Below are 65,369 nucleotides of genomic sequence, written 5' to 3' on the forward strand. Positions count from 1 at the left end.
TACGGATTGGTTGGGTGGGGTAACTTTAGATTTTTTGATTTAAAAAATAAGCTGCGTGTTTTTTGCTTTAGCTTTATTTTTTTTTGTTGTAGATTATCAAAGCACTTTTAAAAAGCGGTAGAAAACTTGCTTTGGAAAGCTAACATATTTTCTTTTATAATTTTTTTTGCTGTGGTTTTATTTTTTAAAATAAAGCATGATTGCTTTTAAAAATTGCTTTAGAAATAAAAATAGCTGTCCAGAACACCTACGACCACTACCAATCAACCCCTACATCTCGAGTCATCAGCGTGAGACATATATATCCGTAATATTGCATTGATAAAGATTTAAACTGAAGATGATAGAGCATCTCCGTATACATACACCACATCCATGGATGCTCTTCCCCTCCATGATGTTCACAAGCCATAAGGCCACACATGGCTAGGTGAAAAAGTCTAATCCGAAGAACTGAACCGAATTTGATTTAAAAAAGTAGTACCAAATTTGAATCGATATTGATAAAATATTCGAACGGTTCAAAATTTTGATATATAAAAAACGGAACCCGAATTCGATCCGAACTGAAATATTATGGATACCCGAAAGTATCTGAAATAGACTTATATACCTAGATATATTAATTATTTTTAGGTTTAATATATATTTAAAACATCCAAAAATATAAGATATTTTTAGGTTATACAAAATGCTTGAAAATATATAAAAATAATGAAAAATAAATGCTTAAATATGCTAAAGTATACTCAAAACACAAAAATACTTAAAATATATATCGACTCTATCTAAATATTCAAACCAAACCAATTCATATATTAAGTTTATGTATTTTTGATGAAATACGTTTATGTATTTTTACATTCGTTATTCAAATTTATATGTAATATGTTATTTTGTTTATAGATTTTGAAAATTGAAGTATATAATAAATTTTAAATTTAAAAAAAATAATTTAAATGGGTTATCTGAATCCAAACCGAACTCGAATCAAAATTTGGAAATATCCGAAGGCTAAATCTTTGACTCCAAAAACCAAAATCCAAATAAATCCAAACCGAACCCGAATGGATAACTGAACGCCCATCCATGGGATAGACGTAAGCCCGCTTTAAAACTTTTTCGTGGATACCTCATCGTTCCGAATACCTACTTCCGATTTCAATTATATTAACACAAAAAAGAAGCAAAAGCTTATTATTACCAAAAAGGAGCTAGTGTTATTCTTTAACGTCTAATTTTACAAACTCAGTAGTATTGTATAGTCAAGCAAATTAACTTGGGTTATTCATTAGTCAATTAAAAATCTAAGATATTAAAATTCAAATTTAATAATTTATCTATAATATACATATATGAGTGAAATGAAATATGATAAAATCCTGGAATAATATCTGAATCCGAACCGAACTCGAATCAAAATTTGGAAATATCCGAAGGCTAAATCTTTGACTCCAAAAACCAAAATCCGAATAAATCCGAACCGAACCCGAATGGATAACTGAACGCCCATTCATGGGATAGACGTAAGCCCACTTTAAAACTTTTTCGTGGATACCTCATCGTTCCGAATACCTAGTTCCGATTTCAATTATATTAACACAAAAAAGAAGCAAAAGCTTATTATTACCAAAAAGGAGCTAGTGTTATTCTTTAACGTCTAATTTTACAAACTCAGTAGTATTGTATAGTCAAGCAAATTAACTTGGGTTATTCATTAGTCAATTAAAAATCTAAGATATTGAAATTCAAATTTAATAATTTATCTATAATATACATATATGAGTGAAATGAAATATGATAAAATCCTGGAATAATATCTGTAATTTATCTTTAATATCTGCTCCACTAAAATGAAAGGATAAAATCCTGGCATCCTGGAAAATGAGTGATGCTAATATAATAGAATAAACTTTGCCTAAAACTACAAAACTTCAAGACCCATAAGTGAAATCTAAGTCTACGATGGCTTTAACTCTAACACAAACCACACAAACCATAAATAGTTTCCACCTCTTCATTCTATATAAATGCATACGAATGAGTCATACTGATCATCACACATCAGTAAATTAAGAGACAATACTAAGATGACATCTTCTAAAGTATCTTCCATGCTTCTCTTTCTCCTCCTTCTCGTTCTTGTGTTTCCCCATATGGATAAAGCCCTTGGTGAAAAAAGGCAGCTCTCCACAACCTTAGTTAGTCCTTTTGTCTTTAAATAAGTCATAGCTATTTACTCTATTATTTTGATCTATTTAGAAATGTTTTGAACTTTATTTCTTTAATTTAGCTTGGTTTTAGCTCACAACTAACTAAATCTCATTAAATTTTATAAAAAGAAGATAAACCGTTGTAGTTTTGTTTCCCCTCTTGTTTCGTTCAGACCAAAGTTTATTGCGATAGATGACAAAATAAAACAAGGAAAAATTGCCAAAACAGAATAAAAAACAACATAGTTGTCCCTATGGTATAAATCCAACCTAAAGTTGTCCCGTATAATTTTTTTCATAATACCAAAAGAAACCTTTGATTAATCTCATTAAACATGATTAATTGTATTTTAAAAAAAATAATATGAATCAGTTTGTTTAAATGGGAAAGGAATAAAAAATAATAATAAAACAATCTAAAGGGAAAATTGTTTCCCTAATTCCCCGTAACCCTAAGCTCGATATCGATCTCTCCGCCTCTCTATTTCACGGCGATGAGGAAGGCGATTGCGTCTTCTCCGGTGAAATCAACGGCGAGTGTAGCTGCCACCGGTGGAACCCCTTTCTCTTCTCGTACCGGTGGAACCCCTTTGTCTTCTCCTACATACCGAAGGTAAACACCAACGTTCTGCATCCAATTTCAGTAATAACGTTTGTTCCTTTCTCCTTCTTGTTCTGATACTTTTCTCTGGATCTCTTTCTATCTCGAGAAACACAAAGGCGATTTCGGAGCTTCTTTTGGTGATTGGCGAAATCGAGTTTGTCTTTAACCTCCCCGCCTCTCTCTTTCTCCGACATTGCTAGCACATAAGGTATGCTGTCGATACTTCATTTGTCAAGCGGTTTGAGTTCTTCATTCGGGTTCTGAAGTTAGCATTTGTCTCTTTCTTTAGCCCAAATACATTGGTGATTCGGGTTTCTTTCTTTATCCGGTTCTTTATTTCATTTGTCTCTGTGTTTGAGTTCTTCATTTGGGTTACTCTTTCTATGTTCGTTTCTTAGGATTTTTAGTGTTGTTAACTGACTATATGAACCGATTTCGATTGTGAATTGTCTTACTTTGATTAACTGATTTCTTTTGTGAATTGATTTCGTTTATCATGGGCTGGTTTATTGATTTCGTTTCTGTACATAATGATAGTCTTTGTGTTTCTGATTTTAGAATTTGTTTGATTTTTCTCTTGTGTTTGTCTCTGCTTCACAGTGAAGTTAGTTTTTTTTGACTTAAATCAATATCTGGATCAAGTGATAGTTGCTTTGTTTGATTTTTGTGAATTGATTTTGTTTGCTTGTAGAATCAAATTTTTTTTGTCTTTTGTAGATATGGAGTTAGAGCTACCTAAGCGAGTGTATGCAGAGGGTTTAGAACCTCAGGTGAAGAAGATCAACAACTGCTGCCGCATGGAACTTATCAGGGATCTGAAGAAAACTATGTCTGCGGAGTACGATGATGTCAAGATAGATCCTGTTAAACATATCATGGCGATTGCGGAAAATAAGCTCAAGTTTTCGGGGAAATTGGTGGATAGCTTCTTGTGTAAGCAGCTGATTACCTCGAAGATGCATGAGAAGTGGTTTGTCTTTGCGAGGAATACTCTCCGGTTTTCGCTTCAGGAGTATCACGCTGTGACAGGCCTCAAGATCTCGCTGGAAAGTAGCTGTGACGTAGTTAAATGGAAAAATGATGGCGGATTTTGGAGTGAACTACTAAGGACAGGTGGTAAGATCACCTTGCAGTCGATCAAAAAGGTGCATCTAAAAGAAGTTCACAGCTGGTCTCGGCGTGATAGGATGAGGTTGATCTACTTGTGTGTGATAATGGGTGTGGTGATGGGGAGAGATGAGAAGGTGAACATCCCTCACATGTACATCAAGCTGGTGATGGATCTTGACAAGCTTCGGAACTTCCATTGGGGTCTTCACTCCTATGACTTCTTGCTGAGTTCCATTGAGAAGGCTAGGAAGAAGTTGGGTAAGAAGAACCGCTACATTTCGAGGGTTTCTCCTATGCTTTCCAGATTTGGATTATGCCGGATTTTGGAGAAATATGTGGCAGCAAAGTCCCGGACAGTTTCAGCGGTCCAAGGTGTGGTAATTGGAAAGGAGTTGCAAAAGTTTCTTATGAAGACATCATTCAACTTGAGGAATCGTTTACTAAGAAGGTATGTATATGTATTGTATTCTTTTATATGGTTGTTGCATATTTTTTTATAGCTTATAATGTTATAATTGTTTTGTAGGGAGACTTGTTCTCGGTAATTTCAGTGAGTGGCAATGGTGATGTGTTGAGGCATGCTGATTATACAAGGAAGGATGAGATGGAAGATGAACGTGTGGACCTTCTTCTTGATAGGATTAAAAACAAGTTTGATTGGAGCAACACAGAATGACCAGTTATAGAGGCTGAAGAGACTGAGATGGAGGAAGCCGATACATAGTCAGAAGCTGATAAGAGTGTGGATGATACTGATATTGCAGCAGATGTGGAGACATCTTCGGTTAATGTTGCTGGAAGAAGCAAGAGAAAGATTCAGGATGAAGGAGCCGAGACAAGAAAGAAAAAGTTGCTGTGTAAGCGAACAACAGAAAAAAAACAGAGTATTGATCGTGAAACTAAGAGTTTCATTGAGGGTTTAGTTCACTCTTCTGTCAATTCCTTGGGAGATATACTCAGAGCGCAAATGGCGAGTATGGAGAGCATGTTCAAAGAGAGGATGGGCAACATGGAGAGCGAGGTTTCACAGCTCAGGGAAGCAATCAGTTTGAGTGCCGAAGGAAGCGTTCCTAAGAGCAAAACCGATGAAGATCCGCCTAAGACCAAAACCGTTCAAGCTCCAGCAAAGAAAAAGGTCAATCAAGCTCAAGCTCCAGCAAAGAAAAAGGTACTTCTTAAAAGAAAGTGCAGAACTTGATGTACTTGTATCTAGGATGTTGAGTTAGGGTGCTGGAGCTAGGCTTTTGGAGTTAGGTTGTTCTTGGAACTTAACATTTTCACTGTGTAATATTATGTACATATTGTAATAGGTTTGTAATGTGTAATATGCTTGAATGTTTGTGTAATGATAACTCCATGAATGTAATGCTTTGTTTGTGTTATGATTGAATGACTTCTTTAATTTTTTTTTTTTGGTTTTGATGAATAGGATGGGATAAAGAATGTTATAGAAACTAACGATTTTGATTTTGGATTGACTATACAAGAATTAAGGAATTGTCCCAAGATACATTTGTTGAGGGCTTTGATCCTTCTCAAGTTAAATTCGAAAACTCAAGACCCTTCGACATGTCCCCACCGCAGTTACATGATGAGGAAATAGATCGAGCCGGAGAAGACTCACCAGATGCGGCATTGGTGTATCTTCGTGAAGAGGATTGGGAAAAAGTTAGCACTTGGTTAGCTAAATCCAAGTAAGTAAATTCCGCAGTTTCATATCATGTGTTGTTAAATTTTAAACAAAACATATCATTGTTTTGAACTTGTATCATTGTTTTGGTTACAAACCTCTGCGGATTGGACCTACAATGTTAGATGCTGAGATTGGTACTCGTCTTATTGATAGAACCAAGTGGCTTCATAACTTGGTAAAACTTAGAGACTTTTAGCTTCTATGTGTGTTTTCCATACATTCTGTGTGCTAACATCATCGTAATATGCAGGAGATTGACGCCATGATGTACGTATTCCGGGAGAGAACTTCTCTGAAACGATGGGAACTTCATCGTGTCGCCTTCATGTCTGTTGTCTTCAGCAACATGATTAAAAAGGAGTATGAGAGTTTCAAGGCGGGTATAAGAAAATACAAGCTTCATCATTTGCTACTGCAATACGGCAAAGGGGTCCTTCCACCACATGGACGGACACAAGAGATATGGAATGTAGATGTGGATTGGCTGTATGTCCCTGTTCATGTTAGCGGGAATCATTGGATTTCATTGTGTATCAGTGTCGTGACGAGGAGCATTGATGTGTTTGACTGCTCGGGCAGAAAAAGGTACAAGGAGGTGGATGCGTTCGCAAACCTTGTTCCTCGTATTGTCAAGGCAGTTCAGCCACCGAGATGCCACAAGGATTTCAATGTTGCTGCATATACGGTTCACTATGTCCCCATGGGTAAGCTGAATAAAAGTGCATGTGATTGTGGTGTCTATACAATAAAGTTCATCGAGTGCCATTTGCTTGGATTGAAGTTGTCCGTGGTGAATGATGGTAACATCAAAGAAGCTCGCCACAGAGTTTTGTGGGATCTATAGGAAGCAGCTAACGTCCCGGAACTGGTTGACAGGATGTCAAATTATGAACCTCCAGAGTGTCTCTCTTCAACCGTAGAAGAGATTCTGTGAGAATCGATTTTTAAATGTAAATAGTTCGGCTTTAATTCTAACTTTTAGGAGAAAAATGCTTAATCTAATGTGTTTCTTCTAGTGTTTTATTAGGAACATGAATGCTTAATCTAATGAATTGTTTTTGGGTTTATTATTCTCAGTTTTTCACAATGTGTTTAAGTAGACCCTAAATAAGTCTTGTCGGAGACAACAATCAACCGTAACATAGACCCTAAACATAACCTAAACAATACCCTAAACGAGACAAATGGAAAACATAATATGAAACAATAGAAACCACAGTCATTCAATCGAGAGTCTTAAAAAACACCTAACGAGACCCTAAACATACCCTAAACAGAAACCAAAACAACATTAATCATGTATTCTAATAGCCGCTAGAGAAGGAATCAGCCCATAAGAGTATATAAAACGAATCAAATCCAATACACTTAACTTGGTTAATTGTAAACCCGACTTTTGATCCAAATTAGAAATAAAACCCGACCAGAATTAGATCCACAAATAACCTAATACCCGACATATTTAAACCAAAAACCCGAGTCTCCCCATTTTTTCAGAATTCTCTTCTCTGTCAATATCCTTTTTCTCTCTGAATCAATTTTCCTAAAACATGAATACTCCAAGGCGATATTCGTACGGGGTGCCATATAGGTGCTGGTGTGGGAAGGGGGTTGTGATTTTCTATTCGAGAACAAATGAGAATCCTTACCGACGGTTCTATAGATGCGAAATTGGGTCATAGGTTCATGGTGTCGATTTACCTTAAGGATTCAAATATAGATTTGTTTTGTGTTCATATCGAAACTCTGTTTTGTTTAAGGCGTTGGTCATGGCTTTGATGGCTTTTTGTCTGAATCGATTTTCAATTAAGAAAGACGAACATGCTGTCCTGACTTGATTTTTGTTTCTATGTAGTGAAAAAAGGAAACCCATGTATTTAAGTGGGTTGATGAAGCTTTGGTTGATGAGATTCAAAAGGTAGAGGCAGAGCAAGGGAGAATTACAGAAGCGATTGAAGATCTGAAAATGAGTATGAAAAAGACAGTTGAAGAAGAAGTAAGGAAGCAGAAAAATCCCCTTGAATTATGTTGTTTAGGAATCATTCTATGGATTTTTGGAAAAGCGTAGAATGAATGAAATCAGTCTACTGGTTCTTAGTATTTTGCTTCTTACTCTTTTGTTCTTACAATGACTATGTTACTTTTGTGGTTCTTAGTCTTTTGTTCTTGCAATGACTATGTCACTTTTATGGTTCTTACTATGGCTATGTTTTGGTTCTTTGAGTTTTGTTCATGCGATGTTGTCTATGATAATGAAAACACAGAATCAATATACATTTAACACGTACAAATCGAGAACCATGAAACTGAGAAAAAATGATGATGCCAATGAAACTTAGAAGAATGATGCCAATGTATAACAATGAAACTGAAAATAAAACCAAACGAAATTTATCCAAATGAAAAGAGAGTCTATAGTTTTTAGAAGAAAAAAACATACAAAACAATGATAAGAATGCACTTAGAAATAAGCTCGCCTAGCTCGCCATTTACCACCACTTGCATACTTGAACAGAGCAACCTGTGACACAAAGAACCATACATGAAACACATAAACCAAGCTATAAAAACACATAAATGGACTGCCTATATAAGCTGACCCCTTACCATTTGTGACTGACTATATTGGTACTTTACAAGTTGCTCTGTTGTGCCCACTAATACCACATCTACTACACTTCCAAGGCTGCTTCTTTCGTGATATTTGCGATGACAGAATTTTGTCTTCCACAGTTTCATATCTGCGTTTTCTTTTCTTTCCAACTGATCTTCTTGTCTCTGGTGGTAGAACAATGACTTTCTTAACATCTTCTGGTATAGACCAAACATCCTCGGGAACATCAATAGGATTTATGCTTTCTTGATAAGCTTCTCTCCAAGCTCCTGTCGTATACATCAAATCAGTCAATGTGTGTGGCTCTCTTCCAACATGAAAACCAGCTTTAATTGCGTGCCTACAAGGGATCTTCATAAGGTTGTACTTTCCACATGAACAAGTCCTTCTATCCAAATCAACTAAGCAGTCGAATTTATCACCTCTAACAAGCAATCAACCAACACTGACAGGGTAAACTACAAATGTGGAGCATTTCCCGATTCTCCTGCCTATCTTTTTCTCTACATCTTTGGTCAAAGGATGTTTATGCTTTGAAATCAGTTTCTTACGCTCATAAAACCACCATGTCAACATTTCCCTGATACTGTTCAACAAAGGAATGACTGGATACTCTCTCGGTGAACGCAAAGCAGAGTTGATAGATTCATCAGGATTGGTTGTCCTTATGTCGTATCTGTATCCAGGGAATTGGCATCTAGCCCATTTTTGCACATTAGCTTCCCTTAGGTAATTTCCAATTGCCGGATTGATATTACACACATTAGCAAATGTCTTCTCAAACTCAGAAACTCGATAAGCCTTGGACGCCTTTGAAACCAACCCAGCAAGTCCTTTCCCATGGAAATATGTGACCACATTATTCAACAAATGATGAATACAAATACCGTGTCTAGCTGATGGATACACATTTTCAAGTGCCTTAGCGATATACCCATGTCTGTCTGAAATAAAAGCCAAATTATGATCATCTGCAATGACAACCTTAAGTTGTCTCATAAACCATTCCCAAGAACGCTCATTCTCTGAGTCGACTATTCCAAACGCAATAGGATACATATTAGAATTTCCGTCTACAGCAGTTGTAACCAGTAAAATTCCTTTGTATTTATTCTTCAAAAATGTCCCATCGATCACAATAACCTGCCTCATGACTCTGTTAAATCCTCTTATCGATTGCCCAAATGCAATAAACAGGTACCGAAAATTCCCATTTCCGTCAATCTCGTAAGATGAGTGTGTACTTGGATTAGCCTCTCTCAGCATGTGCAAGTATTTTGGTATTTTCCCATAACTTCTCTCTGGAATACCTCTAATTGCATTGATCGCATATTCACGCGCATCCCATGCTAAAGATTTTGAGATCTCACATCCATGATCACTACGCATAATCTGTATGATATCATTACATTTCTGCCCTTCCTTGACGTCTTCATACTTATGCATAATCAGACTACCTATAGTTTTTGCCGAAGCAGTCTTACCCGCTTTGGTTTTGCTTGAAGGTGCGCATGTATGTTTACCGACATACTTCTTGATCATGAAATATGTAGAATCCTTCAGACACTCTGCTCGAGCACCCCAATTGCATGCATTATCCGCACATCTAACATACCAAAGTTGTCTATCCATTTTGATAACCTGGTAGTCAAAGTTATGCTTCATTGCACATATCTCGAAAGTCGCCTTCAACAAAGTTTTGTTCTAAAAAAATTGTCCTATCTTAACAACATGGAGCAGAGAAAACTTTGACATATTATGTATGTTCTCTTTTTTAGAGATCATGGTATCAGCATCATAGTCCCCATCCTCATCAACTGCGACTCCTTTCCGCTTTTCATTCTTCTTCTCGCTCTGCCTCTCAGCATACACATGAGCTGATTCGTCCCCACTGTCAAACGAGTTTTCTTCCTCTTCATCAGTACATGGATCGGCTGGCGATTTGTTAAGATCAAAGGCTGCTTCATTCGGATTCTCAGCCTTGGCTTTACATTTTACACACAATCGAGTATAATTACTCTTTTGAACAAAGCGAACAAAATTCTGAAACTGTCGATCGTTTGCAATGATCACAGGTGGACATCCTGATGTATTGATCAACTCAGCAGGTAGATAACTCAACTCCAAATCGGCTATGATTTCTTCTTCCATACCAAAATCCTCCAAAACCATCTTTTTTAATTCATCTAAAGTACAATTTGATTCCACTAATAGTAGCCTACCCCCTTTGCCATCAGCTGAAAAAATCCATCCCGTAGTTGCACCTAATTTCCAAATACCACATGTTGTATAGATATGCATCTAATCTAGAACAAGAGTTTCTGAAAATCACAAGAGAAACTATGAAAAAATCATAGATTCATGAAGAAGAAAGGCAAAATCGTTTTTTTTTTGAAATTTTGAGAAAAGAAAATCGATCAGAACCATTTTAGGAAGTTAGAATATTTTGAGAATATTTTGTTAACCGAATTTCCTTAATTTTCGCCAAAAACAGGTGATCTTATCTGTAGAAGACACCTTCTACAATGCGTAGAACCATGACAAAAATATGGAATGAATTTTCTACCTTTTGTAGACGTTCGTGTAGTTTCCAGATTTCACGTTCGAGAAATGTTAGAATACTTGTTAAAAGTAGAAACTGCATTTTTTCAGAAAAGTAGATATCTTTACAATTAGTAGAATGCACATTTCCCATATTTAGATATTGAATCAAAAGTAGATTTTACGTTCCAAAACAAGTAGATGGACATGTATATTCTGGATTTTGCTTTCTACTAACCCAATTTCGGTAGAAGACGAATTATCCTTTTAGTAGAACGTAAATTGAAAATTCTATTTATCAAGTTTTTCCAAAAAAATAAAAATATGTGCTTGTGTATATGGGTGTTCCATTAATTGTTTATATTTTTAATTATTTTTTTGATTTATAAAACTATTTATTTTATTAAGATTCAGAAATGAAAGGATAAAAGGGAGATAAAATGAAGAAAGTTGGATTTATACCATAGGAACAACTATGTTGTTTTTTTATTCTGTTTTTTTGGCAATTTATGGCTTTAAGATGGGATTATGCAAATTGATAGAAAAATGTCTACTTTACCAAACCTTTGCGTTGTAGTAATTAATGCGTTAAGTGGTTTTGGTGTAGAAGGCACAGAGCATCCCGATCAACTGATGACGGTTGGAAGGAGCCTTCTCTTTCGCATCCCTCCATGCCCACCGTCCTTATGTAAGCCTCGTCCGATAAGAATCCCTCCCCGACGTCGTACACCTCCACCCCCCTCCACGGCATTGAAGGTTTCCAAAAGGCAAAAACACATGGATCCCAAAACATTTGGATGAAAATATATTTTCGTAATTCCTCACTATAAATGTAATTCTGAAATTTTCTTTCAAAATAAAGAGATCATGCCACTCGGGATGATGGTATGATGATATGTTGTTGTAAGTTTTAAGCTATTGTATGATGATATATTTGTCGATATTATTCAACGTAAATAAATATAGTTTATGGATTTGTGTCGATAGAGAAACTGGAAAGAAAGAAAATTTTTAAAAGAAAGAAATGAGAAGATGTTTGATACGACCTTCGATATTTTACAAATGATATTTTCAAGTAATTATAAATATTATTCAATAGTAATATACTAATATATAAACAAAATATAATTGCAAAAAATATTTGATGGTAATTTTTCTTTTACTAATATTTATAATTTTTTTTTAAAAAAGCTTTACTATTAAATATATTTATAATTACTTAAAAAAAAAGTTTTTGTTATTATCTTAGTATATATCTATACTATTATTTGAGAAGTAAATTTGCTGATGTGTCATCTTCTCTATAATATTTGGTATTTTTTATTTGTCATATTTTTAATAATTTTAGTTAGTAAAAAAAACTTTTAAATAGAAACAAGTAAAACCATAAATCTCTGAACCTATACAACATCTCAAGTGATAATCCGTATATCATATTATATAAATTTTAGTTTTAAAAGTTATTAATTAACACGATTGTCACATAATAATTATATATTTAAGATTTTGACTTGTATTCATAATCAAAAAAATACTTTAAGAGCTTTATCGGCCGTATACATACACCACATCCATGGATGCTCTTCCCCTCCATGGTGTCCACAAGCCATAAGGCCACACACGATAGACGTAAGACCACTTTTAAACTTGTTCGTGGATACCTCATCGCTCAAACCATCAACGAATACCTAGTTCCGATTTCAATTAATCTACTACGAACTGTTGCCTGTTGGTATATGAATCTGGTCTCCTCCGTCGTAAAGAGCAAACTACCCATTTGGTTTAAAGGCCTACGTGTCTTGACTTTGCGGAGATCGTGTCCTTGTTACACATAGGCGAGTTTTGAGCATCTTACAAACACATCGTTTATGATAATGCTAAAGTTTAAGCCAAAGCAAAAGCTTATTATTACCAAAGAAAGAGTGTTAATCTTTAACGTGTTATAAATCATGGAGTGGATTGCCATTAACCAGGTCCGGTCCAAGACCGGCCCAATACCTAGAAGATGGAGAGACGGCCGAAGCCCTAGAGAGAGGAGAGAGAGAGCCGACTTCAGGAGAGAGAGAGGCGGCCACAAAGCTTGGAGAAAATGAAACTCTTTCATTTTTCCTAGTAGATGTAATTTTTTCATCATTATGTATTAGTAGTTTTCCTAATCCTATTGAGTTTAGGTTTTGGATACTTTCCATTTATCTTCATTTTGTAATCATTATATAAAGGAACTCCCTTGATCATTAATAAGAACATAGAAATATTCAGTCTCTAAACTCTCTAATTACAACACGTTATCAGCACGATAGACTCCAAAACCCTGAGACAAAACCTAACCTAAATCCGTCACACATAAACCCTAATCCAGGCGCAACTTAAAATCGATCTATCTCTCAAACCCCGAGGAACCAGACGACGAGCCACATATCAAATTGAAGCTCTTGACGAGAAGAATCCATCAGGGCAAACCGTTCGTCGATCCGAGCTCAGACGCGCCCTCACTCGCAGAAACAATACACGGCACCGTCTTGGTCTTTTGGAACCCTAATCCGAACCAACAAGATTTTCTAGCCAAATTCAAATCCTGTGAAAGATAAGTTTTTTATACCTTAGTTGTTTGATGATATCTTGTTAAGATTATGGTGTTCATGTAATCTAATACTCCTTGTTTTTATTTCATGAGCTGAGAGGAGTTGGTGCAAAGATCTAATCTCGAAGAACCCTAAATTGTTCTTGCTTGCGTTCCAGCAACCTTTGCCGTCTCAGCCTGATACGATCTTAGCTCAGATGATCTCTTACGTCCTCAGCTTGCATCCCGGACGTCCTCAGCTTCACATTCGGCATCACAGACAGCTCGCGTCTCGTCCCATCTTGCGACCCGATAAAGGAGCTAGCTCGCGTCCGTGTGCAACTAGAGGTTCATCTGACTTTGGTGGTCCGGTTCAACCCTACAAAATAAAGGTAATTCGAAATCTGAAAACAAGAATCGAACCTGGTTGTTTTCTAAAGATTGAAACCATAAAAGATAATCTCTAAAACTAAAAGTCATAGGTTAAATAGATCAATCCCCTATGAGTAAATCGAAGCTCTATAAGTTTGATCTAAAGCCTAAAAACGAGATTGATCCATTGATCAATTAAAATCAGAACCTTAAAGGTTTTTGAATCTCAAATCAAATCCCCTTGATCAAAGATCAAAGTTTTCGAAATCCTCTAAAACCCTAATTTTGGAAAATTGGTTTTTAATTTTGATTTGAAACTTGAGTGTTTGATTGATCGCCTAGAGCTATGATTAGTATTATTTTAAAACTTGAATCTGAATCTTGTTTAAACTAAAACCCTAATCTCGAATTTTAAAATTCCTAATGGCCTTGAAACCCTTAATCTTGATTGATATTTCTAAAGGCCTTGAAACCTTAAATCTCTCATTACTTAAAGCTTGAAAGATTGATTTAAAGAATTTACATATTGAATGAGAGTTAGGTTGCTAGATAATTTAATTCTAAAACCTAATAGATATGCAACTAAGAAATATGATTGAATGCATCTAGATCCCATTTTGTATATGGCCGTGTGACCTAATACATTGTTCATACTTGCGGCCTTGTGCCCTTGATTGATTAAAAGCCGTGTGGCTTAGTGCATATCAAAGTGACCGTGTGGCCTAGTATCCGGATGGTTATATAAACCGGATTGCATCATGATCTGATCCTTAAGATCGTTGTATCTTATAACGGCCGTGAGGTATAAGTGTCACAATGCAAAGCCGTATGGCCTAAGCATTATATAGAGACTTATGAAATCATGTGCACTGATTATTTGAATTGGTTGCAAAAATTCTAAATCAAGAATTGATTGATAATATGATTTCAGATGCCGAGATTTGAACCCATGGATTATGCCATTCTAAATCTCTCTGGAGATAATTATCTAGAATTGGAAATGAACACTTCAAATTGCCCTGAAGTCTAAAGGACTCGGGAAATGTATCATTGAAAGAAATGATGAAAGTGAAAGTGAAAAGTTAAGAGCCATAACTATTATGAGCCATAATCTCACTGAGGAACTGAGAAATCAGTATTTACATATCAAGAATCCTCGTGACCTTTGGACATAATTAAAGTCCAGATACATTATGCTATTATTACCAAAGGTCAAACATGAATGGATGAGTCTCAGATTCCAAGACTTTGAGACAGTGGCTGAGTTTCACTTTGCCTTGTCCAGGATCGTGTACCAACTGAGATTATGTGGAGAAGAGATAACAGATAATGATTGTCTATTCAAGAAATACTCCACATTCCATCCAGAAGATTTGTTGTCAAAACATATCTACATAGAAAGAGGTTCTACCACTTACAATGACCTGATCTCTTGCCTAAACGGTGATTGAGAATGACAAGGTACTAAAGAAAAGTAGTGAGATGAAATATCCTGAGGAAATGGATCAAGATGAATCCAGGACAGTCGTGTCCAATACAATAGATGGACATGCCGGCTTATCTATTTAACTAAAAAGATCTCGACATGATAATTTTATTTTAAGTCTATGATTTTGTGATTTGCTTTTAAACCTACTTGATGTTTCACGATTTTATATATATATATAAAAGAATTGATTTTGAATTCATTATCTTGCCTGATCTTACTTGAACATATGAATGATTCTATTTTTGCCTAAAGGGCATAAAACCAAGTAAGAAATCATGAATGGGTATAGTAAGCATAGTAAAGAAACTATGGCTAAGGCATTGCCTTAAAAGGCATTATACATACCCATAAGAACATGTGACCCATTGAAATTATAATGTATGGTTTCCAAGTAGAAACAATGGGTAAGGAAGGAAACAAGTTCTTTTAAAAGAAAAACGTCTAAGACCTTGAAAGAAATTGGTCAAGACTATACCTATGATCTCTACTGATTAAAACTATGCTATAAGATCAGTATGATAAGAGACAAGAGAAGTGGTAACCATATTGAGATAACACCACGAAATTTTACACTATGTGGCATGATAGGATTAGCCATCCTAAAGTCTAAACTTGATGCAAAGATTGAAAAGGCACAGAGTTATCCCGTAAAAGATCTCACGTTGTGAAACATGTACACAAAGGGAAACTCATTAGGCTTAATTGTCCCAAGCACCACGACCTTATAGTATGGTCATGAGGGGGAGAGAGGATAAACCCATGATCAATACTACAAGTTCGTGTACCACTATGGTCTAAGACCATGTTATAAATGGCTCGGTCATTACTCGGCCATAAAGGACCATTCCTCGGCCGTAGAGGCCATGATACAAACGGCCAAACCAAAGAGGCCATTACCCGGCTGAAGAGACCATGAGAACAAACGGCTCGGCCGTGACTTGGCCGCATAGTGCAGGCTTGGCCGCACACGTTCTATTACCTATAAAAGGTTCGGCCATGTAAGCCATTATCTATAAGACTAAGATTCAAAAGTCTATAAGCTTGGAGACATTATGTTTTACATGTATAGAATGATAATATGGTCATATGCATCAGGCCATATAAGTGAGCATAGATATTCCCATCTCAGATTGAATACGGGTCATAAAACCAGACATACACCATCTTAAGAGATTTTGAATAAACCACCACATACATACATGTGCCGTCTAAAGATGGAACCTCAGAAGACGATTGGGAATATATAAGAATATGACTTTCTCCACGAAATCAAAAGGACCGAGAGCCAAAACATGGGTGATCAAATAGTGGCCAGGTACGGATTGCATGAAACAAATGAATCCGAATATTAAAGGAGAAAGATTATAAGCTGGATAAAGAATGTTAAAAGTACGAATGGTTTTAACCATCATTGTCTTGGCAAATATCCTCGGACTAGAGATTATAATTTAAGCCGTCCAAAGAAAGATTATATAAAGCTAGCTAATTGATAAGCTAATCGAAATGCCAGACACTGACCCGAGAAATGACTAACCAGCTTAGCACCAAATGAATGTCCTAGAAGAGACATAATCAAGTTGCTATAGAGTCTATACAAGATAGACCAAGTATTCCATAAGATAAAGGAATCTCGGATAGAAAAATGGTGCATAGAATACAGATCTGAGATTATAAGAGAAACCATACCAGACATTGAGAAAAGGCTGCGCAACTACACATCCAAGGTACCAAACCATGTAGTCTTGGGAAGCCAAGCTACTAGGTAATAAATGTCCTGGATAATAAGATCTCAAATCTATAGATCATGTCTGGAACATAATGGAACCACATGAAAGTGTCGACACACACACACATTTGTATAAAGATATATAAAGTTATAGCACTTGAACATAAATAGATAAGCGAGGATCATGAACCCACGAAAGAGTACTCATACAATCATAAAAGATCACAGAGATTAGAAAAGATAAAACGTGGAGGTTCATAGTATCTAAAAGAGAGATGAGCGTATTGGCCATATATAAATACAGAAACGCCATCTGATAAACCAGTGAAATACATGGATCTTGTGAGAAGTAAAGAAACCGTGAGAGATGTACATGATGTAAGAGTATTCATGTTTTCCTAACTAACAGCATTCGATTATAGCTTGTTACACAAGGTACTCACAGAGATCAAAGGAACAGATTATAAGGAGATAAACTCCTATGTGGTGGATGCTGCTACAGATTTTCGAAATTGAAAATGGTCTGGTCATAAGAAAGATATTAGATACCAATGATGTAGTAAGCAGCATATGGATCACTGGATAAGATGAAAGAACAGCTTCGTTCCTAAGCTGATTCATGGACTGAAACATAAAGCAGCTGCATATAGTATGTAAAAGAAATTGATCACGCATGATCATTGATCTTGGAGTTGTATAAAAGACAATCCAATACAGTTCATATATTTGAAATTCCTTGTGATTATACTAAACCAAAAAGAGGTTAGTAGGCATAGAATAAATCTATGTGGGTGTCCGACCAAAAGCGTCCGGCCCCGGCCCTTCAAACTAAAGATGTCCGACTCTGTCCGTCTAAGGGCGTCCGGCTCTTCAGCAAAGAGCGTCTGGCTCTTCGACTAGACGCGTCCGGCTTTTAAGACTAAAAGGCGTCTGGCCCTTATTCTTGATCACGGGCTAGTAGAGACAAAGGATCAACGGGATACAAATGTATTGTAGTCCATAAGCTTGTGAAAGCCGAGATTCATGACCTAATAATATATACTTAGCGTGTGATATGATCCACAGCAACTAAGGTCATGAGACACCATCATTAAGATAGGAATACAAAATGAATACGACATTACCTAAGGCAAAGAAATCGATGTCCACATCCATGAGAGTGTTCGGCCGCAGAGCTATAATAAGAGATTATAAACTCACATCAATGATCATTGATCTTGAACACTCATGAGACAAGTAGTGGACATGTATAGAAGAGGTCTATGATCCAGACATGGATCGGCCAGATCAAGACATAGGTTCATGATAACCATGTTTAGTACATTGTCCATGAGTACTTGGTTTATCCAACCATAGTAAAGAGTTAAGAGTAGACGATCACGTCTAGACTATGGACATATGCAAACACGATTTGCAAAGACCCAATAGTGATCTCCGAGGACAATGTGATTCACATTGCTTAGCACGTATGCTTTACCGGGACACTTGATGTCAAAGGACATGAGAAATGACCTAAGTGGTCTAATTACGGTTCAGTAATGATACTGGCCGATTACTCCCATCCTATACATACAGGAAAAATCACGCATTAGATGCGTAGAATGTAGAACCTACAGTGAGGTTCACATCAGGGGGAGTAGTGCGTGTTGTACTCTTTTTCCTTCATCATGGTTTTGTCCCACTGGGTTTTCTTGATAAGGTTTTAATGAGGCAACATGAAGCGTACTATAAATCCTGTATGGTTATGGCATCCAAGGGGGAGTGTTATAAATCATGGAGTGGATTGCCATTAACCAGGCCTGGTCCAAGACCGGCCCAATACCTAGAAGATGGAGAGACGGCCGAAGCCCTAGAGAGAGGAGAGAGAGAGCCGACTTCAGGAGAGAGAGAGGCGGCCACAAAGCTTGGAGAAAAGGAAACCCTTTCCTTTTTCCTAGTAGATGTAATCTTTTCATCATTATGTATTAGTAGTTTTCCTAATCCCAGTGAGTTTAGGTTTTGGATACTTTCCATTTATCTTCATCTTGTAATCATTATATAAAGGAACCCCCTTGATCATTAATAAGAACATAGAAATATCCAGTCTCTAAACTCTCTAATTACAACATAACGTCGAATTTTACGAACTCAGTAGTATTATATAGTCAAGCAAATTAATTTGGGTTATTTATTACTCAATTAAAAATCTACGATATTGAAATTCTAATTTAATAATTTATCTATAATATATATGAGTGAAATGAAATATGATAAAATCCTGGAATAATATCTATAATTTATCTATAGTATCTGCTCCACTAAAATAAAATGATAATATCCTGCCATCCTGGAAATTGAGTGATGCTAATATAATAGAATAAACTTTGCCTAAAACTACCAAAACTTCAAGACCCATAAGTGAAATCTAAGTCTTCGATGGCTTCTACTCTAACACAAACCACACAAACCATAAATAGTTTCCACCTCTTCATTCTATATAAGCATACGAATGAGTCATACTGATCATCATTCATTAGTAAATTAAGATACAATACTAAGATGACATCTTCTAAAGTATCTTCCATGCTTCTCTTTCTCCTCCTTCTCGTTCTTGTGTTTCCCCATATGGATAAAGCCCTTGGTGAAAAAAGACAGCTCCACGAACTTAGTTAGTCTTTTTGTCTTTAAATATATAAAGTCATAGCTATTTACTCTATTATTTTGATCTATTTAGAAATGTTTTGAACTTTTTTTTTCTTTAATTTAGCTTGGTTTTAGTTCACAACTAACTATATCACATTAATTTTTATAAACAGAAGATAAACCATTGTAGTTTTGTTTCCTGTCTTTGTTTCGTTCAGACCGAAGTTTATTGTGATAGATGACGAAATAAAACAATATATATCTATTTAAGTTGGGATTATGCGAATTGATAGACAAATGTCCACTTTACCAAAACTTGGCGTTGTAGTAATTAATTCGTTAAGTGGTTTTGGTGTAGAAGGCACAGAGCATCCCGATCAACTGATGACGGTTGGAAGGAGCCTTCTCTTTCGCATCCCTCCATGCCCACCGTCCTTATGTAAGCCTCGTCCGATAAGAATTCCTCCCCGACTTCGTACACCTCCACCCCCTCCACGGCATTGAAGGTTTTCCAAAAGGCAAAAGGTTTCTATTGGTTGAAATATGGTTATGGTAGGCTATGCCTTCACGATAACGATCAGAGAAACACGTGAATAAAAAAAATGCCTCCATGAATAAAAAAAATAAAAAAAAGGTCAAAAATGGCAAACTAAGTCTCCTCGGGCCACCACCGGGCTTGCTATTCGTAGGTGAACAATCAAGCAAATTAACTTGGGTTATTCATTAGTCAATTAAAAATCTAAGATATTGAAATTGAAATTTAATAATTTATCAATAATATATATGAGTGAAATGAAATATGATGAAATCCTGAAATAATCACAATACTAAAAGGAGGATTTCCTAGAATATTAAGCTATCCACGTCATCAAAAATATGCCTCTAATCAGCACATTTTGTTTTTACACATCAGACGGGCTTTGATTACGTCTGGGCTTCAAGTTTTCCTTTTATTTACAGTGGGCTTACGTGTGGCTCTTATTTCTTTTCATTTTGGACTTATCAAACCTAGCTTTCATTTTTGCGACACAATATTTGGTTTTTCTATTTTAGATTTCCTTTTCCCCCTTAGTATTCGGGCATGATATCTCTAGATATATCTTTTGGTCGTCTCTATGCCGTTAACGCCATAACATACTACTGTAACATCTTTTGTCGTCTTATTATGTATTTGTTTAGGAACAGAATATTATAATATTTTGTTTAGTGAACTAAATGAACAACTCCGTTGCTTTTAATAAATATATTAGAGCAGGATGTTGTTTCTACCAAACCTGTATAATGCACAATGGACCAAAATTAGAAGCAGCACGGCTGCATTATTATGGCCACCCCCATGGATCGTAATTTTCCATAACTTGCAAGCTTTCAATTAGAAACAGAAGTAATTACGTTAGTAAATTATTATTCATACAAAATTTACTTAACAAAAAAATAACAACAAAAAATATTTAAAATCATCTTGAACTCACAAAATTTAGTTAACAAAAAAATAAAAACACAAAATATTTAAAATCATCTTGAACTCGCTTTTTCACTTGCAACAAGATTTTACTTTGACAGCTCAATCAAATACGCCAAGCACTTCAAATGACGGATAAAAAACATCAAGAAGATAAAAGCTAGAGAGGAAAAGAAAAAATTCAACCTCTCTGTTCGTTTTACATATTGTTTTTGTTTTTTTATCTTTCTAAAGAACAATTTCGTTCATTTACAAATTCTACCTCTATTTTTAAAATACATAGCCTAGATAAACTTATTTACAAAAGGAAAAATTCATAACAATTTACCCCTTTTTAAAAAATATCAAATAAAAATATCAATGTCGATCAGCTTGATAGATTTTTTTTGAGACAAATTAATGTTTTCTAAAATGTTAAAAAACTATAAAGAGTTTTGGAGAATTTGGGGAGTATTGTTAGATGGGTCTACTAAAATAACAACACAAAATATTTAAAATCATCTTGAACTCACAAAATTTAGTTAACAAAAAAATAAAAACACAAAATATTTAAAATCATCTTGAACTCGCTTTTTCACTCGCAACAAGATTTTACTTTGACAGCTCAATCAAATACGTCAAGCACTTCAAATGACGAATAAAAAACATCAAGAAGATAAAAGCTAGAGAGGAAAATAAAAAATTCAACCACTACAAGAAAACACAGTTTTAGCAAGGAAATTTAACGAGGAAAACTATTCCTCGTGAAATTACGATGACTTAACGATGAAATTGCGAGGAAATAAAGTTTCCTCGTAATGGCCTTGTAAAATACCGAGTAAAGCTTTTCTTCGTAGAATCGTCGTAAGTTGACGTGGTTTTTCCGAGAAAAATGTGTTTCGTCGCAAATTCGTCGTAATTTTAGCATGATTTTTACGAGGAAATAACTTACGAGGAAAGAACGAGAAATCCACCAACTTAACACGTTTTTTTTGCCACCAACCTAATTTTTCGTCGTAAATTCCTTGCAAAATTCAACTACCAGATTCGAAAATTTTCTATATATATGGAGGTTTGAACATAATTTTAAGCACACCAACAAGAAAAAAAACGTGAAAAAAATGTCGGGCTTGGGAAATATTTTCGAGTTGCGGAGGTGGATGTATATGCATAGAGATGCTAACGGGAGAGTGACGAAAGAATATCTTGCTGGGTTGGAGCGTTTTATGCATCAAGCAGATTCTACACCGCTCGCCCAAGAAAGCGGTAAAATATTCTGTCCTTGTAGGAAATGTAACAATTCAAAGTTGGCAAATCGTGAAAATGTTTGGAAGCATTTAGTAAATAGAGGTTTCACGCCAAATTATTATATCTGGTTTCAACATGGAGAAGGTTATAGTTATGATCAGAATGAAGCTAGTAGTAGTAATAGCAACTTTCAAGAAGAACCGGTTGATCATCAATTGCATAATGCACATAGTTACCATCAGGAGGATCAGCCGATGGTAGATTATGATAGGGTTCATGATATGGTAACTGATGCATTCGTAGCTCATGATGATGAAGATGAAGAACCTAACATAGATTCAAAAAAGTTTTATGAAATGTTAGATGCGGCAAATCAACCACTTTACAGTGGTTGTAGAGAAGGTCTCTCTAAATTGTCATTGGCTGCTAGAATGATGAATATTAAAACTGATCACAATCTACCTGAAAGTTGCATGAACGAATGGGCAGATTTATTTAAAGAGTATTTGCCGGAAGACAATGAGTCTGCTGATTCTTATTATGAGATTCAGAAACTGGTTTATAGTCTTGGGTTGCCTTCGGAGATGATAGATGTTTGCATCGACAACTGCATGATCTACTGGGGAGATGATGAGAAGTTGGAAGAATGTCGATTCTGCAAGAAACCACGATTCAAGCCGCAAGGAAGGGGACGTAATAGGGTACCGTACCAAAGGATGTGGTACCTACCAATTACAGATAGATTGAAAAGATTGTACCAATCGGAGCAGACTGCTGGAAAGATGAGGTGGCATGCCGAGCATACTCAGACGGATGGTGAGATGACTCATCCATCAGATGCAAGAGCCTGGAAACATTTTAACAAAGTACATCCGAATTTCGCTAGCAATAGCCGGAATGTGTACCTCGGATTATGCACAGATGGATTTAGTCCATTTGGAATGTCAGGGAGACAATATTCATTGTGGCCTGTCTTTCTTACGCCATACAACCTGCCACCGGAGATGTGCATGCAACAGGAGTTTTTATTCTTGACCATATTAATACCCGGTCCGAAGCATCCAAAAAGGTCACTTGATGTTTTCCTACAACCACTGATAAAAGAGTTGAAGGATTTGTGGTCAACAGGGGTGAGGACGTATGACTGCTCAACGAAGAAGAATTTTACGATGCGAGCTATGCTTTTGTGGACCATAAGTGACTTTCCTGCCTATGGGATGTTGTCTGGATGGACTACACATGGGAGATTAGCTTGTCCATATTGTAATGGAACGACAGATGCATTTCAACTGAAGAATGGTAGAAAGACAAGTTGGTTCGATTGTCACCGTCGATTTCTTCCAGTTGGCCATCCGTACCGAAGAAACAAGAATTTGTTTAGGCACAAAAAGGTTGTGAGAGACACTCCTCCTCCATATCTAACTGGAGAACAAATTGAAGCGCAAATCGACTACTACGGAGCTAACGAAACAGTTCGCTGGGGTGGTAATTGGCATGTCCCTCGTAATATGCCTGATTCTTACGGTGTTCATCACAACTGGCACAAGAAGAGTATATTTTGGGAGTTACCATATTGGAAGGATCTTCTTCTGCGCCACAACCTTGATGTGATGCATATAGAGAAGAATTTCTTTGAGAACATCATGAATACAATATTGAATGTCCCAGGGAAGACAAAAGACAACATAAAATCGAGGTTGGACTTGCCGGATATTTGCTCAAGAAGTGAGTTACATATAAAAAGCAATGGCCAAGTTCCCGTTCCAATTTTTAGATTGTCTTCAGAAAAAAAGTCGGTTTTGTTCAATTGGGTGGCATCAGAAGTGAAGTTCCCTGATGGGTATGTTTCAAATCTTTCAAGATGTGTTGAAAAGGGTCAAAAGTTCTCCGGGATGAAGAGTCATGATTGTCATGTCTTTATGCAACGACTTCTGCCATTTGCATTTGCGGAGCTACTTGCAACAAACGTACATGAAGCACTTGCAGGTAGTTTACAATAGGACAATAATATTAAATTGGTTTAGTTTACAATAATAGTATTTGACTAACAATGTGTTTAATTGTTTTTGGAATAGGCATTGGAGCATTTTTCAGGGATTTGAGCACACGCACTCTTAAAGAAGAAGTCGTAGAACAGCTTCAGGAGAACATTCCTATCTTATTGTGCAACTTGGAGAAGATATTTCCTCCAGGCTTTTTTGACGTGATGGAGCATCTAGCTATCCACCTCCCATATGAGGCATTGCTTCGTGGACCGGTACATTACGGATGGATGTATCAGTACGAGCGAGCCATGAAATATTTGAAGGGAAAAGCAAAGAACCTCGCCAAAGTTGAAGGTTCTATAATTGCTGGAAGTTTGACAGAAGAAGTTTCTCACTTCACATCGTACTACTTTGCGTCAAAAGTACGTACCCGAAGAAGAGCTCCAAGAAGATATGATGATGGTGGCGTTGCGCCCACATATGCAGTTGTTGGTGTTCCAGAAATCTTTAGCCAGATTGGACGACTTGGTGGGAAATCAAAACAGGTTTGGTGGTCGAGTGAAGAAGACGCTCATAGTGCACACACCTATATTCTACTCAATTGCGAGGATCCATTGATGCGTTATTTTGAAAGGTAACTTAAATTGAGTATACATTATATAATTGAGAGAGATTAATTCATGTAAAATGTGAATTTACAGCATGTTTGTTTCACAAGTCAAAGAAACATTTCCTGGTATATCCACAAGTGACGTAGACAAAAGAAAAGATCAACACTTTGTTAAGTGGTTGAAGAATCAGGTATTAATCAAATACTTTTAAAATTTTCATACATGAATGATTTGTATTTCAACGTTCTTTTTATTTTTAAATAGGTTGATTATGACGACGATGCAGATTATCCTAAGTGGTTACACGAAGTAATTCAATCTCCACTTGTAAAGGTCACCACATCACAGATGTATTTCACACGAGGCTATACTTTTCACACATATGAGTATGGTAAACAGCGGGCAACCAGTAACTATGGAATTTGTGTGAAAGGAGAAACAGATTTCTACGGAATCTTGACGGAGATTATTGAAGTCGAATTCCCAGGGATATTGAAGCTAAAATGCGTCCTCTTCAAGTGTGAATGGTTCGACCCCGTCGTCAATAGAGGTGTTCGGTTGAACAAATTCGGTGTAGTAGATGTCAACGGTGGCCGGAGGTACAACAAATTCGAGCCCTTCATCTTAGCTTCACAAGCAGACCAAGTTAGCTTCCTTCCATACCCACGGATGAGAGAGTCGGGTATAAATTGGTTAGCCGTGATCAAAGTTACACCTCGAGGACGAATCATCGTAGGAGAAGAACCACCATTGCAAGAAGAACAAATAAATGAAGTTCATGAACCTGAACAAGAAATTGATGACATCCTTCTCATTGATCCGCATAATCACGAGTATGAAGATCTTACCGAAGATCCCACGGAGGAAGCTGTTGAAGACGAGTTTCATGTAAATGATGATGTTTCAAGTGATGACGAGAATGTCGATGAATCCGATTAATGTATTTCATATTTGTATGAGTTTGATTTATTATATATAATTAAAGATAATGGGAGTTTATTTATAAATAAGATATCGACATTAATTATAAGTAAAGGAATTGTGTTTTTATAATTTTCGGTTTGGATTAGAATGAATTGCTTGAGGTTAAAGGATAGAAGTGTTTGATATATGAAGTAGAAGATAAAGAAGATGTGGTTTGGGATTTGGGGTTTCGTTTTAGGGGTTTAGAGACAGTCGTCGTACTTTCCACGTTATCTCACGGGAATTTTACGACGATTAATAATACATTACCTCGCATATTCCACGGTAACAGTAAACGTCGTAAGAGCCTCGTAACTTACGTGGACTAAGCGACGATTTATAATTAAAAAAGCGGACCTCGCTTATTCCACGTAAGACCAAAACGTCGTAAGAGCCTCGTTAACTTACGTGGAATGAGCGAGGTTAGCTTTTTTATTTTACTTTTCGTCGTTAATTCGTCGGTAAATATAAACCCTAAACTAAAATGAAACCCAAATCCCTAAACCCCAAATGTGCAAACCCTAAAACTCCCCATCCTACTTCATATAAACTAAAAAAAAATTAATTTTCAATTTTATATAAACTTAAAAAAAAAAGAGAAGAAAGATATTGGAAACACATATGACGAGATACGTAAGTGTAGCCCACATAAATCTACATCATTTGTATTCAAATATCTTCTTCTCTTTTTTTTTTGTTTTTAAACCTTTCATATATGATTTGTAGCGTGTGTTTGATTTGTTGTGTGATACGTCAAATTCAAAATTTGTAAAATTGTTTTCCAACGTATTAAACCTTTCAAATTCAAAAAAATATATATATTGAAGTTAAAGGGTTAGAAATATATGAAGTATTAGATAAGAAATATAAGAAAGATAGGGTTTGAGGTTTGGAGATAAGAAAGATAGGGTTTGAGGTTTGGGGTTTAAGATTTTAGGGGTTAGCAAAAAAAGCCTCGCTATTTGCACGTAAAATCGATGATAAAAACAAAAATCGTCGCAAGAACGACGTTAAATAAAACACGGGCCTCTGTATATCCTCGTTAATTTGCTTGGGCCTTGCGACGAAACGAAAGACGGGCCCACGTAAAATCGATGATAAAACAAAAATCATCGCAAGAACGACGTTAAATAAAAGACGGGCCTCTGTATATCCTCGTTAATTTGCTTGGGCCTTGCGACAAAACGAAAGACGGGCCTCTGTCTTTCCTCGTTATTTTGCGACGAATTTTCGACGAACACTAATCCTATATATAGGCGAAACCGCAGCCCTCTTCATTTCCTCTCTAATTCCTCTCTACAGCCTCTCCATTTCCTCTCAACATGGTAACTCTCTTTCCTCTCTAAGTAGTTTAGGGAATTTAGATTAGGTGGTTAGTTTAGGGAATTTAGTTTACGAAATTAGTTTACAAAATTTAGGTTTCCTCATTTTATTAATTACGTAGTTAATACTGTTCATAATTTTTTATTTACTCTTGACTTTAATTTAGAAATTTAAATTTTGCAGACTATTCGTAGACACCAGCGTAGTGCTCACTACTCGCAGATGTTCGGTCCACCGGGTAGTCGGTTAGACCCGCCTTCACTTCCCGGTTCTTCTTCAGCTCCCGGTTCTTCGGGTCAGCAGGAGACCGTCCCCGAGACTCAATCTTCTCAGAGAGTCTCGCCTTCTTCTACGGCATCGCCATCAGTTCCTCATGTGCCTCCTCCGGTAGCTCCTCCTCCGATGCCAGCTCCTCATGTGCCTCCTCAGATGCCCGCCCATCAGGTTCATGCTGATTTGATGGTGCCAGCGAGTTGTCCTTACTCTCAGTACACTGTTGAGGACATTCTCGGTTTGCCAGGCAGAGAAGGCTTACCGATCATAGACCCCGACCGACCTGAAGGAACACTTTGGTATGTATGTTACATTTATTTTTTAAAATTCATTTGTGACTTTAATAAATATTTAAAACTTTGAATTTGTTTTTTTTTTCCAGGTTTGGGGTTGATAACTGCCTTGCAACAGAAGTAACCGAGACGATTAAAGGTTACTTCTCCATGGCACATCCCAACTGGAAATCCACTCCGATCTACATCAGAAGGACGTGGTTCAAGATTTACGCTGTAAGTTTTTACAATTTATTCCTGATTTATATTTTTTTAAATTTTATTTTTCTAAACTAATTATTAATATTTTTTTTTTTTGCAGCAAAAATTTAATTGGTCCATGGGGGTCACTGAGAAGGTGCGGAAAGAGTTTATCGACAAGGCGAAGAAACGTTTGTTGGACACGGTCTCCAACTGGAAGGGTGACTGGATCGTGAAGGGCTATGAGCGGGGCAAACCCACAACCATCACCACGGACGTGTGGGATGGCCTCATCCGTTACTGGAGGGATCCTGATGCCATGAGAGTCGCCCAGTCTTGCTCCGCCTCCCGTAACTCGGTAGATGAGCACGGCCACAGGGCGATGCAACATAGTACGGGCCAAAAGCCACACGCCCGCGTCCGTTTGGAAATGGTACGTAATTTAAATATTTAACTTTTTGATTTTTAATATATATATATATATATATATAATAAAAACTTTCTTAACTATTTTTAGGCCAAGGAGTTGGGACGTTTACCGACTCTTATGGAACTTTTCGATCGGACCCACAAGAACAAGGCGGGCGCATTTGTAGATGAGAAGTCTGAGAAGATCTACAATGATGTGGCAGCTCGTATTGACGAGCGTGAGACCCAGCTGGCGCAGGAGTCCGCCGACGGATCACCCGTCGTCTTATCCACAATAGAAGTGGATAGAATTTACGAGGAGGTAAATTTTATATAAATTTTTTATTAATTCCATTTTACTTTAAAATTTAAATTTTAATATATATTTTATTGTTTTTTAAGGTCGCTCCCAAGAAAAAGGGACGTGTGTTGGGGATTGGTTCCGTCAACGATGTTCCGAGAGCGACTTCCTCTTATGGCCAGAGACGGGATGATGAAGTCTCTCAGCTGCGCGACGTGTTGGAGACGACACAACATCAGCTGTCGTCGACACAAAACGAGTTGGCCTCGACAAAATCGTCGTTCACAGCTCGTATGACTGGTCTCGAGAACTTCTTGGACGTCATAGCGGCCACAAATCCGGAATGGGAGGCCATGTTCAGGACCATGAGACAACAAAACCCCATTCCAGGCGAGACATCCGTGCAAGTCAACGAGGAAGATCTCTCGAGAAGGAGCGAGGAATTCTACGACGCGGCAATGCAGCATTAGTTTTTTTTTTTGTTATTGTATTTTAAAATTCAAAACTTATTTATATATTATATAATTTCATTTTAATTCGGCCAAAAAAAAATTTTCTATTCGATTTAATTTCAATTAAAATTTTATTAATAAATTAAATAAATATAATTTTTATTTATAAATTCAGTAAATAGAAAACAAAGTAATTGCGTCGCTAATTCCCGATGTATTAACGAGGAAAATTAACGACGAAATATCGAGGAACAATTAACGAGGATTTTACGTGGATTTAGTTACGATTCTATTACGACGAATTGTTTTCGTGTTCCTTACGTTTTTATTACGACGAATTTATTTAGAGGTTTTTGCGGGTCTTTTACGACGAATCATTTACGAGTTTCTTACGAGGAAGCACAACGACCGCGTTACGTGGAAACCCCACGTGGTCTTTACGACGAAAAATTAATTCTTCTTTACGAGGAAAATATAACCTCGCTAATTAACGAGGAAATGGCGACGAATCTTCTCTTACGACAATCATATAACGACGAAACGCCTTTCATCGCCATTTCCTCGTAAGCCTTCTTTTCCGAGGAAATAACGACGATTTTGGCCGTCGTTAAATTTGTGTTTTCTTGTAGTGAACCTCTCTGTTCGTTTTACAAATTGTTTTTGTTTTTTTATCTTTCTAAAGAACAATTTCGTTCATTTACAAATTCTATCTCTATTTTTAAAATACATAGCCTAGATAAACTTATTTATAAAAGGAAAAATTCATAACAATTTACCCCTTTTAACATAATATCAAATAAAAATATCAATGTTGATCAGCTTGATAGATTTTTTTGAGACAAATTAATGTTTTCTAAAATGTTAAAAAACTATAAAGAGTTTTGGAGGATTTGGGGAGTATTGTTAGATGGTTCTACTAAAACCATATAAATGATGCAAATATTTTTAAGTTCAAAAATCAGATACGGTTTTACTAAACTAATAAAATGGAATTCAATTATATTGTAGTATAATTACATATAGACTATAAAATTGAGAATTGAATTATAGATGAGATGAAATTGGTCTCCACAAAAGGGATCTATTTAATATTCCCCAACAGTTCTGACCTCTCCTCCCCGTTTTGTATTAGGTGTATTAATGTTTTAGATTTATTGGGCACATGAAGCTCATCGTTGGGCATCATCTCCAACAACGTCCAGTCCTTGACATGATCACGGGGAAGGAGATTGTTGGTACACGTACAACCTAAAAAGTAAGCAAATTGTATTCCATATTACCACCCAACTTCTTAATGCTTCCATAGTAATGATATCCCTCAACTTCTTCCACACTCATGTCGACAGGAAAGAAGTAAAAAAATATTATTACCCTTTCATATTGAAGATGGAAAACACTTTCTAATGATTGAATAAAATAAATGGTGCAGAAGGAGAAGCCGGGGACGATGTTGGACGAAGACACACAGCTCATGGAACAAAGAGGAACCTAATCCAAACGGCTCGATCTTTACAAACTAGCTTGAGATGTATCGATCCTGTGCCTTAGATATATAATGGGTTCTAAGCTGGCAGCACTCTCCTCTCTCCATTCTTAACACGAAGAACGAAGATCAAGTTTGTTGTGACTCCTCCAGCTAATGTCACAGAGACTCTTCTAAGTAAGAACCCCATACTATGCTCTAAAAGTCAATCTTTACCATAACATTAATGCATTGTGGCTTGGTGAAGGTACTTTCTTGCATAGGAGATCCCGGTTCAGTACGGTGGTAACGAAAGAGATGATTATACCAAATTCTTCAACGAAGCTGATTCTCCAACGAAGCTGTTTCTGAAGTTGTAGTTAAGCCTGGGTCATCTGTAAACATAGAGATCCCAGCTTTTGAGGTAATAACTTAAAAAAAAAAATTCATTTCTGTGTTCGGGAGTTGTAAAAGATCTATAGCAATGTTTTTGTTTAGTCCTTTTCTTTTTAAATCAGAGTTTATTTTCAGATTGTTGAAGACTTAATTTTTTTTGCATGGGTTCACTGATAAACCCGAAACAGTTGCCAATAAATTCCCTCTAGAGACAATGGTGCTAAGTGTTATCATTAATCATTTTTTGGACAAATTTACCATTCATATTTTATTCACTAATCAATTCTTGAGCTTGAGACTAGAGGTTTGTTCCTTTATTTAATACATGAACAAGGTGAAACCAAAGCCTCTGAAGATGATACTCAATCTTCAAAAGTATTTGTGAAATTAATTACCAGCACTAAATGACATGGGACGGGGGAGTCTAAATAATTTAGCAGAAGCTCTCGTGGTGGTGTTCATCTGCCCAACTACCGATCGAGTAGTCTCCTTCTCGCACACGATTGAAGTCAGTGTCGACCGATTTGTAGTAGGCAGTGTTGGTCGATGCTCGCTTTCGGCATCGTTGTTGAGGTTGAGTGTCGATCGATGGCAAGCTTGCCATGTCGAACGATGGTGCATTAATTTCCAAGAGGAATGATGTAAGAGTTGATCTTCCTCATCAAGGATGGCTTTGTACTCAGTAACTCTGAAGATGATACTCAATCTTTAAAAGTATTTGTCAAATTAATTACCGGCGCTAAATGACATGGGACGGGGGAGTCTAAATAATTTAGCAACGCGTGTCCCTGAGCTTCGGCTGTTTCTATCCATTGAATACATGGCCGGAGGATGTAATTATTGCTGCCTCTCCGGGGCACATAGCAACCATTGCAGCCTTTTTTTAATCTTTATTTTAGGTTTCTAATAACTATCCGCAAAGTTTCGTGATTTTTAAGCTCTTAGTTCTCTCTCTCTCCTGAGTTATTGCTGATGTCTGGAAGAATCTCAGAAGAAGAAGATATTGCTTGGGGACAAAGTGATCTTTGCACAAAAAGATAGAAAGATTAAATGTTTCTGAAGATTTTCAAGACCATATATACACATAAAATTTATATATCAAAATCCAAGTTGGGAACCTTTTATAAATTATTTGACTAATAAATTAGCTAAGATACATAAAGAACTTTGAAAGACAATTGCACCAAATTTTAGCAAAAAAAAACATAAAAAAACATAGGAAGACAATGTGTGAGACTTGGCCGCCGTCGAAAGTATTTAATCTTACACCATATATTGTAAACTAATCACTGTCAATTTGTTCCAATGGATTACAATTTTCAAATAATTCGTATGTTCTTTTTGTAACATGGTACGATGAAAACAACATATGTAGTTAGTCTAAAATTAAACACGAAAATTGGTAGTAATTACGATGATGGAAAGTTTGAACACATTTCATTGGTAACAGTTACGATGAAAAAAGTGTAAAATGGAGTCTCAAACACATCATGGAGAGTTGTTTAAGGATTTAGACTTAGACCACTTCTTCAAATTATATTCATTCAACAACAATCTTCATAAGTAATTTAAAAGTTGTGAATATTAAACTAAATCCTCACCATATATAAATTTTTAAAAAACACCAGATTATAACTTTAAAATAAATAACCAAAGGTAAAAACCAACATAAAAGTAAAGACTAATCTCTTTGTGACGAGGCCGGAATATCTTAATTTAAAGAGTTATTATTGGTTTATATGATTTAAATGTAAAGTTTCGGAGATGGTTTATTTAAAAATTGTCTTAAAACTGGTTTGGTCTGTTATTATTTTTATTTATTATGTATTTTCATGAAATGATTTGGAGAACAACATTATCTTTAGTTTGGATCAATTTTTTATTCAATTTAATTTTTATTATGAAACTGTTTAATATGGTATTACAACTCAATAATTCTAAAGTTAAATCGGTTTTAAATTTACAATTTTTTTAATACAAAACCTAAATTAATAAGATAAATGTATTTTAAAGTATAACAAGGTTTAGTTAACTTTGATCCATCTTACTGATCATTCTATATATGATTTCCTTTAATAACAAATTGTGAGTTAAATTATATGAAATATTTTAGACACAAGGCAATCAATAAATTCAAACGAATTTAAATTTCTTACCAATTTAATAGTTTAAAATCGACTGTAGTATATATAAAAATAGTGGAATATTGCCATTGGTTGAATAAAAGTTAACTGAGAGTTCTAGGGTTTCGATGTTTCTACAATTTTGGGATCCTGGGATTATTGAGGAGGCGGGTAGATCTGAATCGGAGGTTCGAATTGGAAATGGGATTTTCCAAGATCGAAAGATTGAAGATGGAATATCGCGATTCTATTTAAAATTGGGATCGGAAGAGATGATCGAGGGTATAAGGAAAACGAAGATTTGGATTTGGCGACAACTAAGGAGTACGAGGATTTTAATTTTGATTTCGATCACCATCAAGATGAAATCGAATCAAGATGAAGGTATTATTTTTCTTTCCGTAAATTTGATCAATCTGAGATTTAGAGATACGGAGAGATTCCGAACAGAGGACTATAAGGAAAGTTGTAATGTGACAACACGAGAAAAAGGGGAATGGAGAAGGAGATTACGGTTAATGGGATTTTTAAGGGAGCTTGATTTGATTAACATGAATCAAAGAGGATATCGAGCAATTAAGGAAATTTGTGGGAGCCGTGGGATGCGAGTTTGGGATCAGTATAAAAGGAATATGGGGTCCTATACTTGGAACATATATTGTGCAACTTTCTCTTGTGCTTTTGATAAAGATCACAGCTTTATTGGTTTTCTTTTGGCAATGACACAGAGTCAGCTATTGGGTAATGTGGGAGAGGGGAAGAATGGAGAAGGAACATGAATCCAGAGGAACAGGAGATGGCTCTCATCTCGAACCTCCCGAAGATATGGAAATTGGAAGAGAGGGTCGTTGGCTCGGATCTGGGTTTTGGGAAGTTCCAGTTTGACTTCGACAAGGTGGAGGATTTGGAAGGAATTCTTAAGCTTCAACCTTTCCATTTCGATTACTGGATGTTGTCTTTGGCGCGTTGGCAACCTAAGAAGTCAATACTCTTCCCGTCAGAGATAACTTTCTGGGTTCGAATCATAGGAGTTCCGGGAGAATTCAAAACAGTACCCACTTTCGAGAGTATTGGGGATGCCTTAGGAAGGACGGTGGCAGTAGACTTGGATCACTCGCGTGTGCAAGTGGTGGTTGATGCTTTTAAGGAGCTTTGTTTCGAAACAACGGTTGACTTCACGGGTGGGGAGTTCTATGATGGTGAGGAAGCCCCGGTTTCGCTGCGGTACGAGAAGCTATTTGGCTATTGTCAGGTTTGTGGTTGTTTGTGCCACAAAGATGAACTCTGCCCCTTACATGTGAAGAACACTAATAAGAATCCAGAAAAGAAACATGAAGGAAGAGAAGGGAATGGTGCTTGGTATGATGGTGGGAAGTACGATGATCGCGCAAGAAGTTATAAAGGTGTAGTTATCAATGGAAATCAGGTTCAACAGAATAAAGAATGAGAGAGCCGGGAGTATTATAGCAAGGGCAAGGGTAAGATGGGGGAGGAAGCAGACTCTAAATGGACGAAGGTGGCAGAGAGAGGAAGTAAGAGAGCCTACACTAATAGTGGAACTCATAGAGGTGATGGGGAAGCTTTGCGGTACAGAACTGCGAGGAAAGAGGACTTTAGGTCTGGCGCCTCAAGTGGACAAACTCGACCATCTACAGGGCAGAATAGGGAGCAACAGCCTCAGCATGGTGCTCGTGATGTAGCTCGCGAGGAGGGTGAGATCAGACCCGTAGAAGAGTGTCGGAACACGCTACCTTCCCAGGCGTTTCAAGTTGAGCTGGCTAAAACTCAGGCTGAGGGAACGAAAGTCATTTTGGATCCTATTGATGTTGACCAAGGTCTGGCTGTGGTACATGATATGCAGGAGGATCAGGTTGGTTTAGAGCAGGAGGATCAGGTTCATTTAGAGGAGGAGGATGTTATGGATATGGATGAGATTAAGACTCATTTACTTGAGAATGGGATAGATATGGATGCAAAGGATTTCATGGAGAAGTTATCATAGGAGGAAATTGAGGAGGAGGGCAAGGAACAGGAAGATGAGAGTAACGCTCAAGACACAGATGAAGTGGTAGTTGTGGAGGATGTGCAAGGCAAGCTTGGAGGAGATGCAGTGAAGAAGCATGGCTTGCGCAAGAGGTTGTTCAAGTCTTCAAGCAGCACTGTGGGAAGCACAAAAATGAGAGTGTTTAATGCGCTTGCGTCCCCACGAAAGCGAGCTGCAGCAAAGCCAGGAGCACGACAGGGAGATACCGGTAAGCATGTGGAGAGTAAGGGTGTTTCCAACCCGAAAATTGGGAATCAGAGGGTCTGATTTTTGGATAGAGTCTTTTTTTTTTTGTGTGCACAAACTACTTCATTTAAATTAAGGGTTCGTTACAAAAGCTTTCAAGGTTTGCTTTGCCACCATATCAGCAGCCATTACAGAGCTTCTGTTTACCCAATGAAAAGAAACTGAACTAAAACATTCCGATAGAGCTCTAATATCCGAGAGGATTCCATGCAAATCTGAGATGTTTGAACCCTCTTGTATTGCTGTCACCAATATCTTCGAGTCCGATTCAAAGGAGATTTGCTTGTAATCCCATAAAAGTGCCTGCTCCATTGCTGTAAGCATAGCTAGACCCTCCGCCACGAGGGATAGAGTCTTTCTTCAAGAGTTTTTAAGCAGGCAGGGCCTGTCTTATGTTTCTTTTTGTCTCCTGGTTTTAATAAGCTCTACGAGCATTTGCATCTTTTTGGTTTCTAAAAGTAGTAAGAGGTTGGTCTTACTTGCGTTGTTATGGCTAGTGATAAGGTCTTTCTTTGAGGTTAAGAAATGGAATAATAAAATAATCTTGTGTTATGGGTTTGGTTGCTTAATTATGGTAATGTGCTTATGCTTGCGATTTGAGTATATATATGGCTGTGGGAGTCGAATATGGGATATTGGTATAGTAGGTATGGCAAGGAATAAGAGATATAGTAGTCTAAGGGTGGGAAGGAATAGTCTGGTGAGCTTGATAGGTTGCAGGAATCTTTTAATTCAGTGGTGGCATATCACGTTAGGAGATTGTGTTTTTCTTTTGTTGGCATTTGTGATTATGGATTATCCCATAGTTTCCGTTTGCTGTTGCTGGGGTAGAGTAAGCTCTATTTATATTATATATGTTCCATGCTCGGGGAAGTATTGGTGTATCAGATATGGTGCTGCAGATTTTTTTGTAAAGAATAGCTTGAGGGGTGTGGACTGGCCTTTTATATATGTCATGGTGCGAGAGGTTTTTGGGTTATTGGTATCATTAAACCAGGATCAGTCACAGTTACGATGGAAGGGATTATATTGTTATATATATGCGATGCGAGGCGATGGGTTTCTCCCACACCAAGGTGATAGTGGGGAATGGTATTTTGGTCAAATAAACTGGCTAGAAAAAGAAATTGGTAGCGATGATAGAGTGTTTTGCTCGAGGCATATAGTGTGTGACTTTGGTCGTATCCTAGATCGTATATTTTATTTAATTTATGGTATAGGTTTTGCATTAATATGGAGACTAAATGTTAAAAACCGTTTTGTCTTCGTGGCATCATTTTGGTTGTTTTTGGCATGGTTAAGATTACAAAGAAAGGAAGATATTTGGACAGTGGAAATAGGGTATCATTACACCCATCTAATCGGCTCTTCAGAGCACACAAACAACAATTTTTTTAAATGTGGATTCTGAGTTGGAATTGCCGAGGAATGGGAAGCAAGTGGACTTTAAGTTATTTGAGTGAGATAAGGTATAAACATAAACCGGATTTTTTGTTTTTAGCAGAAACAAAGCAGGATTCAGAGTTTGTTCAAAAATGGCAAGCTCATTTTGGATTTGATAATTTGGTCACCATAGACCCGGTGGGGAGAAGTGGAGGATTAGCGCTTTTCTATAATAATGAGTATCAGGTACAGGTTTTATATTCTAGTAACCGGATGATTGATGTGGAAGCGGAAGCTCTGGGCAAAAAGGTCTATCTTACCTTTGTATATGGAGATCCAGTTCAAAAATTGCGGGAACAAGTGTGGGAACGGTTAACTAGATATGGCTTGGCGCGAACTGACCCTTGGTTCATTATTGGTGATCTTAATGAGATTACTAGAAATCATGAAAAAGATGGAAGGTCTATAAGGAGTGCGGATTTTTTTATTCCTTTCAATAATATGATAAGAAATAGTGGTCTACTAGAATTCCCGGCTAAGGGGAATAAAATGTCATGGCAAGGGCGAAGAGGAAAAGGGAAAGGGGCAGTGATGGTTAGATGTCGCCTAGACCGGGCCCTAGCAAACGAAGAGTGGCATACTCTATTTCCATGTTCCTTTACAGAGTATCTTGGGTTGGTGGCTTCGGATCATCGCCCAGTGGTGGCTTATATAGAAGATAAAGTCCCCAGGAGGAAATGACAATTTCGGTTCGATAAGAGATGGATTGGACAAGCGGGTCTTCTGGAATCAATTACAATGGGCTGGATAGACCATAATGAAGAAAGAGCAGGAGGGGGCGCATAGAGTATAGTGGCAAAAATTAGTAATTGTCGTCATGAAATTGCTAAATGGCGGAAAAATAATCCACCTTATGGTAAGGAAAAAATAAATGAGTTACAACAAGCACTTGAAGAGATACAAACATATAATACCAAGACTCAAGAAGATATTCTGGAGGTTTCTAGGAAATTACAGGATGCATATAAGGATGAAGAAGAGTATTGGCATCAAAAAAGTAGGAACATGTGGTATTCATCTGGGGATCTTAATACAAAATTTTATCATGCTTTAACTAAGCAACGGAGGGTTCGTAATAGGATTGTTGGATTACATGATGATAATGGGAATTGGATTACAGAGGATAATGGAGTGGAAAAAGGTGGCAGTGGATTATTTTGAGGACCTATTTAGTATCACCTCTCCATCGGAATTTGATAGTTTCCTGACGGAGATTACACCGACCATCACCCCTCAGATGAATCAATGTTTGTTGAGGCTAGCAACGGAGGAGGAGGTTAAAGAGGCTCTATTTATGATGCACCCAGAAAAAGCGCCAGGTCCGGATGGCATGACATCACTATTCTTCCAACATTCTTGGCATGTTATTAAGAAAGATTTGGTAGAGATGGTGAATAATTTTCTGGTTTCGGGGGCAATGGATGCACGACTAAATATTACTAATATATGTATGATACCAAAAACGGAGAGACCTACAAAGATGACGGAATTGAGACCAATCAGTCTCTGTAATGTAGGATATAAAATCATTTCCAAGGTCTTGTGTCAGCGATTGAAAATCACTCTTCCTTTACTCATATCAGAGACTCAATCGGCTTTTGTGGCAGTAAGGTTGATTTCTGATAATATTCTTATCGCCCAGGAAATGTTTCATGGATTGCGGACTAATAAAGCATGCCAGAGAAACTATATGGCAATTAAAACAGATATGAGCAAAACATATGATAGAGTAGAATGAGATTTTATTGAGGCTTTATTGAAGAAAATGAGTTTTGATCTTCATTGGATTAAATTGATGATGAAATGCATTTCATCGGTTCAATATCGGGTTCTTATAAATGGTCAACTCCGTGGCCTCATTGTTCCACATAGAGGTCTACGTCAAGGAGATCCTTTATCGCCTTATTTATTTATTCTCTGCACTGAGGCTTTAATTGCAAACATAAAAAAGGCAGAGAGAGAGAAACAAATTACAGGAATGAAGGTAGCTAGAGCTTGCCCATCGATTTCTCATTTGCTTTTTGCGGATGATAGTCTCTTCTTTTGTAAAGCTCAAAAGGAAGAGTGTCAAACCATCCTTAGGATTTTAAAGGATTATGAGGCAGTCTCGGGCCAGCTAATAAATTTTGATAAATCTTCCATTCAATTTGGATATAAGATTGAAGAACCTGCCAGACAAGAATTAAGGGATATTTTGGGTATTCAGAATTTTGGAGGAATGGGATCATATCTTGGTCTTCCAGAAAATCTGGGGGGATCAAAGATTCAAGTTTTTAGTTTTGTTCAGGATCGTTTAAATAATTGAGTAAATGGGTGGACTTTCAAGTTTCTTACAAAAGGGGGAAAGGAAGTGATTATTAGGTCGGTGATCACGGCATTACCAAATCATTCGATGTCCTGTTATCGATTACCTAAAGCAACGGTGAAAAAACTGACAAGTGCGGTATCACAATTTTGGTGGAGCCCAGGGAGAAGCACAAGAGGGATGCACTGGAAATCATGGGACAAGGTATATGCAGATAAGGAGGAAGGTGGCTTAGGTTTTAAAGATATCACTGATTTCAACACAGCGATGCTTGGTAAACAGTTATGGCGTCTGATAGAGAAGCCAAATAATTTATTTTCTCGAGTCTTCAAAGGTCGGTATTATAGGAATGCTTCACCCTTGGAACCGATTCGCTCATATTCTCCGTCATATGGCTGGCGGAGTATTGTTTCTGCTAGATCTCCGGTTAGCAAAGGACTAATCAAAAGGGTGGGATCAGGATCTTCTATATCAGTATGGAATGACCCTTGGCTCCCAACCACTCGCCCGAGACCAGCTAATAAAAATCAACACAATCTATACCCCCATCTTACAGTAGAGTCCCTCATTGACTCTACCTCGCGTACTTGGAATTTAGAGGTAATTCGGGCTTTGGTGGATTCTCAGGATGCGAAACTTATAGAAAGTATTCCACTAAGTAGGAATCAGAGGGTGGATAGAGATGGATGACAATTTACAAAAAATGGAAAATATACGGTTAAATCAGGATATCAGGTAGAACGGATTTATCCAGACAAAGAAAGACCACCATTACTGATTGGTCCCACAGTTGATGTTTTGAAGGCTTACTGCTGGAAAATACGGTGCCCACCAAAGCTAAAACATTTTCTATGGCAATTAGTGACAGGATGCATAGCAGTTCGGAAGAATTTACAGGCAAGGGGATTTAAGGGGATATTTGTTGTACCCGATGTGGAGCTCCTGAGGAATCGATAAATCATGTATTTTTTGAATGTCCTCCAGCTCTCCAGGTTTGGGCTCTTTCGAAGATACCATCAAACCCAGTCTATTTTCCAACAAGTTCCCTATTCGCAAATATGGATCATCTATTCTGGAGAGTTCTCCCGCAGATGGAGGATCACCAGTTTGCATGGATTCTATGGTATATTTGGAAAGTTAGGAATAATAAAGTTTCCAGCAACTTGGATATAGATCCTATGGATACGATTAAATTGGCGGAAACAGAATCAACATTATGGACTGAGGCACAAGTAGTAAATGACCAGAGGACGCCAACACCAAGAATAGATATGGTATTGCCGCCGATCCCAGGAAGATGGTGTTTTACGGATGGCTCGTGGAAGGAGGGTGCTAGGTTTTCAGGACAAGGTTGGCTTAGTACTTTGGAAGGTTTTGATGGATTGCTGGGGGCGAGGAATGTAAGGGCTAGTCTTTCGCCTCTTCATGCGGAGATGGAAGCACTTTTATAGGCAATGGAATGCATGAGGAACTTACGTCAATTTCAGGTTACGTTTGCAACAGATTGTTCTCAATTGGCGAAGATGGTTTGAGAACCAGAAGAATGACCAGCTTTTGCAACTTATTTGGAAGATATCAAGACCCTGAAAGAGAGTTTCACTCGATCGGAGATCATCTATGTACCACAGAGGCAAAATTCAAAGGCGGATAGTCTAGCACGCAGTGCAAGAAAACAACCGTCTTTAGTCGTTCACATGGATGCAGATCACCCGGTTTGGTTCACAGAGTCAATATGAGTCTGTATTGTTGATGACAAAAAAAAAACAATTTATATTCAAATGTTATGGCAATTTTTTTAATTTAATTTAAACTTAAACAAATACGCCCGGGAAAAGCTCCTAGTCAATACACAATACTAAAAGGCAAATATAAACCATCTAGAGATGTCGACGTCGGATTGAAAAATCAGCCAATTAAATTCGTCTTTACTGCCATGTCATCTGGGGGCCAGTCAACAAAGAAACCCTAGGACTCACTCATCGACTTCGTCTTCTCTGTTTTCTCTTCATCACAACTCCGTTACAGAGTCTCATCTGCTCTCAATCAATGGTGTTGTTCAATACACTTTTCATGGATTTGTTTCGCCTCCCTCTCTTTCTCCTTCTTTATAAACCACTTCGTATTTACTTGCTTCTTTTCAATCCCGAAAACTCCTCTGAAAAAGTTCAAACAATGACGATGAAACCAACCTCAAATGAATTTTTATCAGTAAAAGCAGATGGATCGCTGGTTGTGCGGCTGTGCGATTGTTTGCGCGAAAATATTGATTTTCTTTCCTGCGTTTGCTGATTCCTGGCACAATTCATTTTCATCCTTAGGATGAGTCCCCTGTTCGTTTTATCAACGCTGCGACAAGCCGCGGCAGCTCAAAATCATCTCTTCAGTTGCGGCAAACACGTGACTCGCCGATTTGTAGGCCGTTCGTTGTAGATCCACCATTGAAGTGTGTCTCTTCAGATTCGGGAATCTTGGAATGTGAAGAAATCCAGTGAATTTATGGAAAATTAATTCCGGTAAGCAAACACATGACCACCTTCCAATTTCATGAAGATTTTATGCTTTACAATTCATAGAAAAGTAGTCTACTTTTGTTTCTTTCACTTTTCATTTCATCTGTTTGAAACCTAGAATACATGCCTAGACAGGCCATGTCTGAACTCTTTCATTCTTCTCTCTTCCATGGATCTGTTTCTTAAAATTATAGCACTTCATTACTGAGCTTGGAAGCTGTCTGTTCTTCTGTAGACGCCACGCCGTCAATGGTTTACGGTTTCTGAGAAAAGGGACCCTTTTCAATAAAGCATAAATCTTTGCTAATATTGTCAAATCAATTGATGAATGGTTATAAAGGTATAGTTTTTATTTTTGTTGTTATTGCAGTTACTTTGTCGAAGACAAAAAGAAAGGAAGGGAGGGAGCACAAGGAGAGTGTTGTTAATTGAAACAGAGAGGCTGTCAAGAAATATAATTCTGAATATGCTTTCTCTTTTGAAAACATGAGAAATATCAAATTCAAGGAGTTCAGACAACAATATAGGCACAATGGAAGGTCGGTTTCTTTGTTGTTGTTTTTTTAACTATGAATAAATGGGTGTTGCTTGAATGTAATTGAGATTAATATATGTACATTAAGTCTTTGATTTGTAGTTTGGTTCTTATTGGTTCAGGCTCAAACAAAGTGATGCAGGTTGTCTTGGTCATTCTGCTTCTGATGAAATCCGTCATGCCATCTTTAGAGCCTCAAGGTTGTGTACTATGTTTCTTAAAGTTGTATTATACTTGGTCTAAACTGTTGTCTGATGCGTTTTTGCATATGTTTTGGAATGTTTTTGAAGCTGCTTTATGGTGATGCTGGACTTCTTATTGCAGATATGCCAAATGAAGAGGTTGAAAAGGTATCATCTCTCTCCCGCAGTCCTCTTTTTTACAAAGCAACAGTGAAGGACTTATGCTGTATCCATCTCTCTCTTGGCTTTCCCGTATCTTCAAAATTCTTCTTTTGGTTATTATCACAGTTTATTTAACGCGATGACTTATTTAACGCTTCTGAAAGTTCAGAATTTTCAAGGACTAGAAGCACTGCAGTAGAAACGGCTTGTGAGTAAAACTATTGCAAGCTTGACTGTGTTTATCTTCATTACTGATTAACTCTATTTTGGTACAAATGATTGATCAGGTTGAGTATTGCAGGTTGGCTTTTCCTGATACTACTTCTGGAACACACTTCTATTTTGACAATGAATGTCTCACCGGCCAGAGTTTTCTGCAGCGTAAGAGATTCCATACTAACTGTTGTTTATGAAATCTGATACACCCTGTTCTCCAAAGACGGTTTAATTTTTTTTAGTAGTTTACCTGGATCTGATGATGGTTAGAGCTTCACATCTTCCAAGTATGGAGATGTGCAAAAAATTGAAACAGTTACTCTTGCTGAACTGAACAATTACGTACTGAACTCTCCACCGCAGGTTCGTCCACTTAGTTCGTTTTATAGCTATATGTTTTGATTCTCTGAAATCATCAAGACAGTCCGGTGGACCCAACAGCACAAGCTCCTCAAACTTCTGCTCCCAAGAAAGTTCTGATGCCCAAGAAGACCCATTGCATTTAAGAGATCCAACGCAGGAGTTTATGAGTTATAAACAGAGGTTGCGGTCCCATTAGCTATCTAGAATTTTAAGTATGAGTCCAATAATAAAGTAGTACTTTCCGTTCTCACCGAACCCAGCGTAATCTGGTTATTTTCTTATTACGGTTTAGTTTTGGTTTCAAATTTTTTGTTTCAATGGTATCAATTTTTTTTACAGCCGAAGGTATCAATCTTAAGACTTTAAAATGAAGATAAGTGTACCTCATGTTGTAAGATGAATTATTAAACAGCACAATTAACAGACAGATTAGAATGACCCTATTTAGTTTTACCAGTGTGACTTGATTCATAAATTGAATTTAAACTCCTGTTGAGTTGCACAGAAAACTATCATCCACGCATTGGCATCTTACATCAAGCAAAGCCTGCGCAATTGTACATCGTCAATCGTAAACATTGAAACCATGTCTAGATTTAATTTTCAATACCTCAATACACTTGGGAATGCAGAGCTGAACTGACATAGCAGATTTCTTGAGATCAACGTATCTATCTCCAAACATAAGTTAAGAGTTTTGTGGAAAAATGTTTTATTACTTTCCACATGACTTCCGATCATTACAAGGTTTATTAAGAACTTTTTTTTGAGGCTATAAGCATTTAATGGTGTCTACATATGATTTAAAATAACTAATTAAAAAAAAAGTTAAATTTCTTAAAATAATACCATTTTACAAAAAGGTTTTCAATCAAAAATATCCTAACATTTGAGTTTAGAGTTTAGTATTCAAGGGGTGAGGTTGAATTTATAAACTTTTATAAATAATTCTTAAATATTTAGTTTCTTATTGTCTAACAAAAAACTATTTAAAGTCCATTAAATTTCATAAAATATTATTGTGATATTAAATTAAAATTAAAGTATTATATTTATTAATATTACAATTATTAAAATTAAACTCATACTTGATTTTTTTGATTTTACAATGATGAACTTAAAAGCCATGTATGTACAAAAGTGAACAATAAATATATAAAATCATATATCCATTATGAGTCTTTGCAGAAAAAAATCAAAACTAAACAAAACAACAATTAGTTCCCCACAAATTAACATAGTTTAAATATATTTAAAACCACAAAAAATTAAATCTGTGAATTAAATAAAAAACTTAATCAATGTAAAAATTTGAAAATAGTGGTAAAAATAGTTAGAATTAAAATTAAGCAACATATGAAAAACTGATTAATAGTTGTATCAATTCCTTATTGAAAATTAATTATTTATACATATTATCTATCAAAAATATACACTCCCTAAAATAACCACAACCAACAAACAAAATAATGAATAGCGCACCAATCTATAGATTATATCAACATCATTCACTCATAAACTCTATAAAATATAACATTTTGTAACAAAACACCAAAATTCAAAAAACTAACACAGACAAACATAAAATATAACCATTAAAATCATGAACTATTTTATAGAAAAACAAAAAATCATGAATACTACATCCAACCATAGTTAAATAATATCACATATCGATTCATAAAAAATATATAAATAACATTTTATTTTAATAAACAAAAAATATCCAAAAATAATTAAAAGACCTTTGATAAGAAACGACAGTTAATCAACCAATTACTATTTTGTCCTAACAGATATGTCACACTTTATACGAAAAGATGATACCAGTATAAGAAAAACAACCAATCATAAGTTAACAATTAAAAATAATAAATAAATATAAAAATGAACTAAATACTATATGATGACAAAAATAACTAAATATCATATTAATATAATTTAGAATATATTTTATATATTTCTAATTCATTTTACTTTACAAATTCTTAAAATCTGATTTAATAGATTCAATGATACACAATCAAACATATTAAAATGGTTGTAGATATTCCAGAATTCAAAAACTGATTTCACATTAGCAACTTAATCTATAATATTGTTTTAATGCATTATTTGAGAATTGTGTTCTTCCTATTCATTCATTTACGATATAATTATGTCTTTTTCAAATAAGATAATCTAAACAGCCAACAAAATAACAAAAAAATGCAAATTAGTTATACAAAATTTTAAATATAATATAGTATAAAATGCAATAGTTCAAATACACATAAAATGATAAATTTTCAATAAATAATCCGGGTGTAACCCGGTGAGAATCTCTAGTATCTATAATTTGTCTCCACTAAAATGAAATTATAAAATCCGGCCATCCTGGAAATTGAGTGATGCTAATATAATAGAATAAACTTTGCCTAAAACTACCAAAACTCCAAGACCCATAAATAAACCTAAGTCTTCGATGGCTTCAATTCTAACACAAACCACACAAACCATAAATAGTTTTCACCAAGGGCTTTATCCATATGGGGAAACACAAGAACGAGAAGGAGGAGAAAGAGAAGCATGGAAGATACTTTAGAAGATGTCATCTTAGTATTGTCTCTTAATTTACTGATGAGTGATGATCAGTATGACTCATTCGTGAAGATGTCATCTGTCGATAGAGAAAGTGGCAAAAAGAAAATTTTTAATGAAAGGAATGAGAAGATGTTTTGATAAGACATTCTGTATTTTATAAATGATATTTTCAAGTAGTTATAAATATTATTTAATAGTAATAAATAAACAGAATATAATTGCAAAAGATTATTTGATAGTAATGTTTTGTTTAAGAATATTTATAATTAGTTTTAAAAAAGGAGGATTACTATTAAATAATATTTATAATTACTTTTTAAAATAATTGTTTTTGTTATCATGAACACAAGTCAAAATCTTAAATATATAATTTTCATTGTGTGACAATCATGTTAATTAATAACTTTTAATACTAAAATTTATATAATATGATATATGGATTATCACTAAAAAGATAATTTGTTTTTATCCAGTGTTTGAATTTTAATTTTTTCGTTTGTAATAATTTTACATTTAAAAACTATACACCTTTTTTTGTTGACCATGACATTTCAAAAATGATGATTAAAAAAATGTTGAAATTTGAATTTTGGTTGTTCAATTCTGACAACAAAACTAGCAATGAAAACATATAGAAAGATGAATGACACAATTAGCGTGCAACTTTTCTCACTTTGAAAACATAGCTTGAATCGTCATCTTTGGTATTTCAGCATCAACACCATGGAACCCCCGATAAACACTTCTGTTTACTAATATCTTCACGAGGCCACCATCAAGATCGTGGATCATTAATGCGGGTTTCAACGATCATTCAAATTGCTCTAAACCGCTTCAAACCACTCTAAACCTCATAAATTCAAAAGCTGACTCCAATTAGCGTTTGCGATTGCGGGCAATTGCAGGAGGGTAATTTTTTTTTTAACAATATATATAAAAAAGTAAAAATATTTAATAAAAATTTTAAAATTGAAATTATGAAAATACTAAATATATCTAATATATTTAATTAATATTATAAAATTTTATAATAAAAATAATTTCAATAATTTTTTTAAATTAAAATTATAACTTTCTAAATATAAATTTTATATTTATTATAATTTTATGATTTTTGATATTTTTACAATTATATTAAATATAAATATTGTTAACTTATTTTTTTGACTGTTACCGCATTTGATAGTTAACCAGTCATAAACCTACTGTAAAGATACCAATTTTTAACCACATTACCAGCCGTATAAATCTTTTAAAACCGTTAGAAACCACAACCGTCTGCATCTGGAAACTCTCGCAACCCCAACCGCTTCGTTTGAACCAGTGAGACCCTAAGTCCTTTTTCAAAGAAAAAAGGATCGTGGAGCACCGCATTTTGAGACTCCCACCTCTATGCATTAAAGAAGACCTATTCTTCCATTGTCTTAACTAAGGATGGGCAAAAAAAAAAAAAACCGAACCGAGTTAAACCGGACCAATCGAACCCAAACCGATTCAAACCGAACCAAAGTCTATTTCAAACCGAACCAAAGTCTATTTCAAACCATTCGGTTGAATATTTTCCCAACCAGAATGGTTTAACCGAACCGAACCGAGAAACCAATGTGTTTTTATAATTATTTAAATTAAAAATATTAGTACTACCAATATACTAAAATTCTAATGCTAAACAACATATTTTCCATTTTTTATTGATTACCGTATATGATGATATTTACCACGAGTCTTGTGACCGACTGTTGGTGTATGAATCTGGTCTCCTCCGTCATGAAGATCAAACTACCCATTTGGTTTAAAGGCCTTGACAGACGACGTGTCTTGACTTTGCCGAGATCGTGTCCTTGTTAAACATAGGCGAGTTTTGAGCATCTTACAAACACATCGTTTATGATATTGCTAAAGTTTAAGCCAAGGCAAAAGCTTATTATTACCAAAAAAGGAGTGTTAATCTTTAACGTCTAATTTTACAAACTCAGTAGTATTATATAGTCAAGCAAATTAATTTGGGTTATTCACTAGTCAATTAAAAATCTAAGATATTGAAATTCTAATTTAATAATTTATCTATAATATATATGAGTGAAATGAAATATGATAAAATCCTGGAATAATATCTATTATTTATCTATAGTATCTGCTCCACTAAAATAAAATGATAATATCCTGCCATCCTGGAAATTGATTGATGCAAATATAATAGAATAAACTTTGCCTAAAACTACCAAAACTTCAAGACCCATAAGTGAAATCTAAGTCTTCGATGGCTTCTACTCTAACACAAACCACACAAACCATAAATAGTTTCCACCTCTTCATTCTATATAAGCATACGAATGAGTCATACTGATCATCATTCATTAGTAAATTAAGATACAATACTAAGATGGCATCTTCTAAAGTATCTTCCATGCTTCTCTTTCTCCTCCTTCTCGTTCTTGTGTTTCCCCATATGGATAAAGCCCTTGGTGAAAAAAGACAGCTCCACGAACTTAGTTAGTCTTTTTGTCTTTAAATATATAAAGTCATAGCTATTTACTCTATTATTTTGATCTATTTAGAAATGTTTTGAACTTTTTTTTTCTTTAATTTAGCTTGGTTTTAGTTCACAACTAACTATATCACATTAATTTTTATAAACAGAAGATAAACCATTGTAGTTTTGTTTCCTGTCTTGTTTCGTTCAGACCGAAGTTTATTGTGATAGATGACAAAATAAAACAATATATATCTATTTAAGTTGGGATTATGCGAATTGATAGACAAATGTCCACTTTACCAAAACTTGGCGTTGTAGTAATTAATTCGTTAAGTGGTTTTGGTGTAGAAGGCACAGAGCATCCCGATCAACTGATGACGGTTGGAAGGAGCCTTCTCTTTCGCATCCCTCCATGCCCACCGTCCTTATGTAAGCCTCGTCCGATAAGAATTCCTCCCCGACTTCGTACACCTCCACCCCCTCCACGGCATTGAAGGTTTCCAAAAGGCAAAAACACATGGATCCCAAAATATTTGGATGAAAATATATTTTCGTAATTCCTCACTATAAATGTAATTCTGAAATTTTCTTTCAAAATAAAAAGATCATGCCACTCGGGATGATGGTATGATGATATGTTGTTGTAAGTTTTAAGCTATTGTATGATGGTATATTTGTTGATATTATTCAACGTAAATAAATATAGTTTATGGATTTGTGTCGATAGAGAAACTGGAAAGAAAGAAAATTTTTAAAAGAAAGAAATGAGAAGATGTTTGATACGACATTCTATATTTTACAAATGATATTTTCAAGTAATTATAAATATTATTCAATAGTAATATACTAATATATAAACAAAATATAATTGCAAAAAAATTTGATAGTAATTTTTCTTTTACTAATATTTATAATTATTTTTTAAAAGAAGCCTTACTATTAAATAATATTTATGATTATTTTTTTTTAAAAAAAAATTTTGACGAAAAATCCCGTTTTGTGGTATTGACGTGAAATCACAGTTTTACGGTTTTAGCGGGAAATCTCAATTTTACGGTTTCAGCGGGAAATCTCAGTTTTACGGTTTTGGCGGGAAATCTAAATTTTGCGGTTTTGGCGGAAAATCTCGTTTTTGCGGTTTTGGCGGAAAACCTCATTTTTGCAGTTTTGACAAAAAATCTCATTTTAACGGTTTTGGCGGGAAATCTCCTTTTTGCGGTTTTAATGAGAAATCATGTTTTTGTGGTTTTGGCAGAAAATCTCATTTTGCGGTTTTGGCGAGAAACCACATTTTGTGGTTTTGTCGAGAAATCATGTTTTGTGGTTTTGGCGGGAAATCTTGTTTTTGTGGTTTTGACAAAAAAATCATGTTTTGTTGTTTTGGCAGGAATTCTCGTTTTTGCGGTTTTGGCAAAAAATCATGTTTTGTGGTTTTGGCTAGAAATCTTGTTTTTGCAGTTTTAGTGAGAACTCACGTTTTTACGGTTTTTGGCGAAAAATCTTGTTTTTGCGGTTTTAGCAAGAAATCAAGTTTTTGCGGTTTTTGACAAGAAAACTAAATTTTACGGAAAACTCAGTTTTACGGGTTTAGCTAGAAATCTCGTTCTATGGTTTTAGCAAAGAATTTTATTTTTGCAGTTTTGACAAAAAAAAACTCAATTTTCAAATTTTCTAAGTAAAAATCATTTTTGAAGTTTTAACCATAGATTAATCTTTTTTGTTTACAAAAGTTTTTTTTTATCTAAAAGGGGTAACCCCGTAAAAACCCTGTACTTCATTGACCCAACCCTAAACATGCCTAACACTACAAGAAAACGTGGGAGTAACGACTATGATTTACGACTACAAATGTGTAGTCGTAATTTACCTTCGACTTTACGACTAAGTTACGACTACCGGAAAGTTCGTCGTAACTTAGACGTAACCTTGCTACTAAAAGTTTTCGTCGCAAATTGGTCGTAAATTAACTTCGTGTTTACGACTACACTTTCAAGTAGTCGTAAAGTAGTCGTAAATGTGCTACTAATAAACATCGAAAATCTACCATCTGATTAACGACCAATTTACGAGGAATGCAGTTGCACATTGGTGGTTAAGTTATTATCGGATGTAAATTCGTTGTAACATCGTTACCCACCAAAATTGAAATTTCCCTATAAATATGATCTTCTCCCTCATTCTTAAGATGCACAAAAAAAAACGAGAAAGAGTAAAAAAAAAGCCTAGAAATATCTATGAGCTTCGGAGTTGGATGTATGCGCATAAAGATTCAAGCGGAAGAGTAACAAAAGAATTTCTCAACGGAGCAGAGATGTTCATGTACCACGCCGGACAGACATCTCTCACACTAGAAACGGATAAAATGTTCTGTCTCTGTCGTAAATGCAACAATAGCAAGTTTGCTGCTAGTGAAACGGTTTGGAAACATATAGTAAATTGAGGATTTACTCCACATTACTATATCTGGTTTAACCACGGAGAAGCTGATAATATGAATGAAGCTAGTAGTAGTAATCAGGTTGAAAATGTTCGTAACAGAGAGGAACCACATTTACCTTCTGAAAGTTGTAACCTTCAAGAGGATCATATGGTAGATCATGATAGGATGCATGATATGGTTACAGATGCATTTCGTGAAACAATATCAGTAATAGAGGAGGTAGAAAATGTAGAGGGGCCTAATTTGGATGCAAAAAGATTTTATGAAATGCTAGCAGCAGCTAATGAGCCAATTTATGATGGTTGTAGAGAAGGTCTTTCTAAATTATCATTGGCAGCTAGGATGATGAATATCAAAACTGATCATAACTTACCTGAAGTTTGTATGGATGCATGGGCTGAGTTGTTTAAAGAGTATTTGATTGAAGATAATCAGTGTGCTGAGTCTTATTATGAGATTCAGAAACTGGTTCATAGCTTTGGTTTACCTTCGGAGATGATTGATGTGTGTATAGACAACTGTATGATATACTGGAGAGAAAATGCAGAATTGTTAGAGTGTAAATTTTGCAAGAAGCCACGATATAAACCGCAAGGACGTGGACGGAATAGGGTGCCGTACCAGCGGATGTGGTACTTACCTATCAAGGATAGACTGAAGAGATTATATCAATCTGAAAAGACGGCAGCAACGAGGAGATGGCATGCAGAACATACTGCAAGATCAATCATCCCTCTGATGCAAAAGCATGGAAACACTTGAATTCGGTGTACCCTGATTTAGCAAGCAACCCCCGCAACTTTTATCTTGGGCTCTGCACAGATGGCTTTAGTCCATTTGGAATGTCTGGAAGACAATATTCGCTTTGGCCAGTCTTCTTAACGCCATACAACCTTCCACCAGAGATGTGTATGGGAAAGGAATTGCTTTTCACGAGTATATTGATTCCTGGGCCAAAGCATCTGAAGAGGTCCCTTGATGTTTTTCTACATCCTTTGATAGAAGAATTGAAGGAATTATGGTCAACAGGCGTGCAGACATATGATTGTTCAACGAGAACAAACTTTACAATGCGAGCAGTTCTTTTGTGGACCATTAGTGACTTTCCTGCATACATGATGTTGTCAGGTTGGACGACGCATGGAAGGCTATCTTGTCCTTATTGTATGGGAAGCACAGACGCATTTCAGCTGAAAAATGGCAGGAAGACGTCCTGGTTTTACTGTCATCGGAGATTTCTTCCCATTAACCATCCGTACCGAAGGAACAAGAAATTGTTTTGGTCAAAAAGGGTTGTACGAGACACCGCTCCGCCATATTTATCTAAAGAGGAAATCGAGAAGGATATTGATTACTATGGTGCACAAGACACAGTCAAGAAAGGGGGTAATTGGCATACAACTGCAAATATGTCTGCTGGTTACGGGACACAGCATAATTGGCACAAGAAGTGTATATTTTGGGAACTTCCATATTGGAAAAATCTACTTCTACGCCACAATCTTGATGTGATGCATATAGAGAAGAACTTCTTTGACAACATCATCAATACATTGTTGAACGTCCCCGGGAAGACAAAAGATAACAAGAACTCAAGGTTGGATTTGTCTGCATTATGTTCTAGGATTGAGCTGCATATTAGAAACGATGGGAAAATTCCGGTTTCCATTTTCAGATTATCAGCAGAAGAAAAAGCAGCGTTGTTCAAGTGGATGACATCAGATGTGAAGTTTTCTGATGGATATGTTTCAAATCTATCAAGATGTGTTTATCAGCAGGGGCAGAAGTTTTCAGGGATGAAGAGCCATGACTGTCATGTGTTTATGCAACGACTTCTACCATTTGCATTTGCGGAGTTGCTTCCAAAAAATGTTCACGAGGCACTTGCATGTAACAAATAAAGCTATTATTACTTCTTGTTGGAAAAAAACTTATGAAATGTATTTTACGTTGGCTTGTACATTTGCAGGCATAGGAAATTTTTTCAGAGATCTTAGCGCACGCACCTTAACTGTAGATGTCATCAGACAACTTGATGAGAATATCCCGATCTTGATGTGCAACTTGGAGAAAATTTTTCCTCTGTCATTTTTTTACGTCATGGAACATTTAGTTGTCCATCTTCCGTACGAGGCATTGCTTCGTGGACCTGTTCATATCGGATGAATTATCCTTACGAGCGAGCCATGAAATATTTGAAAGGGAAAGCCAAAAATCTGGCTAGGGTGGAAGGTTCAATAGTTGCTGGGAGTTTGAATGAGGAAACATCTCACTTCACGTCGTACTACTTTGGGTCCCAAGTCCGAACATGGAAAACGACTACGAGAAGATATGATGATGGTGTTGTTATGCCGACATATATTGTTGAAGATGTTTCAGACATATTCTGTCAGATTGGACGTCTAAGTGGGAAATTGAAAGAAGTTTGGTGGTGGAGTGAAGATGATGCTCACAGTGCCCACGCATATATACTTCTTAACTGCGAGGAGATTGAGACATTTGAAAGGTAATTAAAATTAATTTGGCCGTTACATATTTTTACCACACACATATATATATAGTACTCTTTAATGATATATATATATATATATATTAGCATAAAACAGTGATTTCGTTGCCCAAGTCGAAGAAGCTATACCAGGGATATCAACCAATGATCTCAACAAAAGGAAAGACCAACATTTTGTGAAGTGGTTGAAAACACAGGTATACACATCACAATATAATATTTAAGATTGATTATGAAGTTATATATTTATATATATATGTTGATGATCCAGGTTGATTATGATGATCCATTCTATCCTCAATGGTTTCATGAAATGATACAAGGTCCGATCGCTAAGGTCACCACAGCATCTATGTATTTCACCCGAGGCTACACTTTTCACACTTACGGATATGGAAGTCAGCGAGCAACAATGAACTATGGAGTATGTGTGAAACGTGAAACTGATTTCTATGGAATCTTACAAGAGATCATCGAAGTGGAGTTCTCCGGCCTGGTGAAGCTGAAATGCGTTCTCTTCAAATGTGACTGGTTTGACCCCACCGTCAATAGAGGTGTTCGGTATGGCAAGTTTGGAGTTGTTGATATAAATATTACACGGAGGTACAACAAATTTGAACCCTACATATTGGCATCTCAAGCAGACCAAGTTTGTTTTATTCCATATCTGAGGATTAGACAATCTGGAATATCTTGGTTAGCCGTTATAAAAGATACACCTCTGGGTCGAGTCTTGGCTGATGAACAACCGCCTTTACAAGAAGATACCGTAAATGAAGTAGAAGTACCAGAGCAAGCTACAAATGATATCTTACTTGTTGATCCATACAACCAGGGATATGAAGAACTTCCAGACGATGCAACAGACGAAGCCCACGAAGATGAATTTGAAGAAAACGATGAAATGGATGATGTTTCTGATGATGAGTGATCGAGTTTCTATTGTATTATTGAACTCTTTGTATTACAAATAATATTTATATAACTTATCCGATCATGTTTGTTCAATTAGGATGTTTGAGGTTTGTGGTTTGGGGTTTGGAAGTGTATAACTTATGATGTTTATGATTTGGGGTTTGAGGTTTCGGTTTTAGGGTTAAAAAAAATCAAAGCTAATTAGTCGTAAACTACGACTCCGTTACGACTAGTTAGTTTAGGTTTGGAATTAGTTTAGGATGGAATTAGATTAGGATGGAGTTAGATTATGATCAAATTAGAATACGTTTAGATTATTTTTATATAATAAATTTGAATTGTTTATAACCATCTATTTTTCGAGTTTTTTTTTCTTCAGATTGACGATATTGCTATGGCCAGCGGTAGACAGAGACTTAGGAACCTTACGCCTAAAAACTCTTATGCGAGTAATGATATCTTGCATATTTCTATTGTTTTATCCATTCATCCATATGCATTTTGATCATATAGATTAGGATTTAGCCATGTTTAGGTTGCATTTTGCATACATGAGTCCTTATCAGGTATTGGAGTACCACATGGAGTTCTTGGAGACACTTGGAGGCATTTGGAGCTCAAAAAGGAGTGTTTAGAGTGGTCATTGGGCGAGCAAGGCATGGGAGCGACCAGTCCGGAGCGACACCACCAAGTCGCTCTGATCACCAGTCTGGAGCGACCTCACTAGAGCGACAGGAAAGAGTCGCTCGCGTATTGATCACCCAGAGACAACGGATCCGGAGCGACCTCTCGCAGCGACACAGCGAGGTCGCTCCCGAATCATGGAATTTCAGAGAGTGAAAGATGAACACGGATGAAAGCCTTAAAGATCTTTTCTGAAGCTCAAAATTTGTGGAGACACTGGAAATTGAGTTAGCTTTCCAATGGAAGTGGTTTCAAGTCATTTGGAGATGTATTGGATAAGTTATAATCGATTTACTACAGGTGTATCAACCCTTACCGGGGACCACTGGAAAGTTGATGGGATTAACCAACTTCCCACTTTCTTCCACCCACTTTTCCTTTGCACGATTTTTCCTACTTTTCTGTATAATATTTGCTTTCTTTTTATCCAAAGAGTGGGCAAGAAACATGAGTATTGTACTGGGTAATAAAGAAAAACTTGTCAAAAAACTCTCTCTCTTTGAAATATCATTGTTCTTAGTGTTCTTGAGCTGTTCTTCAATTGTTCATCATCTGTTCTTGAGTTCTAATTTCGTTTTGCTTGTTTAATCCTTGTTTATCTTTATTCTCTGTTGTATCTACTTGAATATGCTTCAATCTATTATGAGATTAAGTGTTTTCATGAAGATTAGTGAGTAGTTTCCTTAAGAATTCATGGGTTAGGGAGATTAGAGTAACTTAGTGAAGATCTATGGTGTTATTGTATTAGATCCTTGTATGAACTTGCTTGTTGAGTATTTTTAATGCTTGTTTAGTCTTGATCACTCTAAACCTGATTTCTAAACACTTCTCATCAGACATGATTAGATGAAGTGTTTGAATCAACTCAACTAAGCTCTAGTGAGATTAGCCAAGGACACTTGATGTTAAAATTGCTAGATAGTTATTGAACTTGAACTTAAAGATTGCTTGATTGAATTAAGCCAAAGACATTTGATGTTTAATGATTTCTAAGCAAATGGGCATTTACCTAGACATAGGACTTGTCTAAGATTGTGTTTAGACTTAAGAGATTATTTTGATTGAAAGCTTGTCACCTAGATTGGATCTTAGTTACTTGAAGTCAATTCCCAATACCCATGGATTCACTTGTCTAAATTGATTAAAACCTTGTTGTATTGCTCTGTTTGCTATTGTTACTTGTCACACACTCACAACTATTGAATCTGCTTAGCTTAAGAAATGACTTGTATTCTCACTGATTCACATCACTAGGACTGGTTCGACATTCACCCCCCTACACTACAACATTTGCAATAGGCAGAAAAACCTATTATCAAATTGGCGCCGTTGCCAATCCTAGTCTGATTGTGACATTGCGTTTGAGTCTTTGCTTGAGACTGAGTTTTACTTTGTTTTTAAGTTACTAATTATCTATCTTCATATATATTTGGATGACAGGTGCATGAACTTGAGAAGCAAAGGATCAACAAATCTTGCACCAAGAGTGGACAACATCAAAGCCTTAGAAAGAGAGTTGGGAAGACAGAGAAGAGAAAGAGAAAAGCAAGCCCACTTACATAGATTGGGGCTTGAGATGGAGAGAAACCCGAATCAACCGGAAGGTGTCTATGAAGTTGATGATCATAGACAAAATGTCCAAGAAGTTCCTCCTGGAGCTGCTCAAGAGGGCAATGGTCAAGGAGCTGCCAACCTTCGACCTAGACAACCACAACGCCAAGCTAGGGCCATCGGTACATATGATCAACCTAACATAAATGGGAATAGGTTGGGCATTAGGGGACCGCCAGTTGCCAACAACAATTTCGAGATCAAGTCCAGCCTCATCAACATGATTGAAAACAACAAGTACCATGGACTTGCCTTGGAAGACCCACTAGATCACCTTGACAGATTTGATAAATACTGTGGCTTGTCAAAAACAAATGGAGTTTCAGAGGATGCTTTCAAGCTCAGATTGTTTCCCTTCTCTTTGGGAGACAAGGCTCACACTTGGGAGAAAAACATCTCAAGTGATACTATCACAACTTGGGATGAATGCAAGAAGGCCTTCCTCAACAAGTTCTTCTCTGCTACAAGGACTGCAAACCTTAGAAATCAGATCTCTGGTTTTCAACAAAAAGGACTTGAAGGATTTTCAGAGGCATGGGAGAGATTCAGAACCTACTTGTCTCAATGTCCCCACCATGGCTTCAACAATGAGAGCTTGCTAAGCACTTTCTACAGAGGAGTCTTGCCTAAATTCAAAAGCCAGCTTGACACTGCAAGCAATGGAAACTACTTGGGGAGGACTGTCGAAGATGCATTAGAACTCTTGGAGAACATGGCACAGAGTGATTCTGTCTACAATGATGAATATGACAGAAGAGACAGAAGTGGGGGAGGAGAAGATATGACCACAAAAAGAGAACTGAAAGCAATACAAGAAAAGATTGACATGCTACTATCAGAAAAGAACAAGAAGGAGGAGTTACATATGGTTTCTGAAGCTGATGGAGTAGAATGCCAAGAAGATATGTACTATGTCAATGCTCAGGGTACATGGTACAAGAAGGAACATGACTATCAAAACCAGAACAACTACCAACAGAAACCCTTCTACAACAACCAACAGAAGCCATTCAACAACTACCAGCCAAAACCATTCTACAACAATCAGCCTAAGCCATTCTACAACAACAACCAAGGTGGTTACCAACCAAAACAGAACTTCCCTCCTGGATTCTCACCAAAACCAAATCAACCTGCACAAGAACAAGCTGGATCATCAACACAACCTCCACAAGAGAGTAGTACTGAAGCGATGCTAAAACAATTATTGGAGGGACAAGCAAGAAGTGAGAAACAATTAGGGTATGAGCTGAAAAATCTACACAACAAGATTGATGGGAATTACCATGATCTAAACAACAAGTTCAAAAACTTGGAGAACCAGTTTGTCTCTATGACAGCCAGCTCAAGTCGCCAACAAGGTACACTACCTGGAAAGCCTGAACAAAACCCAAAGGAGACAATGAAGGCAATCACCCTAAGGAGTGGAAGAGAGTTGCCTCCTAAAGTTCTCATTAAGGATAATGAGAAACAAGGTGGGGAGGTGGTCATCAATGTAGATGATGATGTGGTGATTGTGGATGAGAAAACTAATGAGGAAATATTGGAGAAGATAGTTGAAGCTAAGGGCAAGAGAAAGATTGGAGAGGAGAAATTTGAGAACAAAAATGAGGAGGTTACATCAACAAAGGAGAAATTGTTCACTCCTCCTCCCTATGAGCCAAAACTTCCCTTTCCTGGAAGATTCAAAAAGCAACTCCTAGAGAAATACAAAGCCTTGTTTGACAAGCAAATGAGTGAAGTTCAGCTCACCATGCCCATAATTGATGCATTTATGCTGGTTCCACAATACAGCAAGTTCTTGAAAGATGCTGTAGAACAAAAGAAGAAAGAGATGGAAGGGATGGTGATTCTTACTCACGAGTGCAGTGCCATTATTCAGAGAATGACTGTCCCAAGGAAGCTAGAAGACCCTGGTAGTTTCACCCTGCCATGCGCCATTGGACCTTTGACATTTGAGAAATGTCTATGTGACTTGGGAGCAAGTGTCAGCCTCATGCCACTATCCATTGCCAAGAAGCTTGGGTTTACACAATATAAAAAGTGCAAGATCTCTTTGGTGCTAGCTGATCGATCTGTCAAGCTCCCCATTGGCATCCTAGAAGATCTTCCTGTAAAGATAGGAAATTGTGAAGTGCCTACTGACTTTGTAGTGCTTGAGATGGATGAAGAGCCTAGAGATCCTTTGATCTTTGGGAGACCTTTCTTGGCGACTGCTGGAGCAATGGTGAATGTGAGAGATGGCACAATTGATCTCCACCTTGGAAAAGATCACATTCTCCATTTTGATATCAAGGAGATGATGAAGAAGCCCACAACTCAAGGAGAAATATTCTACATTGATGAGATGGATGCCTTGGCTGATGATTTCCTTGAAGAGTTAGCGATTGAGGACTCTCTTCAACAGGCCCTGACCATTGAAAGAGAGACCCAAATGATTGAAAACAAAGAGAGTGATGAGCTAGTAAGAAGGCTAGATGTTCACCTTGAGGAGGATGGAGAAGATGAGTTCATGGAGTTGCCACAAATGACTCAACATGCTGCCTCAGCAGACATTCAAGAGAACCTCCATCAAGCTGATTGGAGTGAGCTCAAGGCACCAAAAGTGGAGCTTAAACCTCTTCCCCATGGTGTAAGGTACGCTTTCCTTGGACCTAATGAGACATATCCTGTCATTGTGAGTAGTGAGCTGACTGAGAATGAATTGTCTATGCTTTTAAATGAACTTAAAAAGTATAGAAAAGCACTAGGATACTCACTTGATGACATTAAAGGAATCTCACCATCTTTGTGCATGCATAGGATACATCTAGAGGATGAATCTAAAACTTCAATTGAACACCAAAGAAGATTAAATCCTAATTTGAAAGATGTTGTTAAAAAAGAGATAATCAAATTGTTAGATGCTGGTGTGATCTATCCTATCTCTGATAGCAATTGGGTTTCACCTGTGCATGTAGTTCCTAAAAAAGGTGGCATAACAGTTGTTAAGAACGAAAATGATGAGTTAATACCAACAAGAACAATAACTGGACATAGGATGTGCATTGACTATCGAAAACTGAATGCAGCCTCTAGAAAGGATCATTTCCCTTTACCATTCATTGATCAGATGTTAGAGAGGCTAGCTAACCATCCTTATTATTGTTTCCTTGATGGATACTCTGGATTTTTCCAAATCCCTATACACCCAAATGACCAAGAGAAAACGACATTCACTTGTCCTTATGGTACCTTTGCATATCGAAGGATGCCATTTGGACTGTGCAATGCACCAGCAACATTCCAAAGAGCAATGATGTCAATTTTCTCTGATTTTATTGAGGATGTAATGGAGGTGTTTATGGATGATTTTTCTGTATATGGTTCTTCGTTTGCTACTTGTTTGTCAAATCTTTGCAGGGTATTACAGAGATGTGAGGACACTAACCTGGTGCTCAATTGGGAGAAGTGTCACTTCATGGTCAATGAAGGGATTGTTCTTGGACACAAAGTTTCTGAGAAAGGAATTGAAGTGGACAAAGCCAAGATAGATGTCATGGTTGGTCTAGCTCCACCAAGAACAGTGAAGGATATAAGAAGCTTTCTGGGTCATGCCGGTTTCTATAGAAGATTCATCATGGATTTCTCTAAGATAGCTAGACCATTGACCAGGCTGTTATGCAAAGAAGCTGCATTTCACTTCGATGAGGAGTGTATGGAAGCTTTCAAAAACCTGAAGAATGCACTCATCAGTACACCCATAGTTCAGCCGCCAGATTGGGATCTCCCCTTTGAGATCATGTGTGATGCAAGTGACTTTGCTGTAGGAGCAGTCCTAGGCCAGAAGAGAGACAAGAAGTCACATGTGATCTACTATGCAAGTAGAACACTTGATGAAGCTCAAGCTAAATACTCTACAACTGAGAAGGAGCTATTGGCCATTGTCTTTGCATTTGAGAAGTTCAGAAGCTACTTGGTTGGGTCAAAGGTGACTGTCTACACTGATCATGCTGCATTGAGACACCTCTTAGCCAAGAAAGATGCAAAACCAAGACTGTTGAGATGGATTCTGCTGCTACAAGAGTTTGATCTTGAGATCAAGGACAGGCCTGGAGTTGAGAATGGAGTAGCTGATCACCTGTCCAGGTTGAAGGTGGAGTGTGGAATCCCTATTGATGACAGACTTCCAGAAGAGCAAATGATGGCTATTCATGCAGTGGTAGCTGTTTGTGAGACGGGAAAGAAACTTGAAGAGGTGAAGGCAGCTGATGAGAAGGGTCCTTGGTATGCTGATATAGTCAACTACTTAGCTACTGGAAAAGAGCCATTGAACCTTGAAGGTTATGCCAAGAAGAAGTTCTATAAGGATGTGAAGAGATATTATTGGGATGAGCCTTACCTCTACATACTTTGTAGAGATCAACTCTATAGAAGGGCAGTGGCTGAAGAAGAAATTGATGGGATCCTTACACATTGTCATGGATCATCCTATGGAGGCCACTTTGCTACCTTTAAGACAGTTGCAAAGGTGCTACAAGCTGGATTTTGGTGGCCTCACATGTTTAAAGACACCCAAGACTTTGTCTCAAGGTGTGACTCTTGTCAAAGAAGAGGAAACATCACCAAGAGGAATGAAATGCCTCAAAACCCCATCCTAGAAGTTGAAGTGTTTGATGTCTGGGGTATTGACTTCATGGGGCCTTTTCCTTCATCTTATAGCAACAAGTACATACTGGTGGCTGTAGATTATGTCTCTAAGTGGGTGGAAGCAATTGCAAGTCCAACCAATGATGCAAAGGTGGTTCTAAAAATGTTCAAGAGCATAATCTTTCCAAGGTTTGGGATTCCAAGAGTTGTGATCAGTGATGGAGGGTCTCACTTCATCAACAAACTGTTTGCAAACCTCCTTAAGAAGAATGGTGTGAAGCACAAGGTTGCAACTCCTTACCACCCCCAAACAAGTGGTCAAGTTGAGATTTCCAACAGGGAGATCAAGTCCATTCTGGAGAAGATTGTGGGGGTTACAAGGAAAGATTGGTCCATCAAGCTTGATGATGCATTGTGGGCTTATAGGACAGCTTACAAGACACCTTTGGGGACTACACCTTTCAACCTTCTCTATGGAAAATCTTGCCATCTACCAGTTGAGCTTGAGTACAAGGCACTATGGGCAGTCAAGTTGCTGAACTTTGACATCAAGAGTGCCAAGGAGAAGAGATTGATCCAGCTGAATGAACTTGATGAGATAAGACTTGAAGCTTTTGAAAGTTCAAAGATCTACAAAGAGAAAACAAAGGCTCTCCATGACAAACATATCCTGAAAAGAGACTTTAAAGAAGGAAATCAAGTTCTTCTATACAACTCCAGACTGAAATTGTTTCCAGGCAAGCTCAAGTCAAGGTGGTCTGGTCCTTTCAAGATTAAAGAGGTTAAACCTTATGGAGCAATAGTTTTGTGGACTTCTGATGGAAGAGAGTTCACCATCAATGGACAAAGGGCGAAGCTTTACTTGGGAACCAAATCGGAAGACCTGGGAACTTCAGTTCCACTGTCTGATCCTACACCGGCCTAATCTAAAAGGAGGCAAAGTCAAGCTCGGGACTTAAAACAAGCTCACTTGGGAGGAAGTCCCATGCGTATCCTTGTATATATTGCATTGGTATTTTCATTTTTCATCTTATTGCATAAAAAAAAGTTAAAAAAAAAAAAAAAAAAAAAAAAAAGGGAGAGAAGTTGTGTGCAGGTGCTTGATCGGTTCAGTTTTGAGCAGGAGTCGTGCGTGGGAGCGAGGTCTCACAGCGACACCTCAAGGTCGCTCCAGCTCAGAGCGAGGTTTCTAGAGCGATACTACAAGGTCGCTCGCAGTTTCGACGAAACGGAGTTCAAAAACTAACCCAGAGCGACGCCCTAGCGCGACACCTTGACGTCGCTCCAGCTCAGAGCGAGGTTTCTAGAGCGATACTACAAGGTCGCTCGCGGTTTAGTCGAAACACGACGCGAGGAAACGACTCGGGAGCGACCTCTCCCAGCGACACCCTCACGTCGCTCCCGAACCGGTCCAGGTAAGTTTCCTAACTCTAAACCCCGGTTTAACTCAAGTAAACCGACCCTAACCACCCTAGACTGAACCGGACGACCCTAAACCTACCCCAACCCCCGCGACTCCATCTCTATCACTCTCCCTTCCTCTCAAAAACTCACAAACTCTCTCAAACTCACCCACACCAAAATTCCCAAAACCTTCTCAATTCTCACCCAAATCAACTAGTTCTTGTTTCTAAATCCAAGCTTTCGCCCCTGTAGTCTATTCTTCACTACCCATTCACCATTTCCTTTCATCCAGAGCAAGGTATTGAGTTTTTAAATTCAAATTCGTAGGTCCATGAACCCTAGAATTTGAAAGTCGAAATTTGGTTCTTTTCTTGCTAGATTGTGGTGAAATAGACTAGGGAAAGTTTATCTATCAAGTTGGGTTGTTGAATTAATGGTGAAATTGAGTTTAAATCGCACTTAGGCAAAATTAGGATTCATGGATTTGGGGGTTTTTCGAATTTGATCTTAATTGGGTGTGTTTGTGGGTGGACTAGATGAGTTAAGATGTTACATTGTTGCATTGTGTTGAACTTGAGTTTAAACTGAAAAATTCACCTGTTAAGTTCACTTTTGCAAAAATTTTCACTTGCAAAGTCTTGCTTTTCTTTACTTCCATCTACTTATCCCTTTCCAAGTTGGTAATTTTTCAGGTGAAAATGGTTAAGAAGACAAAGGGAAGGTTGGAAGCTGAGAGGCAAGAAGCCGAAAGTCAAGAGTTTGCACTAAGAGGAAAAGCCTTAACCAGCGAGCCAACTGGCTCAGGGACGCAGAGGACTGTGCGACAGCAGACGTTGGCTGCAAAGAAATCGAAAAAACACGAGAAGAGGGCAGGAAAAAGCGTACCAGTTAACACCCATGAGGAAGGTGAAACTGAGAGTGAAGATGAGCCGGCACCTACGAAGAAAGCCAAAATGTCAAAGGGCAAAGGGGTTGCTGTTGATCGAGATAGAACGAAAACTCCATCTGTGGAGGAGCTATATGATCATTTGAAGAATGGAGTCACTTGGGCTCCAACCAGGTTTGCCGACCTCGATTTGCTGAAGGAGTTGGGTCTAGAGTCTGATATTGAGACGATGCTGGGACATTTGAAGATGCCAAAACTCCTCACCATGGCTTATCCTTTCTACAAGGATGTCACTTGTCAGTTCCTATCCTCTCTTGTGGTCACTTACCATGACACGGCGCATGTGAGACAAGGATGGGGAAAAATCAGGTTCAAGGTCAATGGAAGAGAATTCAACATGAACTTCAAGGACATTGGGAGGGTCATGGGGTTCCAAGACCTAGAAGACCACTCACTTCCCAAGTGTGAGAACCTCCCCACACAGCTCTGGAAGTTGATCACTGGAAACAAGCACTCTACCGGGGCGGACAAGAACTCACACATCCGACACCCGTCTGTACGCTACCTCCACAGATTGCTAGTCCATGCTTTTTACCCACGGAAGCAAGCGGGTACGGTTACTGAGGAAGACATGCGACTGCTCTGTCCGGCTATCCGTCCCTACGCTCAACCTGGAGTGTTACCCCTTCCCAACACTGACATCTATGCTACCTTTGGGATTGTCAGTTTCTTTGTGGGCCGTCTCGAGCACTAAAGAGACTGGGCGTGGTACACCACTGATTCGCGCCCAAAGATGGGGATAGGCGGAATGATCACACCACTGCTCCAATTTCTGAATGTTCCCTTGGGAAAGGACGCAGCGGGGCCTAGGTTCATTGATGGCACCTACTTGAGGATTGCCACCTATTTCAGTGGGATGTATGGGAAGGACTACGTCTACCACTACTACTTGCAGGGCAAGCCAGTCGAGGTGGTTCTTCCAAACCGGAACCTGACGAGTTTAGAGATACCTGGAGCTGTCAGCTTCAACATTCCCCAGGAGTACTTTCTCGGAGAACACGGGCCTCTCGATCCAATTCAAGCAGCTCCATCAAGGAAAAGGAGTGTCCCTACGCAACCTGACTCGCCTGTTGCAGACACATCTGAGCATATCTATGGACCTCCGCGCTACTACTTCAAGCCCCATGACGGAGTCCTTCCACCTGGAGCTCTCCGTGATGCTCATGACCACATTGGTCGTCTCCAGAGGTGGAACAAAGCTCAGGACAGAACGATAGAAAAGCTGAAGGATAAGTGCAAGGCGCTCAGCAAGACTGTGAAGAAGCAGGCAAAGACTTCAGCCAAGTTCATGAAGAAAGTAGCTGATGTCTTAACTAGGGGAGGAATAGCTGGATGTAGCTCAGCCGATTTCGCTTTTGCGAACACCTCAAACCCCCAGCCTCCACCACCGCCTGATGCTCTTGGCTTCCCCTCACTGCTGCGCAGCTTCAGCGTAAGTGGAGGAACCCACCCACTCAACCTTCCACTTCAGGCAACAAATCCCCATCCCTCGCTTCTTCAGACAGTGAGGACGAGATTGACGAGGTTGAGAGCCAACCATGGTATGGAGGCTCCGGTTCAGCATCCGGTGGTTACTACACCACCTTCCCTCCTGACGACGACGATGCTGGGGCATCTGCCCCCACATACTATCCATAGGAGGTACTTCTTTCTCTCCCTTGTATATACCATTTCATTTTTGCAAATTAGTTTTCTTCTCGGTATCTCTCTCTTTCCTTGAACACAGAGACTGTGTATCTAAAGTTTGGGGGAGGTACCAAGCATTTGATCATGTTTGCTTTCATTGTGTTTCATTTGAGTCATGCATTGAACACCTATTTGCATAAAAAAAAAAAAAAAAAAAAAAAAAAAAAAAAAAAAAAAAAAATTCATTTAGATTGCATCATTTGCACCATTAGGAGAGTCTAGAGCATATAGGTTGCATTCACTTGCATTGGGAGCAATGATTTTAAATACCTTGTAAAGAACACTACGTTGCACCTGAGTATCCATGCACCTCTCGAAAAGACTTGTATGTTTCGAGCCTTGAAAACTCTTCTTGAAACTTGTTGATTGTAGAAACTCAGTCTTTGAAGCCAGCTACAACCTTATTTGAACTGAATGAACTTAATGCTTCTTGCTTAGGGTCTCTTGTGTACTGAGTCATGGCTATACACACTTGAA

The 65,369-nt window shown here is 37.2% G+C and overlaps 4 protein-coding genes and 1 non-coding gene across 13 annotated transcripts; 3 read left to right on the top strand and 2 right to left on the bottom strand.

Annotated features, from left to right (window-relative positions):
* Positions 1-2,034: 2,034 nt before the first annotated feature.
* Positions 2,035-6,690, top strand: LOC106405519. 5 transcript variants are annotated; one of them, XM_013846042.3, is made up of 7 exons: positions 2,035-2,826; positions 2,924-3,025; positions 3,535-4,375; positions 4,454-5,095; positions 5,512-5,621; positions 5,774-5,795; positions 5,871-6,690. In XM_013846042.3, exons 4-7 carry the CDS (start codon positions 4,895-4,897, stop codon positions 6,462-6,464), a joined length of 927 nt encoding a protein of 308 aa, XP_013701496.2. In that variant the 5' UTR covers positions 2,035-2,826; positions 2,924-3,025; positions 3,535-4,375; positions 4,454-4,894; the 3' UTR covers positions 6,465-6,690. The 5 variants fall into 5 exon arrangements, with proteins under 5 accessions (XP_013701496.2, XP_013701495.2, XP_022560918.2 ...); XM_013846041.3 differs by having other exon boundaries at positions 2,934-3,025; XM_022705197.2 differs by having other exon boundaries at positions 2,035-3,025.
* Positions 6,691-8,081: 1,391 nt separating this feature from the next.
* LOC106403446 lies at positions 8,082-10,406 on the bottom strand. Its single transcript, XM_013844274.2, has 4 exons — positions 9,966-10,406; positions 8,685-9,920; positions 8,253-8,600; positions 8,082-8,141 (listed from the first exon to the last, which is right to left on the bottom strand). The coding sequence occupies exons 1-4, from the start codon at positions 10,404-10,406 to the stop codon at positions 8,082-8,084; spliced, it is 2,085 nt and encodes a 694-aa protein (XP_013699728.2).
* Positions 10,407-19,178: 8,772 nt separating this feature from the next.
* Positions 19,179-52,937, top strand: LOC106405520. Of its 4 annotated transcripts, none has more exons than XM_048761097.1 (3): positions 19,179-19,569; positions 19,906-20,050; positions 48,565-52,937. In XM_048761097.1, the coding sequence occupies exon 3, from the start codon at positions 51,207-51,209 to the stop codon at positions 52,407-52,409; it is 1,203 nt and encodes a 400-aa protein (XP_048617054.1). In that variant the 5' UTR covers positions 19,179-19,569; positions 19,906-20,050; positions 48,565-51,206; the 3' UTR covers positions 52,410-52,937. The 4 variants fall into 4 exon arrangements, with proteins under 4 accessions (XP_048617054.1, XP_048617052.1, XP_048617053.1 ...); XM_048761095.1 differs by having other exon boundaries at positions 19,253-19,569; positions 19,903-20,050; XM_048761096.1 differs by lacking the exons at positions 19,179-19,569; positions 19,906-20,050 and adding an exon at positions 47,813-48,084 and having other exon boundaries at positions 48,420-52,937.
* On the top strand, positions 33,120-35,528 carry LOC111213381. 2 transcript variants are annotated; one of them, XM_022715126.2, is made up of 2 exons: positions 33,120-33,387; positions 33,732-35,528. In XM_022715126.2, exon 2 carries the CDS (start codon positions 33,779-33,781, stop codon positions 34,448-34,450), a length of 672 nt encoding a protein of 223 aa, XP_022570847.1. In that variant the 5' UTR covers positions 33,120-33,387; positions 33,732-33,778; the 3' UTR covers positions 34,451-35,528. Both variants share the same exon structure in this region, with proteins under 2 accessions (XP_022570847.1, XP_022570848.1).
* Positions 52,938-56,702: 3,765 nt separating the features above from the next.
* On the bottom strand, positions 56,703-56,809 carry LOC125589374. The gene has a single exon (XR_007325565.1). It is a non-coding gene; the product is annotated as a small nucleolar RNA R71 (small nucleolar RNA).
* Between the last annotated feature and the right edge of the window lie 8,560 nt (positions 56,810-65,369).

Source organism: Brassica napus, chromosome C6 (assembly GCF_020379485.1).
Source record: "Brassica napus cultivar Da-Ae chromosome C6, Da-Ae, whole genome shotgun sequence".
In the NCBI taxonomy this organism is placed as follows: Eukaryota; Viridiplantae; Streptophyta; class Magnoliopsida; order Brassicales; family Brassicaceae; genus Brassica; species Brassica napus.

Coding starts and splice junctions, on each gene's coding strand:
- LOC106405519 (XM_022705197.2), top strand. CDS start 4,895: ATGGCGAGTATGGAGAGCATGTTCAAAGAGAGGATGGGCAACATGGAG. Junction 5,096..5,511: donor AAGCTCCAGCAAAGAAAAAG/GTACTTCTTAAA, acceptor TCCCCACCGCAG/TTACATGATGAGGAAATAGA. Junction 5,796..5,870: donor CCAAGTGGCTTCATAACTTG/GTAAAACTTAGA, acceptor CGTAATATGCAG/GAGATTGACGCCATGATGTA.
- LOC106403446 (XM_013844274.2), bottom strand. CDS start 10,406: ATGGTTTTGGAGGATTTTGGTATGGAAGAAGAAATCATAGCCGATTTG. Junction 8,601..8,684: donor CCACATTTGTAGTTTACCCT/GTCAGTGTTGGT, acceptor TCATGTGGAAAG/TACAACCTTATGAAGATCCC. Junction 8,142..8,252: donor ACAACAGAGCAACTTGTAAA/GTACCAATATAG, acceptor TTTGTGTCACAG/GTTGCTCTGTTCAAGTATGC.
- LOC111213381 (XM_022715126.2), top strand. CDS start 33,779: ATGAATCCAGAGGAACAGGAGATGGCTCTCATCTCGAACCTCCCGAAG.
- LOC106405520 (XM_048761097.1), top strand. CDS start 51,207: ATGGCATGCAGAACATACTGCAAGATCAATCATCCCTCTGATGCAAAA.